This window comes from Bidens hawaiensis, unplaced genomic scaffold, assembly GCF_021521415.1.
Source record: "Bidens hawaiensis isolate Kalapana, Puna unplaced genomic scaffold, B.hawaiensis_p1.1 tig00014475_1, whole genome shotgun sequence".
NCBI lineage: Eukaryota > Viridiplantae > Streptophyta > Magnoliopsida > Asterales > Asteraceae > Bidens > Bidens hawaiensis.
Window position 1 is genome coordinate 454,096 of NW_027492262.1, and position 72,089 is coordinate 526,184.

General features: G+C 30.8%; 1 protein-coding gene and 2 pseudogenes across 1 annotated transcript; all 3 read right to left on the reverse strand.

The window, feature by feature from the left end:
• Positions 1 to 248: 248 nt before the first annotated feature.
• LOC143546915 (putative E3 ubiquitin-protein ligase LIN-1) lies at positions 249 to 8,249 on the reverse strand (annotated as a pseudogene).
• A 20,951-nt stretch (positions 8,250 to 29,200) lies between these two features.
• Positions 29,201 to 37,026, reverse strand: LOC143546916 (putative E3 ubiquitin-protein ligase LIN-1; annotated as a pseudogene).
• Positions 37,027 to 47,835: 10,809 nt separating this feature from the next.
• Positions 47,836 to 51,995, reverse strand: LOC143546902 (eukaryotic translation initiation factor 2 subunit alpha homolog). Its single transcript, XM_077038458.1, has 7 exons — positions 51,612 to 51,995; positions 49,933 to 49,989; positions 49,766 to 49,852; positions 49,539 to 49,685; positions 49,345 to 49,449; positions 48,121 to 48,219; positions 47,836 to 47,993 (listed from the first exon to the last, which is right to left on the reverse strand). Exons 1-7 carry the CDS (start codon positions 51,984 to 51,986, stop codon positions 47,847 to 47,849), a joined length of 1,017 nt encoding a protein of 338 aa, XP_076894573.1. The 5' UTR covers positions 51,987 to 51,995; the 3' UTR covers positions 47,836 to 47,846.
• Positions 51,996 to 72,089: the final 20,094 nt, after the last annotated feature.

Genomic DNA, 72,089 nt, shown 5'->3' on the forward strand with positions numbered 1-72,089 from the left:
CTTGGGTCTCGAGAACCTATTATTATTATTATTAATGTTTTTGAGAATCAGGAAGTTAATTACAACATGACAAGAGCCCAACCATATTCACTAGCCCAGTAGCCCAAACCCACTTGGAGATTTATTCCTGTATGTTTCTTAATTTATTTTTAGAGGCTTCGTCTCACACCAATTGCTACCTCAATTACATGTAGTAAAATACTGACAGTATACTAAATATAAATACAGATAATACATCACCTATATATGACGACAATAACCAGATGCAATCATCAATCATTCCCCATCTCTCCAAGTTTCTTATTGTATGAAAAATTTGGGAAATGGAGATGAATTGTGTTGAGATATACACTATGCAACTCATGTACATATACATATATTTATTATGTGTATCCCACTTTTCCTTTCATATATATATTTACGCCCATAATATGCACTCTACCATGCCATTAAAGAGGAATCCAACCCTCTCAATCATGCAAAATAGAGAAAGTAAGAATTTATTTTAACCAATAGCAAAAATGCTATTATTTTCACTTTTTACCACAACCATTCGATACAACACACTTAGCATATTTTACGTTCAAGTTACATCAAATGCTTCAAAGAAATATGTTGTGTATATATGTGGTAAAATGTGAATGTTATATTGTTACGGTTTCCGTTAAATAAAACAAACTATCCGAATAAATAGTAGAATATTACCTTGATTAATCCTGATTCCGTACCACATAAGATCATATCATTGGCTGTAAGCATGCTTGTTATCTTGCTGCCTGCTGATAACCTTCCAACTTTATGGTGTGTCCCTCTCAACCAAATCTGTTATTTATAAGAGACAAAGTTATAAAAGTTGACAATAATATAAAAAAAACACTAATTTTTTTAAAAAATTTAAAGGGTAATCACTGATCATGCACCTCTAGATTGCTTGATGAACCACTAGTGATAAAGTATATAAAGTCTTCAACTATGCTCATTGCTACAACATTTGTTCTTTTTTCAGGTACTATAGACACTTGAGCCTTGCTTTGTTTTCTCCAATCCTGCATTTAATTATTTGGTTGTAACATATAAAATTTATGTATAGGTTTTCTAACCGCGTTTGGAACTACCCTCAATCCCAAGTGAGTCTTCCTGAGACGGCATGTTAACCGTCCACACTGATTTTGGCGTTCCATGCCTGACTCACCCAGGAACATCATCAAGGAGGAAACACACCACAGGATATATAGTATTATACTAATTAATCATATTATTAACTTAATCCAAACCTTAATTCTTGATCCATCAATAGATGTACTTGCATTATATAACCAGTCTTTGTAAAGTGCTATTGAATTGATAGGCTTGCTTTGCATTCTCCAGCTCTTCGACGAAGCTTTGATTTCTTGTTGTCGATTGTTTCCGGTTATTAATTCCTATAACATAGATAAATAAAGTGAACTGTTCTTTTTTTAAGTATAACGATTGCTTAAGTTATAAAAGATTTAAAACCTGTATGCTTGAGTCCATGCAGCCTATGTAAACTTTCCCGAGGCTAGCCTTTATGCATTTCACATTCTTGTTCTTGATAACATCCTTCACTTTTCTTGATGAATCAATCACCTATATAACGTTACCCGTGTATAAATCTTATTATTCAAAATCATATAATCACTTTATAATCCATACTTACCTTCATTTTATGACTTTGTGTTACCGCATAAATCATTTCACCACAAGTCTCAAGACTTTGAATCGAGTCCTTGGTCGTAATTACTTCAACACATTCCATTTTTCTTTTAAGCATTTGCCAAATCTACAATTAAGAAAACATTTCATTTATTTCCATAACCACCAATGATTCAACTGACACGATAATTTATAAAAACCTTAATTACCCGAATCGTTTTGTCAGTGGATCCACTGAAAAGGTAATTCCCGGGTTCCAAAAGCGCAAAACATGTTACCGCCTTTTTGTGGTCTCTAATATCTGCTATAAGATTTGTTGTTTGTCCCTTGATGTCCCAAACCTACCATATCATAATAATAACACAATTTGATAATTATCAAGATATTGCTAACTAAGAAAGTATTTGCAGTTGACTTTTGATGACTATATATGCAACCTTAATTGACCCATTTGAGTATCCACTAAAAAGATATCCCCTATAGTAAATGAGTGAATTTACAGCTCCACTTCCACTGTAATTTGCCTCCAAAACTTGTGTGTGGACACAAGATATTCTCTGTTAATCAAAAGATCAGTTCAATAAATTAAGTAATTAACCAATAATAAAACACAAAAAATAAATTTTAAAAAAATTAAAAAATACCCATTTATTTTGCATATAATAATCTGCAACTTTCAATAATTCCTCCGCCATCCACGTTATACTCGAAAGGCGTCTGAGTGACTCTCGTACACCCTCCGAAAGTTGAGTTAGTTTATGCATGCCTACATTGCATATTAAAACACATTACCATATCTATATTAAAAATAATAAGATTATAGAGGGTATTATTGTGATAATATTAATTACCTCTACCAAAAGTGTAGTTATACATGCACAAACATGCTAACAGTCTTTCTTCAAGTTCCATTCGAGGATGCACATATTGTTCGATTGTACTTAACAAAATGTCACAAGCTAAGCATCTTACATCATCGGGAGCCTTAACGATCTCACACCCGATCCATGCAATTGTCGTGAGGCAGTCTCGTGAGATTCTTTTGTTTTTGCATTTTAATCCATTTTTCAACGCGTAGAAAACCGAATTCCCAAGTTTTATTATGTGTCGTGCAACATTCCCGCACCATATCTCGGTTCCAGTTTCCTACATGTTCATAAAGATGCTCAGTTTATTCATATGTAGCCACAAACAAAGATAAACTTTGACTTTTACGGTCAAAGAAACAATTTTTCATCTAAAAATTGAAATTAATATTGTTGAAATTCCAAAAAAAAAATAAAATTTGTGTTAACATATTTTACAGAAATGGAATATTATGATAAAACTATTGGAAGATAAAAAAGTTTCTTATCAAAATAGAATATGAACAGTAATATATTTGACTATAAAAGTCAACTTTATCCTACCTGCAGCATATCATCTGACCAATCAATGTTTTTGACAGTATTCTTGTGTAATATTGAATTCAAACCAGCCTTCTTTACCAACCATGCTATTGTGTATGGTTCTCCGGTCCATGCATAAGTTCCACCAATATTCGATAATATAAACGCTGCTAATTCTTGTGCGTTCGGGTTTTCTTCACATGTCACTGACTCCATGAGAGTCTGAATGGCCACTTCTCTGTTCAAAATGTTATCAGCTGATTCTTCCTGAAATTGTTTCATATAACTGCATCAGTTGACAAATCAATATTGTGGGGCTGAAATGTAATTTATGTAAATCCAAGGGCTAAAAATAAAATTTTGGCAAAAGTATATATAGGTCCATATTAATTATACTTTTAGTCCTTTAAATATATAAATACCAACCTAAGTTGTGACCTTAAACTAAGTTAATTACAGAAAAACATTATTTATTTGAAACGCTGTAGCATATCACGTTATTTCCACTAACTGGTGTTAAAAATCCGGTTAACTTTTACAAAAATGACTACTTTTCCCTTACTTCTAAGAAACAAAAGTAAAAAAGTTGCAAAATTTTCTTAATTAGGTCTTTATGTGTAAGGGCAAATTAGTCATTTTGTAAACAGTTAACAGAACTTTTAACTCGGTTAGTGGAAAGGACGTAACATGTTACTACTTTTCAAACAAAAGATGCCTTTTGCAAACAGATTAATCAGCATTTATAAATATTTGAGGATGAAATGCAACTTATATTAATCTCACCAAAACATCCAATTGAAGCAACAAGCTAGCTGCTAAAAGCTTATGTTCTTGTTGTGTTTGTTGGATTGCAAGCAATAAAACACACATAATATCAATGCCTCCTTCTTCTCTTAGTCTATGTAGCAAACTTACTGATGATGATCTGTAAATTATAGACAAATATTCAGTAACAAAAAATGTACATTTTTATGTTTGTAACATATAAGCATCAAATATTTTCCAATTTGTTTAAAAAGCTTACCATGGCATTCTTAATAATTCATGGTAGAATTCGAGTCCTGCAAGTATTGCATGCTTGTGATTGCTTAATATAAGTGAAACGAATGTAGAAATTTGAGTAAATTGTAAAATATGACATCTGCAATTTCCATCAAATCTCATGCACTTCACAAGAATTGCAGCCAATGATATAACCTCTTCCAAACTACCCTTTCTTGGAACGTTAACAAGACACGAAATCACTTTCGGTGAAATAATCGCAGCCAAGTGAGTATTGTTTGTAAACTGATCAAAAGCAGTCACCAACGTTTGAATAATCATTAATGAAGCCGATCGAGGTGTCACATGAAGTGACTTTAAGCCACTTTTGTTACACCTTGAAGAACAAATTATTTTAACTAATGTTGGCATGAGTTCAAGATTCTTGATCTCACTTGGAGATAAGTTTATTAAATAAATCAAAACTGCTGCTTCATAAACATCTCGTTTCAAAGCGTTTGCAAGATCGTTCAAGTTTAAACCTTTTTTCTTTATCTCATCAATAACCAATGGGTTCGACGAAATAATGCTTGAAAGTATGGATATTGAAGCTCTTGTCACACCTTGTTCCTTTGAAGTTGATAGAGCCATTAACAGTTGATCCAAAATTACATCTTTTAATAAAGAGTATTTTAATCCTGGCTTATTTGATAGCATTTCATACACAGTTGTAATTTCAACTGTTGTCGAATCATCATCGTCATTGTCGTCGTCGTCACCGTCATCATTATTATCTTCGAATTTTGAGAAACATAATTTTGATATTACTTTTTGTACAATCTCAGCTTGTTCCACCCTATAACTATTTTCACCAGAAAACAAATATTCATCTCTCGTGGTAATGTTTCGTTTTGAATATTGAGAGATTTGCAGATTATTCCATGTGTATTCTTGTTTTTCATCTTCTAAAGTGTTCCTAAATTGTTGTGATTTTGACATTGTGATTGTTGTTTCAGGTTGTTCTTCTGCATATCCCTGAGTTTAGTTAAACTCATATGTTAGTTTAATGGAAACAGAACAGATCATAAGATGGCCCAAAGTATACTTTACAGTTTTTTAAATCATTTTATTTAACAAGTTACAAATAACATAAGTTTTGATTTATTTTGTCATGCTAATGATTTATTTAAAATACTGGACAACGTGAGTTTACAGCATATTTCTTTGAAGACGATACCTAAGACGCCCCTTTGGCTTGTAAATGAACCAACGTTCAATGAACTATTCGTAAAACGTCCGATAGGAAGTTTGTTTATGTTCCGATGTTCGTTTATATAAGCAAACGAACATGGACAAATGTCTCGTTCGTTCATTTATGTTCACGAGCGTTCATTTACGTTCTTTCATTTAAATTCATTTATGTTCATTCGGTTACGCTCATTTATCTTCGTTAGTTTACGTTTAGTTTGTCCGTTTGCATAGATATATAATTTAAATTCCTTTACAATTTAGTCTAGTTTTGTGAAATTAAAATATAACCCATTACAATTTAGTATAGTTGTAGACCTAATAAATTGATGTTCATGTTTACTTTTAATCACTATTCGCTCTGTTACTTTGTGTTCGTTGTTTACATTTGTAAACCGTCTGTTTATACTTTTAACAAACAAACATAAACAAACACGAACACATTCATTTTCTTAACAAACAAATATGAACAAGAAAATCTCATTAGTTTAATTGTTCATGTTCATCATTTGTTCGGTTACACATAACACAAAAATGTGAACATGATCAGCAATACCTGAAAATCATCATCATTAAAATCACTAATGCTTGAACATACTGAATGTGAATCTGATTGATCTTCCATGAGAAGATCTTGTAGACGCTTCGTACTCGAACTTTCTGAATCTTTCTTTGAGACCGAGCATTCAACAATGGCGGATTGTGAGTTTTGTTGATAATTTTCTTCCATGATAAGATCTTGAAGACGCTTGATCATACTGCGGCTTCCTGAAGCTTGTTTAGAAACAGATGTTGCTGCAATGGTTGCATGTGTTGTACTATGTTGAGGATCAATAGGATGCACCTTTTTATACTACAATGAAATGATTTGTCATTTGTGTTATTTGTATGTTTACAAATTAAGAAAGATTTGGTTAAAATGTATACTGATATAAGAAGTACTCACATTATGATTTTGATGATGGTGTGAATTTGAAGATGATGTGCTGCAAGCCTTTGTGTTTCTGCAAGAAACTAGCACAACTATAAGAACGTACTGGTAAACATAGCGTGTACATGAAACTGAAAAAACCGAAAAACCAAAAAAAAAAAAGAAAAACATCGAAACAAAAACCAACAGTTTAGTTTTATGTTTTTTGTAAAAATTTGGTTTTCTATGTAATAAAAACCGAAGAATCCGAACCGAATTTATGTATTTTCACTTTTTTTTTGTTTAAAACATTTATAAGAATTTAACAAAAATGCAACTCAATTTTCTAGCCAAGATGTAACAAAAGGATTTAAGCCGAAATTAATTATGTTGGGTCAAAAATATTATATGTCCCAAAATTTACAAACTCGAATAGGAAAACCAAAACAGAACGTTAAGAAATTTTTTAATAACCGAAGGCTCGTTTTTTTGACTAAAAACTGTCCAAATTGAACCATTTACTTCACTTAAACCGGATCGATTTGTCTCAATTTACGGCTACTTTTAAGTCACTATACTTTAGTCTACCGACTATTACGGTAACTTTTGTTTATTTTGTTGGCATAATTCGTACACTAACTAGAAAGTGTAAAGTTATAATAATGGGTTGTGAGACGGAAAGTTGTGTACAAAGATATATTATTTAATACCCAAAAGGTTGTTTGAGATTACTTATTAAAGGTTGTAAAAGAAATTAAAAGTAGGTGGCCATTTTAAGCATGAAAAAAGTGTTAGATTCTAGTTTTTTAGCTTATATAAAATAAGTTCAAAAGTATTATTATTAATTTATTAGAATATATAAAATTATAAGTTGACCCTAAAATAAAATAAGTGTTTGTTTTAATAAAACTTGTTTTATGATTTATTTATTACTTTTCTAAAACAGTAAATCACTATTCACTAATAAGGTGAGTTTGGAATGGATATTGATAGCCCGGGTCTCATACTCCGTTGTAGAAGTGGTTTCATACTCGCATAATACGTATCATTTATCATATATATATGTGTGTTATTTCATAAAGAATCATCTGTTGAGATTTTCAAATATATTTTTTACTACCTTTTTTATAAAAGCTTATTATCGAAGGAAACTAGAAATATGAAAACCCATAATTAATAAATTAGTAGATTATTTTATTATTCGTTAAAGAAAAAAAATTATTTACAAGTATATTTAATCTGATTAATCGAGTTAGGTATTACCTCATATCATACCCGTTTCATACCTGTCCCGAATTTTTAACATAGGGTTCTTTTGCTATCCCTATCACTTCTTTCTTATTCATAAATAAATTCAACAAAAAAAAATAGTAATTGACTTACCTAACTTCATAAGACTTGTGTTTCATCAACAATGGTGACCTTCCATAATCAACAACTTGATGATACACTAGCCACGCCTTATAACTCATTGCACCCCACTTCACCTCATCGAACCCAACCCTTAAACCCGGTCTCAACGGCTCAATACACGACTCAACCACGGCTTGATATAGCTCGGGTGCTAGCTCATCCCTCACGACCGCAGGCGACACAACCAACGCTTGCAAAAAATAAACCGCCACTTGCATTGCATCCCCATGCAACTTCCTTAGCAAACTTAAATAAAAATATGAGCAGCACACCAAATACTCGTTCGATATCCCTAGGGTGGCCCCACTCTCGGTCAACGAGGCTGGCGCCTGCAGCATGTTCTCGGACACCTTTATTTGTTTCGCGCATTTTGATTCGATTGCATCCTCTACATTTTGTATCCCCCAATACAAATTCGACAAGACCGATTGCTCGGTAAAATCAAACGAGTCGTGCTTGTGAATATCGAGATTTGACGTGCATTTAGCGTGTATGATTTTTCGAGATTTTGGATGGGAGATTAGTGAGGCTATGTGGTTGTTGACTAATGTGACTAGGAGTCGTAAGAGGTCCGGGTCGATGGATTCGTGGCGGTTTGATGAAGATGAGGATGTTGAAGAAGAGGTGGACGGCATATTTTTTTTAGAACGACGACTATATTATAAAAAAATGTGAAAAATTGTGGAAGGTGTTCGAAGTGTTGAGATTAGATAAGAGAGATGTTGTGAAGAAGATGAAAGAGTGACATACATGTGTTGAGTTAGAGTACAAAATTTATTGGTCCCTCTGTTGCTTCTGCAGAAGCTAGAGATGATATGATACAGACAAATTTGGATATAAATATGAAGGGATTATGTACAGTTTCCTACAAAATAGTTAAATGGCTGCTTTTGATAGTTTATAAAACAGTACAACATTTAAAAGATGTATTGTTTGAGCTTCAATAATAAAGAATGACTAATATTATTTAATTGTGTTAATCGTGTTAGGTTGACGGTAAGTCGATGAGTTTGGGTTGATGGTTAAAGTAGTGATCTCAAACGCACAACTCATGTATTTATCAGTCTCAATGACATTAATCTTGGCGTATGCATGCTTAAAACCATGTATGATGATGGGCACCATGGACGTTGGACAGACAATGCAGTTCTTTTATATGTAACTTGCGGTATGTTTTTCGACCGAATAGAAAATTCTGAACATGCTTAGAAAAGATCAATCTATGTGTGTTGCATTTAAGAAACAAAGTGGAAAGCTAAAATTAAAAAAGAGCATGAATTTGAATAAGTACTTCAGTTGCTATCCAAAATGGTCTGAAGCTACATTACATTTTCGTGATCATGATTACCTCAAAAATATTATTGAAGCTCTTAGTTTTATCGGTTCCAACGGTAAGCTATTATTATTTATGTGGCTGGGGTCAACCCAAAAATTCAGAGTCAGAGATAAGAGAAATTTGAACACACTGAAAAATAGTCATTCGTGAAAATATCAGGAACCATCTTCAACGAGCACGATTGGTGCAACTTTTTATCTAAACAAATTAAATGGGTTGGAGATCAAGATATATAGATAGTTTGAACTTTGAACTTATACATTAGGTATTTTGTATTTATTTATTTTTTTATATGGGTTGACGGTCAATCCATTTATTTACAACAAAATCCAAACATGACACGTTTATTAAGTAGTAGACTCGTTTAAACTGAACACAAAATTGATTACTATTATAATCCAAAATTATTGATGCATTTATAAAATAGCATAAGCCTAAAAGTTCAAAAAGTTTTGCCTCGAAGTTAGAAATATTATTGAGAGGATTAAAGTAGTAGAAATGGTGTAGTTTTCATTTCGATTTTTGAAGTGGTTTTCATGTTACGACACATGTAATATCTGTCATATTATGGAAAGAGTCCACACTGGATTTGCACTAAACACTTTATAAATATTATTATTATTATTTATAACTTAATGGGGAAATGATTAATGTGATTACATTGCATTGTTGGGTGTTGGACAAACTTTCAACTCGACCCACTTTTCCATAAGTATTTTAATGAATTCTTAATTTTATGTATGTACTAGTTTTTTATTAAATTAATTAATTATTTTATTTCATTTTTTATAAAGGTATATGTGTAAATGTTAATCATACACCCTACTTAGTTAATGTTTTTTGCTCTCCTCTCAAGACATGCTTAAAAGTATGTAATGAGTAGGCCTCTAAGTGAATTAAAAGAAAATGGATCGTTAACGGAAAATTTGTTTATGTTTACTTTTTTTAATAAATGAACAAAAATGAATACACGCTTAACTTGTTCATTAATTTATGTTTGTACTCATATGCTTAGGTTTTTTTTTATTATGTTCGTTTAATTTAAAAAAAAAATACGTAAATAGTTATATTTTTATAATTATAAGCATAAAAGAGGTCCATTTAAATACTCACACATTTACTTGGCTATTTTTTTAACAAAATAATAAATCATTTTCATTTGTGTTCGATTATGTTTATTTACGTTCGTGAACTGTTCTTTTAAGTTTCAAGCGAACGAAAATAAACGAACACAAACATGTCTAATTTTTTAATGAACGAACATGAACAAATAATGTGTTCGGTTATATGTTCGTGTTCAGTTATAGTTAAGTAAATGAACACGAACATGTTCCTGTTCGTGATAGTTGCTTACAGACCTATTGGTGAGTATAATTTATGAAACTGTAGTGTAAATAATTTTATTGTATCAAGTATGTTAGTGTCTAAACACTTATTGGTAATTGCATGACCGGTATTCGTTATACTAAACACTTGTATTGGTTTTTGTATTCTTTGGTCGACATGTCCATAGATGTACCACAAACAATTTCCATATTTTTAAATCCATAAATATATACTAATACTATATAAAGTAGTTTGTAAAATAAGTAATAGAACTTTATAAAGTTATTATTAACTCTAAATAGTAAATATTTGCCGTAGGGATGGCAATTCAACAACCGCACCTAACGGGCAAACTTAAAACCTCAAACATTCAGGATTGATAAGGAGGTTGGTAGTGATGTATGAAATCGAATGTGAGATTACTTCTAAAAATTTTCACATGAATAAATTAATGAGACAAATTATCCGAAACAAGCAGGCCAATTTACCCTATCTATAAAATAAACATTTTCTTTTTATTTTGCTTTTCATTTGTTGTTGGTAACTCACTAATTTTTTTTGTTTTTATATATCTAGTCTTCTTGTAGAAAAACTATATAAATATTCAAAATAGTAAGAAATGTATTAATTGGAAATCTGGACATGTAAATTTCTGAGAATCAGATATATTAAACATTTTTTTAAACTATAGGGATGAGATATGAGTTCTAATATGAATGCTCTAATAAAATCACTTAACCAACAAAAAAAAATGTGTCATAAAGTCAAGCTTAACTTATAACATAACATGATTTGTAAATTTTGAAGATGTTTAGGCTTTTATTATAAGGTAAAGCCACATATATCGGTGATCCGACCCAATAAAAAGTTTCTTTGCAAAATGCATTATCATACTAATACAAAAAATTTTGAATCTAGATAATACAAAAGTTTTTGAATCCATCACCGTTAACATGCAAAAATGGCGTGTTAACCACTTGTATAAGACATGGGAAGGAAACAATCAATAACCCAATATATATATATGCGAACACACAGATAAATAAATAGAAAATAAAAATATACAGAAGACATAGTGAATGTTTTGAACTTCTCCCAAGGTAAAACTTACGATAAAAGCATGCTCCTTCAGTCCACATAGAATGTTGACTTGTCAGACCGTTATCCAGTATTTTTCTCTTTAGACCCTTGATTATTGTTTAACTACAAATTGGACCTTCATTTTTGAGGGTTTGTTATTAGCATTTGTATGAAATTTATGAATAGTGCATGACTCAGACCAAGTGCAGTGGTGGGCAGTGGCGGAGCCACCTTATAGACACCGGGTTCGGTCGAACCCGGTCTTTTTCGGTTTTATATATAACTTATAGTATCGAAACCACGAGCGAATTTATTCTTTTTCGGCGAGCGAACCTGGTGTCATTTATAAAAAAAAACCGAACCCATTAATTATGAAAATTTTATTTATTTTTTTTAGTAATGAATGTTTTTTTATAAAATACAAAACGCTTTAAAAATTGCTAACAAACATTATAAATGGACTAATAATAAGCCATTATATCTAGATTATGAAAAAAACGTTCAAATTATTTATAGAATTGCCCAGTAAACCAACCCAATTAGCATTCTTATATGTGATTTTTTTTAATGGGCTACTAGCTAAGTTCATCACATCGGGATAAATTCGTCTTCCTATTCGTGAAAAACCCTCACCTAAGGCCAACGCCCATGAACACTAGCCCAAAGGCACGACAATGCGGCGAGATAAAATCCATTCAGTTCAATAAATTCAACTAGTGAACGCCACCTAGTCTCCTATCATCACCTAATGCCGCTGAAACTAAAGCTCATTGGCATTCTTAAATGAAGCACCAAATCTCTTCCTTACCACTCCAACATAAGCTTATTGGCATTCTTAAATATAATACCCAAGTGAAAATTAAATAAAAGAAAAAAAAAACAGCATCCATCACCTCAGCGATCGATAAATTATGTTTCTATTGACCAAACGGCCTTCGCCTTCGCCAGTTCACCTCAAGGCTTCAACTATCGGCTTACTTGCCGAATTTCAACCAGACAACAACGACCAACCGACCGACTCTTTCTTTGATTGCTTCAAGCCTTCAATCGACCTAGACCTCATGACGAATCTTTCTTTGATTTTGCGTAATCAGATGGGTGGCTATATATGATTGTTGCATTTTTTATATTAAAAATGAGTTCTTTTTTAAAGTCGTGATTGAAGATGTTCTGAATCATTTTTAAAACATGAAAATGCATTGGGAACAAATATAATATGTAATATCTTTTTTGTTAAATATGGCTTTGGATTTTAATGAATGTTGACATGTGCATTTATTATTATAGTGATATTGTAATTATTTATCTCATCGAATGACCGACCCGTCCCGACTCATTTGAGCCCGAAAACTTTGACGCCGGAAAAAAATCAAGCATTGAAAAATCTCGAACCCATATAAAAAATTTTCTGGCTCCGCTACTGGTGGTGGGCGTGGGGGTGTCAAGCCCTTCCACATATACATATCATCTCCAAGTTCTCGTTAAACCAATACGCAGGAAAGGCGGAGGCACTAGTGTGTTTAAGGGCTTAAGAGCTCTGTTTGTGGGGTCATCCTTTAATCTAACCAATCATATTTTTGCACATGTATTATAACAAGGAAAAAAAAATAAATTTAAATTGTGGTTTCATTAAACCATTACATGTTTTTTAATGAAAAGTTAGTACAAACTCTCATGCTTATATTATGTATGTTTTTTTACTTTTTAGTTAAATCAGTACACATAGGCATAGTCTTACGAGGAATCGTAGTATAAATCCTTACTATTGCAACCAATTACATGAACTTTTGTGTACATTTGAGTTTGAGAGCACTTGGAACTTGTTTCATGCTTGTTTAGTGGGGCGTGTCACACTTGTACAATGATGTTATTAGAAGTCTAGTGGTGAATCTGATTATAATGCATTTTTCAAACAACAATTTTTTCATCTAAAATTTCTTATTATATAATAGTTATCGTTTATATTTAATAAAAACATATAGATTTATTCCATTTTCTTTAATGTCTTAAAAATAGAATGTTTTGCTTTTTTTATTCAAAACTTGTACAATTTAATTTAATAATTACGCAAAATATCATATTAATCAAAAATAGTTCTAAATTATTGAAGGCAACTATTGAGTCATATGATTAACATAGGATAATAGTTTAGTTGCGGAATAATGATTTTGATGAATATATAGAATCTGATGTGACGTTTGAGGTGACGATTCGGGAGTTTTTGGCATTACGGATGCTCTTAATATCTTAAAAACATAACATTGTATAACCTCTTTATTGAGTTTGTTAAGCTAAATAAAGTCGTATACCATGTTAAATTGTTGATACTCTTAGTATTCTTTATTATATAAACTTGTTTGAGTGACACTAGAGGGGAAAATGTGTGAATAATAATAATTGTCAAGAAAAAAACAAGGGTTATAGGTGTCATGTAAGAGAAAACCCATGGTTCAAAGTCATATGGCATCCAATACAGAGTGCACATGAAAACAATTCTTTGTGGATTTCGTTATCTATTATCCCGAAAAGAAAAAAAAACTACATATAAAATGGTGGTTAATAGATATGATATAAAGGACGCTTAACGTATAAATTGTATAAAATATTTTTGTGTTATAAGGAGTAAAATAATTACGCATCAAATATAATAATTATTTGTGAAGTAAATGTATTTTACATATAAGAGTTAATTAATTACACACAAAATAAGCATGCACGAAGTAAATAATTATGAATGAAGTAAACTAATTACACAACTTATATATGATTTTGTACGCTTGGTATGTTAAGCGTGGTCGTGGGTTCAAGTCCAAATGATAGCACCAATGAAGAGTTTATATAAGTCGACAAGATATAAATGGAAATGGAAACTTATATTGAATGATATAATCAATTACATAATGAGACTACATCGATCAAGTGCGAGTTTTTTTTCTTATACATTTCTCATGAATGTTCAGGTATTCATATTAGATGAATAGAAACTTTTTAAGGGGGCTCTCTTCCAACGAATTGATAAAGACATGTCGTCTCCTATTGTTCGGGATTTCTTCTTGTTCTTTTTGCTCCTATGCCAAGTTATTCGAGTGGTCCTTTTAGTTGTAACCGTTTTTATTTTTCTTTGGAGAGGAGTTGCCTACTCCTCGGTGCATCGTACGATATCCTATGTCGTTAACGTCCTTTATACAATGGCATGCCACTAAAATGATGTTCAGTATTTGTATTTCTTAAGAAAATTTTGTAAATTTACTTTCATGATTTGTTAAATGATAATGACATTAAAAGACTTTAATTCTAAAATGGGAGATCTTGAGTTTCCACACGTGACAAAATAAGGGTTTCAGGTTTAGTCAAAGAGTTCACTCACTTATTGTGACGTCCTTCTTATGGTGGAATAGAGAAATCGGGTGATTTAGTGGTTCGTTAATGATCTAAATTGCCGTTAAAGAAAATAAACTATAAATTATTAGGAATGTGTTAATAGATGTGTTTTAATTGGTTCTAATTTGGGAGATATTTGTGAAGTTGTTTTAAAGGAAAGTTTGCATTTTTACAATTAAAAGTGACCGAATAATGTATTTTTAAGGCATTTTAACAAAACTGGAAAAAGAAAAAAATTCTATTTTTCCCTCATGATTTTCATGATTATAGAGGTATATTTGAGTTTTCTTTTCTTTCTTTTTTTTTAATAACGAATAAAACCCGACTACATGGGGTAACTCAATAACCAAAGGCAAACCTCATACGTCCAGATCGCAGATAGTGCTGGATAGCCTAAGTCCACCATCTCATATTTCAGAGAAAACCTGCAAAAATCGATAAAAATAGACAATTTTATCTCAAATTTCTTTGGTTCATCATGAGCACTCACTTTGGAGTCTCTTTTATCACTCTCCATCTACAAATTTTTATAAGTATACATAATTAAAAATAGCAATTTTTTTTCTACTTGTTAGGTATAATTATATTTCGGTATCGATTTCACACAGATTTTCGTCTTTATAAACATGAAAAATGCTAACTAATTTCGCATGTAAATTAAAAAGTAAAATAATTTTGCCATAGTTTACCTTTGTTATATCCTTTTCAAGTATGTGAAACATTTTTCGATTACAGTAAAATTTTCTAAGTACATTTTTTTTCCCTAAAAGCATGCATTGTGTCATTGCATTCGAAGTAAAATATATTTGACATGGACAATTGTCGTGTGAATATACTTAAAAGTTAAAATGTATATATTTATGATTTTATTTAAAAAAAAACAAACTTTTCTTTAAGTAAAAGTTATAATGTTATATAAAAAGCTCACAAGTATTACAATTAAACCATAACTTAATAAAATTTTAACTGTAAAAAAAAACACTGGATTTTAATAATTATTTTTTCCTTTTTTTACAGTTGGACGATAATTAATAATCTCACTTGAAAATATTCTTGCCACCGATCCCGCCTTTTACACTGTTTTTTTCCCTCTCATTGGATCTCTGTTAAACTTTATCTCAATTTCATATTGATGTTTTATGGTTTTTGATCGGAATAAAGATACGAGTCGATTGATGTTAAAACTTACGTCGAAACGGTGCTTCAATTCGAGTGTTTAAACTTTCAATTAACAAAAATCAAGTCGTTTGAAGCACTGTTTCGAGGTAAGTTTTACATCAATCAATTCGTATATTCTGATTAAACCTCTAACACATCAGTTTGAAATTCAGATAAAACTTAACAGAGTTAAGTTTTTTTTTAACGAAAATCCAATGAGAAAAAATAGTGTAAAAGGTGAGACTCGTGGTAAAAATATTATTAGATGTGATTATTATCGGTCAACTGAAAAAAATATAAGAGTATTAAAATCTAATTTTTCGTAAGAACAATGATTAAGATCATTAAGTTATATGGTTCAAAAGAGTTTATGTTAAGAAAATTTTAAATCAAGTAAATATATTAAACAAAAAATTAATATGAATTTATAAGTGTGAAATACTAAAATAATTAGCAACGACTAAGAACAAAATACTTGTCTGCGACATAATAATGGATGCACGAATTGCATTTGAAAGGTGCACTTGACAATTAACAAAGCACAACAAATAATTAATAAAATATATTGATTGTTTTATATGCACTGTGTTTCAAATTTTTTTATTAAAATTGTTTAATTAAAGAATATTAAATAAATAACTTTAAATTGTATGTTTTTTTAAATATTTTTTAACAGCAAAGAATCTCACATGTAAACCTATTCTTTCGGGGCTATGTCCAAGGTCGACTCCTCGACCTTTGTGCGACCGTACCCCCTGATGCACGAGAACCGGGTGGAATCCGTTAACCCTCGCCCCCTCTTGGGTTCGAACCGGGATTAAAGCCCTGATTAATCCCTTCACCCAGATGTCCTTCGAACTGGCCCAAGTATGAGTGTTAATCGAATCGGATAACGGGTTATTCGGTTTGGATAATTCATATTTGAAAATTTAGGACCTTATCAGAAATCCAATACGATCCGAATTAGGAACGTTCCTATCGGATTGTTAATTTAGGATCGGATTTGAAAATTTAGGATCGGATTTGTTAAATTAGGAACGTTCCTATCGGATTGTTAATTTTAATTCATATTTGAAAATTTAGGACCTTATCAGTAGACTTCGGATCGGATTCAGATAATCCGTATGGCAAACATACAGACAAAACTTATTAAATAAACATTCGAAACTTGAAAATAAAAATAAAACAGTACACGAACAAGGAAGTCAGGAGGTGCTAGAGAGTATAACGACGGAGTGTTAAGTCATTTTTGTATGTGAAATGTTGGGTTGATTGATCATGCTTATATTTAATTATTTAAGTTAATTTTTATTAAATATCATGCATTTATCATGCTTATATTTAATTATTTTTGCATGTATTTGTTTTGGTGGAACGAAGTCTACTTTTGATAGATTTTATTTTTGTAGGTGCGGAGCGGCTACGAGAGACATGGTCGAAAGAAATGGAAGTGCTCAAAAAGAAAAGAAAACTCAAGTGATCGGGTACTAAGGTTTAAAAGAAGACGAGTATTAATGATATATCAATTTTAGAAAAAAACCAAACTCAAGTGATATCAAAGATGGAAAAGAAACTGTTGGTTCATTATTAGAGTTAGCATTTAAGAGGTGGAGATTTCAATTCAAGTTTGGGTGCAAGCTAAATAAAACAAACTCTTAGAAAGTAAATTAGCTTTGTGTGAGTAAATTATCTTGGGCTCACATCTCGGCCCATATGATTAATTCAAATCGAATGATATAGCTGGTTAAAGCCTGGGCTCACAATAGACTTCTAAGGAAATATTTAAGAATAAGAGGATCGCAACTAGCAGGGCCGGCTCCGAGAAAGCAAAAAAACTTTTGGGTCGAATGCGAAAAATTTTTTGGGCCTTAAGTGAAGGAGTATTTTGTTAGGTTTAAACAGCTTAATTTTTATATGGGCTTACTTGGTTATAATTTGGGTTGTGAAAAAAACTATTGTATAAAAAAAGAATTAAAAATGTCTTAAGCGAGGCTAGAACTCACAACCTCTTTGTTATAAGTAATACCCGTTTACCACTAGACCAAACTAGTGGTTATATAATTGTGTTTAAACATTAAATATACATATTGTTTTTAATAAAAATACATATAATTTTTTTCAAAAAAACAAAATTTGGGCCTAGCGGGGTATCGGGCCTGTGACCGTCGACCACCCTGCCACCCCCAAGGGCCGGCCCTGGCAACTAGAGGAGGGAGACAACTTTTGACGGCTGCAAGGAGTAAAAGCATCAGCCGGCTTTGGACTTTTACATTTGTGAGTTTATGTTTGGTTTCTTATTCGGATCGATTGATTTAGCCACCATGTCCGTCTAAACCAATTTAATTTCAACACTAGGGTATATTTGATCTTATTCGAAACTTATGTGAAACGATTATGAGATTTGTTTGTTTGATTTCAGTTCTTAAGCGATTATGTGAAACTTATGTCAAACTTATGTTGAGGTGAACCTTACTTTCATTCATACTATTCAGAGTAAGTCTAAGTAGGTTTATTTTATTTGTGAGGACGAACACTATTTTTAATGGAGAGTTAGCAACGATTTTCCAACAAAAAATCGTGTAGTTGCTATTTTGTTGTAACTTTGTAGCAAAATCGGGGCAGTTTTTTTTTTAAAGTCTGTCTAAAGTTTGTTGGAATATCATGTTATAGGAGTTTTGTAGGAAATTTTCGTAGGAAAACGATATGCTTTTTAGTAGTGTTGTAAAGCACGTAAACTCTATGATGTTACATAATTACAAAATAAGTTAAGGACCCATCTCCAAGTTTCTTATCGCATAAAGAAAAAAAAACCAAGAAATGGTGATGAAATGCGTCCAGACGATATATGATAGTCGTACCCAATTCAAACATAGTATGCTTAACTAAAGCAACTACAAATATTAATAATCAAGATATTATGCTTACAACGTTAGACTAACTTGAATAATTAATTGTTATTTTAAGCATAATATCTTCATCATTGAGCAATGCTACAACATTTTTCTCCTTATTGTTTTGTATATGGATCTACACATTGGATTAACATTAGTTCACATATGTAACCACTGTTGGTACACAATGGAAATACAAATTTAAATCTTCAACCGGAAAAGCATGCAGGATAGGGATTAGGGAGAGGAAGTAAGGTTTCGAGGGCAAAGATCACGACTGAAACCTAGTAGTACGTACGTGTTGCTTGAATGCAGGAACGAGATTTTGACGAGATGGATGCAAGGGAGTCCAAAGCCGGTGTTTGATGATGATGAACCGAGTTCACCGATGAAAAATCCAATTCTATCGATCAAAATCCTCTTGTGACACCCGGTGTTGGGGGTGTTAGTTTTATTAGTTGAATTAGATAAAAATTAGTGAGTTCACATGTGAAACAAAGTGAAGTGAGATTTATTTATTTGAATACGCGATATATTAATTATTTAACTAAATGTAAAAGTGTAACAACAAAACAATAATGTTTCACGTATGCATGTGTAAGTGTGACCGATTTTAGTTGCGTGGGTGCAATAATTAATAGTGTCTTGATTTTTTTCTTTGTAAGGACAGTAGTCTTTTGAGTGTTGTGATCAACCAAAAACATCCGTAATATATTTATACCAACACTTGTGGAGCAAAATGCATGGTCAAAATTTGAAAAAAAGACAACTATTGAAACCAAGTTTTCTTAAGGCTATAATCAGGTCGCAATTCGGTTTTTTTCCAAACCGGTTTTACAATTTAGAATATCAACCTGATGCTAACCAAACCGGCTTGGGCCAAAGCGGTTATAGAGTGGGAGTGGGAGTGGGAGTGGGAGTGGGAGTGGGTGAGGTTGGAAACCGGTCCCAAACTCTTTTTCCTTTGCATGTTTAGGCTAAATTAACTTAAATGTTTGGGACTCATTTTATTGGCTCCAAATTGATACCACATATCGTTTCAAGCAATATCTGTAATTGTCTAATTGGGAAGCATTATAGAAAGACAAAATTGCAAAAGCCGTCATTTACGTTTGATCGTTTTTTGATAGACGTCCTTCAACGAAACAAATGGCAGAATACATACTTCACGTTTCGAATCCCTTTCACGTTAAGTCCTTTAGCCCTAACCCAGTTAAATTTTTTCGTTAAATTTGATCACATGAGGGTAAATTTGTCTTTTTACTTCTTAAGGGACTATTTGTGTAGATTACTTAAAGTTTGAGTTATGATAAAAATACTTTAAAAAATAAAGATAAATAAATATTATATATATATATATATATATATATATCTAATCTAGCAATACTAATAAAAGAAAATGTTGAAGCTTAGGTGTCAAGCCCACATTTCATCTAATTTCTAATCTCTCATCTCATTTATTATAGCTATTTATGGGTTATCGGTCAAAACCATTTTCTCAAATGGGTTATAACATAGTGTGGATTATATTCATTATTGAATCAAGTGTCATTTTCATACATAAGTTTTGACCAACTACACAAGTTTAGTACCTTTTTTTAAATTTCTTGCAAATCAACACATGTTGTTTCCAAAATCATGCTATTTTAGTACTTTTCGTAACCCTGTCTGTTTTTTTCCAATATGTTAACATTAAATTAATTCACAAGTATTTTGAGAATCACAACTGAAAAAACAGACTTTATTTATCTTATCATTTGACAAAACCCGTATAATACACGGGTTTAAAAGCTAGTATGTATGTGTGTGTATATATATATATATAGGGTTGGTATCATTTAAGAACATTTGATTTCATTAAGAACTCTAAGAACTCCTTTTAACCAATTAGATTTTTTTATTCATTTTTTTGACTCTTTTTTAATAAGGGTTAGTTTGGTCTTTTTAACAATAACAATATTAACACTTTTATCCGGTCAAACATTAAAACTCCTATTTTTACTCCCACTAAGGCAGGGAAGTTATGTTAAACATATCATCAGATTAGCAGTTATTCATTAGATAAATCGTCAGGGAAGTTCATCGTTCATCAATGATTCAATACAATCGAATTAATGTGCATAATTTGTACCTCTGTAAAACTTTGATAAATAAACTATATGACCCACAAAAGATGCTATATGTAAATTTACACATAATGTCAGATCGAATATTTAATATTTGCTTATATGTAAATAAATTTTAAAATAATATCATCGAATATTTAATCTATGTAAATTTACATAATCTATGTAAATACTTATATGTAAAGTTACGCATACAATCCTTTTACACTACATCATCACCAATATGTGATATTTATTTATATGTAAAATTAACTGGAACTCAACATACAACAACAATTCTTTTTACACACACAATCACCTCCAATATGTAAATTCTACTCGTATGTAAAATTATCGTCACCAAAATGTAAATTCTTTTCCACTACCAAAACATTATACCTTTACCTTACTAACTTGTAAACGTTGAAAAAGAAAACGAAATCAATATAATATATACGAAGGGTAGTTAGCATAAGTAGGAATAGGATAAATCTTCGTCTTACATTGAAATTAATTTACATAATAAAAGTGATGAATGAAGTTTTGCTACTGTGATGAACGAGCTTTTTTGGGAAGAAAATATATGAATCCAGAATTATAAGGAGGTTAAAGAGTTAATTTAAGGATAAATCAATATGTATTATATTTGTTTATATTTTAAATAATATATTAGGACGATTTTGCCCTTAACAGATTAAAAAAAACGTTTCATGTTGCTTTAAAATTACAATTTTGCCACAAATCTTAACAACCATATATTGTTAATATCAAAGGCTATAATTAGTTCTTAGAGTTTTTAATGAAAATTGAGTTTTTAAATGATACCAACTATATATATATATATATATATATATATACATATATTTATATATAGACTAAGTATAAAATGAAAACCCATTTGAGTTGTGAAAACTCTAGAAACCCATTCTCAAGCACATGTTTTTAATTAATGTTTAAATCTTGTGGTCCACAATTAAAGTGAATAAAAAATATAAATATAAATATAACTTTTTCTCTCTCTTGAAAACATATATAAAAATTAGTAAAAAAATGTTAAAAAATAGCAAAACATTTTTTTTTGATGTTTCGATGTTTTGTATTAAATGTTACAATATATATTACATGTAACAAAAAAAAACGATGTTACATTGGGTTTTCGCGGGTTTTCACAACTCAAATGAGTTTTCATTTTAACCTTACCATATATATATATATATATATATATATATATCCTCCCTCCCTCTCACACTCTCTCCTCCCTAACGCCGGCGGCCATATTTCTGCAAAAGAGGATCAGCTGTTGTTTCGTTGTTCGGGTCGATAAAAGACCCAGATCCGAGAAGTGGGTCGGGTGTCTCTTTGTCTACCAAAATCAACTTGGTTTCTGTCTCCGACTAGGGTTAATGGCTCCATCTTTATCTTCTCCATAACTAGCCAACTTCTCTTTTAAAACGGGTTATAACTTTCTTTTACTTTTAAAATTATACATTCATTTTTTACTTTTAACCCCTATATTTTTATCTTTTACTCTTAACCTCTATGTTTTTCATCTTTTACCCGTTTGCCACAAATCATTTTACACTTTATATTTAGCTTTGGCCCCCAATCTTTTTCATCTTTTACAAGTTTTTTGTTCAATGTTTCGGTCTAAATTTTGTGAGTTCACACGCTGTAAAGCGCATGCATGGTCGACATTTTAAGTCTATTTCCCATTTTAACAGCTTCGTCGCAACATGCCGGCTCTAAGTCGACTTTTAATCCTTTTCTATATTTTACATATCGTTCTAATTATACACAAGTTACCATAATTATAAATAATAGTTACTCCTACGTAATTTATTATTATACTATGCAAAAAAAAAAACAATGTTTATAAACAGGAGTCTCCTTTAGGATGAAGACCATCTTATAAATAAAATTTTCATGTTATGAAACCTTTTTTATAATTTTGGCCGAAGATCCTCGGGTCCACAAGAGAGATAAAGTACTCACATCTAGGGCTGTAAACGAACCGAACGAACACGAAAAAGGCCTTGTTCATGTTCATTCGTTAAGAAAATAATGTGTTCACGAACGGTTCATGAACACTTACCGAACAAGATTTTATGTTCGTGTTCGTTCATTAAGGAAATTAATGTGTTCACGAACGGTTCACGAACACAAATAAAATTTGCAGAGCCTAGAGATTGAGATCGATGTATTCATCAATGTGAATAATAAAAGCCTGTAAACGAATTGAATGAACATGAACAAGGGCATGTTCGTGTTCGTTCATTTAACTTTAAAAGAACACAGACACTTAATCAAACAAATATTTATGTTCATGTTCGTTTATTTAAAAATAGCATTTGTGTTCGTTTGTTTAAAATCTAAACAAACATAACTGAACACAGATAAACGAACATGTATGAACAAATGTAAATGAACACAAATTATAAACGAACTTAAATGAACACAAAGTCAAAAATATAAAACCTTTAAGTAAATTACCTATCAAGATAATATTTAGTTATTTTCTATTAATACATAAACGAACGTAAATAACTAGACATAAACAAACATAAATGAACGTTCATGAACATAAATGAACGAACGGAACATGTGTTCATGTTCGTTTGTTTAATTAAATGAACACAAATATTTTGTTCACGTTCGTTCGTTTATTAAATAAACGAACTTCCCGCCGAACGGTTCACGAATATTTCACAAACGTTCGGTTCATTTACAGGCATAAGTCACATCTTTAAGATTAAAAGCGTGGTCCAAACTCTTAGTTATATTTTTGGAAGTTTAAAATGATTAGTGCGGGTAGCTCACATGTAAACGAATTTGTAGTTTACAAGTGGGAGTTTCCCAAATTCTATAACTATAGTCGTTTATAAGTGTCGGTTTGTTCGTTTACTGTTCAAAGACTACTACGAGTTACAAGGGTCTAGGTCATTTTATGTCATATCTTAATATTCATATACCTTGCATGGCTTACGAGCTTTTTTTTAACTAAAATGGGGTTTGGGTAAAAAGTATTTACCACTGTGGAGATTTTGAAAGTTATTTATCAAAATAGGTTTTTTTTTTATAATTTATTTGTTTTCTTATTAATATAATACTCAGTTAACTAATTAACCAATTATTTCATAAATAAAATCAAACTCTCTGACTATTATTGCTGTTCAAATTGACGGATTATTCTTCAACTCTGCAAACTATTTTGGTTGTTTTAGTCGAACAATAATAATAATAATAATAATAATAATAATAATAATAATTATTATATTCATAAAAAGATGCAACATGTTCTACAGGTCTTTTTCTTCTTTACAAATGTTGGCTCAAATACACAATTCAAAAGCACAAAATAATGAACTAGCATTAGTAACTAATGTTTGATTATATGCATGCATCAAACGAACACTAATTTTACAAAACCCAGATCGTTAATCAAAGGGAATGAATATTAACAAACTTGATTCTGAGGTGAATTCACATATTATTAATCAAATTGAATGAATATTCTTAAATTCAGACAAACTAGCATATCCGGGCGCTTTCCCTTTTATCGATTTTTCAAAGGAAACCGCCCAACCATCGCTCTTGTCTTCTTAACAACCATCAATTTTATGTTATGATATGCAGCAGCGCTTGAGATGGTATTTGTTGAGGATGATGATGCTGCCGTCACTGTTAGTTAGGTTGATGGTGGACGACCGCATATGCCTAATGAACCCGCTGTTGCAATTTACGAACCTGTTGTTGCAGACCCATTGCTGCTCAACCGATCAAAGAAGTTCAACCTTTTGGTGATCGGTTTAGGAGAAAGGGATCGCCGAATAAAAAACCAGTCGCCGGAATTCAGTGGCCGGCGAATTAAAGAAGACGAGGGGTAGAGTTGATGAGAGTGGTGTGGGGCCTTTTATAAGACGATATATTTTTTATTTTAATTTCAAACCTATTTTGATAAATAAGTTTCAAAATCCCTATATTGGTACATACTTTTTACCTAAACCCCATTTTGGTAAAAAAACTCCATGGCTTACACTAATTTGGAACATATATAGCGTAGGGAATTACTTTTTTATTAAAAATTTATAATAAAATAATCACCATACTCTCATTATTAACATGAGAAAATTAGTAGCAGCCATATTCGTTTTTATAGGTTTCAGTTTGTTTGACCGTCATATATGTTTATAGGTTGCACTTTTATTATTCAAACATGTGCTATGGTCTAGGTTAGTTTATGACATATCTTAAAATTCATATACCTTGAATAGTTTACACAAATTTATAACATGCATAAGTACTTTTATGTGTTTGTATAATCGGTTGATAGAAGGTTTTGCATTTAAAAATACAAGTATAGAGCTGCCGGAATCACTAAATTCCAATAGGTTGCAATACATGTATCTTACTTAATTAAGATTCATATGTTGACGGACACATATTACTTCAAGCAAAGCAATATAGATATTATTGACTTTCTTAATTTATTCATACATTATAGAGAACTGTTGGAATCACTAAATTCGAACAAGTTGCAATACAGATGGGATAAGGCTAGTAATGTTCAAAACTCCAAGAACTGTGCTCCCCACAAGTTGTAGCGGCCCTTGAAGAGTACCGGTCAAAGGTAAAGTTTCGTTACAAGTGGCGAGTGGTGTTGCAACAATAACCCTACAAGATGATGATAAAAGGGCGCCGAGATTAACTTGAGACGGAGTGACAAAGATGTTGAATCCTCCTATAGCATTTGTTACAGCCGAGGCTATTGTATTTCTGCCGCATGATAATTGGACTAGAGCATCTGTGAACACAGAAATATATAGAAGTCACAAACATGTAACCATATTGAATTCTTACTTGTTTCAATATTCATTGAGCATAACTGCTGGTTAAGTAATAACTTATTTGTGACCAGTTATTATTCAAATCAACATAACGAGTTTAATAGGATGTTGTACTTAAATAATTACAGATCAGTACTATTTCATACTTTTTTTTTAATTTTAAATATTTTAATTAAATTTCAATGCTTAGATTACATCGAAACAGAAGGCAAGCGAGCAACAAGCTTCTCTTCTGTTTTTCGGGACACAGTACACAAACCGTTATTGTGATCACAAGAGTATGAACAGTAAATTTGGAATAATGGTGTTCTTACTTGGGAAAGGAGGGGCTGTGGTTGTGGCGTTGATCGAACAGGACACAATTCCACTTACATTAAACACGGCGGTAAGAAGCGGTGGAAGCCCTTGAGCTTCAGCTTGTGCTTCAGCAAAAACAACAACCAAAATGGTGATTAAGATGATAGATATCTTTGCCATTTGATGCAAATTTGTTCTTACAGTCAAGGGCTTGATGAAATGTTAATCTTGGAAGTTGTCTATTTATAAGGGAAGTTAAAGCTCAAAGTATTAATGGTTGTCAAATAAATGAGGACTTTTGTGAATCAACCTCCCAATGTGTTCGACTTTCAAACGTTGTCATGCCAAGTTGTAGTAACGCATGCTTGCTGGACACTTATTGAGGTAAAATTCTAGTTACATATAGCGTTTAAGCGTATCGTGTGTGGGTGTGTAATTAGCAAGTTTGGTGCGCATAGGAGTTTGTACATTGTGCTACTTGAATATTTTTTCTAAATTTTTTACTTTTCATCTTTAACTTCTACCCCATGTAATTTTCATCCTTTACTCTTAATCCCTATGCTTTTAATCTTTTACTAATTTGTCACAAATCATTTTGCATTTTTAACCCAACACTTATCCACCTTTAGCTTTGGTCCTATATCCTTTTCATCTTTTACAAGTTTGAGTTCACACGCTCCAAAGCGCATGTATGGTTCGACATTATCCATTTTCCATGTTTAACACCTTCGTCGCAGAGCGCTGGTTCTAAGTTGACTTTGTAATTCTTTTCTATATTTTACTTTTCGATCTAATTATATATAACTTACCATAATTATAACTAATAGCCACTCTTACGTAATTTAATATTATACTATACAAAAAACCTATGTTCATATAAACAATAGTCTAGACTCGTTTAAGATGAAGACCATCTTATATATAAATTTTTCGTGTTATAAAACCGTTTAGGATGAAGACCATCTTATATATAAATTTTTCATGTTATAAAACCATTTTAATAAGGCGGAAGTCCTCCAGGCCAAAGGAGAGATAAAGTACTCACATCTTCAGGCTAGGTTAAAAGCGTGGTCCATACTCTTAGTTATATTTTCGACGGTTTAAAAAGCTATACATTTATTGTGTGGTTTCTTTTCTTTGCCTATTTACCAAGATATAATTATCGTGTTTTGTCAACTAGCATTAACTTATTTACATTACTCGTGTTTTTCCTTCATAATTACAAAGTTGCACTAGTATGAACTTTCCATAAGTAAGGGCGGGTTTGTCATATGGAGTTAATGAGTCAAGACGACTTCGAGCTCTCCTATGCTTGAGCTTGATTAGCCTATCTCTATGTTTAAGTTCTCTTAATTATATGTATTAGTATATAGACTACAATATACAAAGTTTAAGCTCACAATTAGTGACCTCACCCGGGTGGTGGCTCGTACATATAATTGACCTAAGCTTACAAACGAAGCCCTAGTCTTCTAATTATAGTCCCTTTAGCTAGCCTTATTTTTCAAGCAAACCACCTCTTGATGAAGAACCCTTACCTTCACCATTCACCAAGTTAAGTTTCGCACATTTGCAAGCGAAACTTATACATTCGCATATTAGCAAGTGAAGTTTCGCCAAGCAAAACTCAACAATCGCCACATATTACGTACTTTCGGTCATTATGTAACAAAGGCATAAACCCAAGTTATATGTATATATAGCAAGCATTAACTTATACTACAACTTGCATGCCCACAATATGTAGAATGGCTCTTTTAAATCAGTTAAAACAAAATCTATCGTCTCAATCGCGGTACGCTAGAGTCACAGACCCACTCAGTGGTGGTTCTTAACTTGGGTCAGGCCGGGCCTTGGCCCATCCAGCTTTTTTGATCAACAGGGTAATTTTTTTGAAAAAATCAACAAAAATTTATATGTATTGACTCCGACCCATCCAGGTTATTTGTTCAACATCCACCACTAGATCCACCAAATTCATACTTCCATCACATCTTTATTGTGGTCTGGTAACAAGAAGTTAGGGTGGTGGGCCGAAACAACAAAAACTTATAAAAACTCGTAACACTTTTATTATCTTTCTTTAGTCATACATGATATAGAACTATTGGAATCATTAAATTCCAACAAGTTGAAATAGTCCTGGGACTATGCTCTTAATGTCATGCCAAGTTGTAGTGTAAATCAACGCATGCTATACACTTAGTGTGGGGTTTGCTTCCATGTCTACTTACAATGATAAAATTGTTATGTTTATCAACTAGCATTAACTTGTTTATCTTACAGTTAGTTTCCTTCATAATTACAAGATTGGTTTTTCATATGGTGGTAATGAGTCGAGACGACTTTGAGCTCTCCTACGCTCGAGCTTAACTAGGTTATATCTATGTATAACATATGTAATTACATTTATTAGTATGGTATAATATATAGTGTTTATTAGTTTAAGCTCTCAAGTCCTGAATCGATAATCAAACACGAATTAAACGACTAACTCTCGTTTATATTAATCAGAAAATCTAACTCAAAAAACTGATTACAAACTCTCAAATCCTAACTCGGTTTGACTCTTGATGAACCCTAACTTGGTTGCATCTCATATCTTCTTGATGAACTATAACTTGGTTGCATCTCGTGTGTGTCTCTAGATAAATCCTAACTCGGTTGCATCTCACACGTGTGTTTCTAATGTCTAACCATAACTCCATTTAACTTAACTTGCTAGCCAAGATCGAACTTGGGTCTCGAGAACCTATTATTATTATTATTATTATTATTAATGTTTTTGAGAATCAGGAAGTTAATTACAACATGACAAGAGCCCAACCATATTCACTAGCCCAGTAGCCCAAACCCACTAGGAGATTTATTCCTGTATGTTTCTTAATTTATTTTTAGAGGCTTCGTCTCACACCAATTGCTACCTCAATTACATGTAGTAAAATACTGACAGTATACTAAATATAAATACAGATAATACATCACCTATATATGACGACAATAACCAGATGCAATCATCAATCATTCCCCATCTCTCCAAGTTTCTTATTGTATGAAAAATTTGGGAAATGGAGATGAATTGTGTTGAGATATACACTATGCAACTCATGTACATATACATATATTTATTATGTGTATCCCACTTTACCTTTCATATATATATTTACGCCCATAATATGCACTCTACCATGCCATTAAAGAGGAATCCAACCCTCTCAATCATGCAAAATAGAGAAAGTAAGAATTTATTTTAACCAATAGCAAAAATGCTATTATTTTCACTTTTTACCACAACCATTCGATACAACACACTTAGCATATTTTACGTTCAAGTTACATTAAATGCTTCAAAGAAATATGTTGTGTATATATGTGGTAAAATGTGAATGTTATATTGTTACGGTTTCCGTTAAATAAAACAAACTATCCGAATAAATAGTAGAATATTACCTTGATTAATCCTGATTCCGTACCACATAAGATCATATCATTGGCTGTAAGCATGCTTGTTATCTTGCTGCCTGCTGATAACCTTCCAACTTTATGGTGTGTCCCTCTCAACCAAATCTGTTATTTATAAGAGACAAAGTTATAAAAGTTGACAATAATATAAAAAAAACACTAATTTTTTTAAAAAATTTAAAGGGTAATCACTGATCATGCACCTCTAGATTGCTTGATGAACCACTAGTGATAAAGTATATAAAGTCTTCAACTATGCTCATTGCTACAACATTTGTTCTTTTTTCAGGTACTTAGACACTTGAGCCTTGCTTTGTTTTCTCCAATCCTGCATTTAATTATTTGGTTGTAACATATAAAATTTATGTATAGGTTTTCTAACCGCGTTTGGAACTACCCTCAATCCCAAGTGAGTCTTCCTGAGACGGCATGTTAACCGTCCACACTGATTTTGGCGTTCCATGCCTGACTCACCCAGGAACATCATCAAGGAGGAAACACACCACAGGATATATAGTATTATACTAATTAATCATATTATTAACTTAATCCAAACCTTAATTCTTGATCCATCAATAGATGTACTTGCATTATATAACCAGTCTTTGTAAAGTGCTATTGAATTGATAGGCTTGCTTTGCATTCTCCAGCTCTTCGACGAAGCTTTGATTTCTTGTTGTCGATTGTTTCCGGTTATTAATTCCTATAACATAGATAAATAAAGTGAACTGTTCTTTTTTTAAGTATAACGATTGCTTAAGTTATAAAAGATTTAAAACCTGTATGCTTGAGTCCATGCAGCCTATGTAAACTTTCCCGAGGCTAGCCTTTATGCATTTCACATTCTTGTTCTTGATAACATCCTTCACTTTTCTTGATGAATCAATCACCTATATAACGTTACCCGTGTATAAATCTTATTATTCAAAATCATATAATCACTTTATAATCCATACTTACCTTCATTTTATGACTTTGTGTTACCGCATAAATCATTTCACCACAAGTCTCAAGACTTTGAATCGAGTCCTTGGTCGTAATTACTTCAACACATTCCATTTTTCTTTTAAGCATTTGCCAAATCTACAATTAAGAAAACATTTCATTTATTTCCATAACCACCAATGATTCAACTGACACGATAATTTATAAAAACCTTAATTACCCGAATCGTTTTGTCAGTGGATCCACTTAAAAGGTAATTCCCGGGTTCCAAAAGCGCAAAACATGTTACCGCCTTTTTGTGGTCTCTAATATCTGCTATAAGATTTGTTGTTTGTCCCTTGATGTCCCAAACCTACCATATCATAATAATAACACAATTTGATAATTATCAAGATATTGCTAACTAAGAAAGTATTTGCAGTTGACTTTTGATGACTATATATGCAACCTTAATTGACCCATTTGAGTATCCACTAAAAAGATATCCCCTATAGTAAATGAGTGAATTTACAGCTCCACTTCCACTGTAATTTGCCTCCAAAACTTGTGTGTGGACACAAGATATTCTCTGTTAATCAAAAGATCAGTTCAATAAATTAAGTAATTAACCAATAATAAAACACAAAAAATAAATTTTAAAAAAATTAAAAAATACCCATTTATTTGGCATATAATAATCTGCAACTTTCAATAATTCCTCCGCCATCCACGTTATACTCGAAAGGCGTCTGAGTGACTCTCGTACACCCTCCGAAAGTTGAGTTAGTTTATGCATGCCTACATTGCATATTAAAACACATTACCATATCTATATTAAAAATAATAAGATTATAGAGGGTATTATTGTGATAATATTAATTACCTCTACCAAAAGTGTAGTTATACATGCACAAACATGCTAACAGTCTTTCTTCAAGTTCCATTCCAGGATGCACATATTGTTCGATTGTACTTAACAAAATGTCACAAGCTAAGCATCTTACATCATCGGGAGCCTTAACGATCTCACACCCGATCCATGCAATTGTCGTGAGGCAGTCTCGTGAGATTCTTTTGTTTTTGCATTTTAATCCATTTTTCAACGCGTAGAAAACCGGATTCCCAAGTTTTATTATGTGTCGTGCAACATTCCCGCACCATATCTCGGTTCCAGTTTCCTACATGTTCATAAAGATGCTCAGTTTATTCATATGTAGCCACAAACAAAGATAAACTTTGACTTTTACGGTCAAAGAAACAATTTTTCATCTAAAAATTGAAATTAATATTGTTGAAATTCCAAAAAAAAAATAAAATTTGTGTTAACATATTTTACAGAAATGGAATATTATGATAAAACTATTGGAAGATAAAAAAGTTTCTTATCAAAATAGAATATGAACAGTAATATATTTGACTATAAAAGTCAACTTTATCTTACCTGCAGCATATCATCTGACCAATCAATGTTTTTGACAGTATTCTTGTGTAATATTGAATTCAAACCAGCCTTCTTTACCAACCATGCTATTGTGTATGGTTCTCCGGTCCATGCATAAGTTCCACCAATATTCGATAATATAAACGCTGCTAATTCTTGTGCGTTCGGGTTTTCTTCACATGTCACTGACTCCATGAGAGTCTGAATGGCCACTTCTCTGTTCAAAATGTTATCAGCTGATTCTTCCTGAAATTGTTTCATATAACTGCATCAGTTGACAAATCAATATTGTGGGGCTGAAATGTAATTTATGTAAATCCAAGGGCTAAAAATAAAATTTTGGCAAAAGTATATATAGGTCCATATTAATTATACTTTTAGTCCTTTAAATATATAAATACCAACCTAAGTTGTGACCTTAAACTAAGTTAATTACAGAAAAACATTATTTATTTGAAACGCTGTAGCATATCACGTTATTTCCACTAACTGGTGTTAAAAATCCTGTTAACTTTTACAAAAATGACTACTTTTCCCTTACTTCTAAGAAACAAAAGTAAAAAAGTTGCAAAATTTTCTTAATTAGGTCTTTATGTGTAAGGGCAAATTAGTCATTTTGTAAACAGTTAACAGAACTTTTAACTCGGTTAGTGGAAAGGACGTAACATGTTACTACTTTTCAAACAAAAGATGCCTTTTGCAAACAGATTAATCAGCATTTATAAATATTTGAGGATGAAATGCAACTTATATTAATCTCACCAAAACATCCAATTGAAGCAACAAGCTAGCTGCTAAAAGCTTATGTTCTTGTTGTGTTTGTTGGATTGCAAGCAATAAAACACACATAATATCAATGCCTCCTTCTTCTCTTAGTCTATGTAGCAAACTTACTGATGATGATCTGTAAATTATAGACAAATATTCAGTAACAAAAAATGTACATTTTTATGTTTGTAACATATAAGCATCAAATATTTTCCAATTTGTTTAAAAAGCTTACCATGGCATTCTTAATAATTCATGGTAGAATTCGAGTCCTGCAAGTATTGCATGCTTGTGATTGCTTAATATAAGTGAAACGAATGTAGAAATTTGAGTAAATTGTAAAATATGACATCTGCAATTTCCATCAAATCTCATGCACTTCACAAGAATTGCAGCCAATGATATAACCTCTTCCAAACTACCCTTTCTTGGAACGTTAACAAGACACGAAATCACTTTCGGTGAAATAATCGCAGCCAAGTGAGTATTGTTTGTAAACTGATCAAAAGCAGTCACCAACGTTTGAATAATCATTAATGAAGCCGATCGAGGTGTCACATGAAGTGACTTTAAGCCACTTTTGTTACACCTTGAAGAACAAATTATTTTAACTAATGTTGGCATGAGTTCAAGATTCTTGATCTCACTTGGAGATAAGTTTATTAAATAAATCAAAACTGCTGCTTCATAAACATCTCGTTTCAAAGCGTTTGCAAGATCGTTCAAGTTTAAACCTTTTTTCTTTATCTCATCAATAACCAATGGGTTCGACGAAATAATGCTTGAAAGTATGGATATTGAAGCTCTTGTCACACCTTGTTCCTTTGAAGTTGATAGAGCCATTAACAGTTGATCCAAAATTACATCTTTTAATAAAGAGTATTTTAATCCTGGCTTATTTGATAGCATTTCATACACAGTTGTAATTTCAACTGTTGTCGAATCATCATCGTCATTGTCGTCGTCGTCACCGTCATCATTATTATCTTCGAATTTTGAGAAACATAATTTTGATATTACTTTTTGTACAATCTCAGCTTGTTCCACCCTATAACTATTTTCACCAGAAAACAAATATTCATCTCTCGTGGTAATGTTTCGTTTTGAATATTGAGAGATTTGCAGATTATTCCATGTGTATTCTTGTTTTTCATCTTCTAAAGTGTTCCTAAATTGTTGTGATTTTGACATTGTGATTGTTGTTTCAGGTTGTTCTTCTGCATATCCCTGAGTTTAGTTAAACTCATATGTTAGTTTAATGGAAACAGAACAGATCATAAGATGGCCCAAAGTATACTTTACAGTTTTTTAAATCATTTTATTTAACAAGTTACAAATAACATAAGTTTTGATTTATTTTGTCATGCTAATGATTTATTTAAAATACTGGACAACGTGAGTTTACAGCATATTTCTTTGAAGACGATACCTAAGACGCCCCTTTGGCTTGTAAATGAACCAACGTTCAATGAACTATTCGTAAAACGTCCGATAGGAAGTTTGTTTATGTTCCGATGTTCGTTTATATAAGCAAACGAACATGGACAAATGTCTCGTTCGTTCATTTATGTTCACGAGCGTTCATTTACGTTCTTTCATTTAAATTCATTTATGTTCATTCGGTTACGCTCATTTATCTTCGTTAGTTTACGTTTAGTTTGTCCGTTTGCATAGATATATAATTTAAATTCCTTTACAATTTAGTCTAGTTTTGTGAAATTAAAATATAACCCATTACAATTTAGTATAGTTGTAGACCTAATAAATTGATGTTCATGTTTACTTTTAATCACTATTCGCTCTGTTACTTTGTGTTCGTTGTTTACATTTGTAAACCGTCTGTTTATACTTTTAACAAACAAACATAAACAAACACGAACACATTCATTTTCTTAACAAACAAATATGAACAAGAAAATCTCATTAGTTTAATTGTTCATGTTCATCATTTGTTCGGTTACACATAACACAAAAATGTGAACATGATCAGCAATACCTGAAAATCATCATCATTAAAATCACTAATGCTTGAACATACTGAATGTGAATCTGATTGATCTTCCATGAGAAGATCTTGTAGACGCTTCGTACTCGAACTTTCTGAATCTTTCTTTGAGACCGAGCATTCAACAATGGCGGATTGTGAGTTTTGTTGATAATTTTCTTCCATGATAAGATCTTGAAGACGCTTGATCATACTGCGGCTTCCTGAAGCTTGTTTAGAAACAGATGTTGCTGCAATGGTTGCATGTGTTGTACTATGTTGAGGATCAATAGGATGCACCTTTTTATACTACAATGAAATGATTTGTCATTTGTGTTATTTGTATGTTTACAAATTAAGAAAGATTTGGTTAAAATGTATACTGATATAAGAAGTACTCACATTATGATTTTGATGATGGTGTGAATTTGAAGATGATGTGCTGCAAGCCTTTGTGTTTCTGCAAGAAACTAGCACAACTATAAGAACGTACTGGTAAACATAGCGTGTACATGAAACTGAAAAAACCGAAAAACCAAAAAAAAAAAAAGAAAAACATCGAAACAAAAACCAACAGTTTAGTTTTATGTTTTTTGTAAAAATTTGGTTTTCTATGTAATAAAAACCGAAGAATCCGAACCGAATTTATGTATTTTCACTTTTTTTTTGTTTAAAACATTTATAAGAATTTAACAAAAATGCAACTCAATTTTCTAGCCAAGATGTAACAAAAGGATTTAAGCCGAAATTAATTATGTTGGGTCAAAAATATTATATGTCCCAAAATTTACAAACTCGAATAGGAAAACCAAAACAGAACGTTAAGAAATTTTTTAATAACCGAAGGCTCGTTTTTTTGACTAAAAACTGTCCAAATTGAACCATTTACTTCACTTAAACCGGATCGATTTGTCTCAATTTACGGCTACTTTTAAGTCACTATACTTTAGTCTACCGACTATTACGGTAACTTTTGTTTATTTTGTTGGCATAATTCGTACACTAACTAGAAAGTGTAAAGTTATAATAATGGGTTGTGAGACGGAAAGTTGTGTACAAAGATATATTATTTAATACCCAAAAGGTTGTTTGAGATTACTTATTAAAGGTTGTAAAAGAAATTAAAAGTAGGTGGCCATTTTAAGCATGAAAAAAGTGTTAGATTCTAGTTTTTTAGCTTATATAAAATAAGTTCAAAAGTATTATTATTAATTTATTAGAATATATAAAATTATAAGTTGACCCTAAAATAAAATAAGTGTTTGTTTTAATAAAACTTGTTTTATGATTTATTTATTACTTTTCTAAAACAGTAAATCACTATTCACTAATAAGGTGAGTTTGGAATGGATATTGATAGCCCGGGTCTCATACTCCGTTGTAGAAGTGGTTTCATACTCGCATAATACGTATCATTTATCATATATATATGTGTGTTATTTCATAAAGAATCATCTGTTGAGATTTTCAAATATATTTTTTACTACCTTTTTTATAAAAGCTTATTATCGAAGGAAACTAGAAATATGAAAACCCATAATTAATAAATTAGTAGATTATTTTATTATTCGTTAAAGAAAAAAAATTATTTACAAGTATATTTAATCTGATTAATCGAGTTAGGTATTACCTCATATCATACCCGTTTCATACCTGTCCCGAATTTTTAACATAGGGTTCTTTTGCTATCCCTATCACTTCTTTCTTATTCATAAATAAATTCAACAAAAAAAAATAGTAATTGACTTACCTAACTTCATAAGACTTGTGTTTCATCAACAATGGTGACCTTCCATAATCAACAACTTGATGATACACTAGCCACGCCTTATAACTCATTGCACCCCACTTCACCTCATCGAACCCAACCCTTAAACCCGGTCTCAACGGCTCAATACACGACTCAACCACGGCTTGATATAGCTCGGGTGCTAGCTCATCCCTCACGACCGCAGGCGACACAACCAACGCTTGCAAAAAATAAACCGCCACTTGCATTGCATCCCCATGCAACTTCCTTAGCAAACTTAAATAAAAATATGAGCAGCACACCAAATACTCGTTCGATATCCCTAGGGTGGCCCCACTCTCGGTCAACGAGGCTGGCGCCTGCAGCATGTTCTCGGACACCTTTATTTGTTTCGCGCATTTTGATTCGATTGCATCCTCTACATTTTGTATCCCCCAATACAAATTCGACAAGACCGATTGCTCGGTAAAATCAAACGAGTCGTGCTTGTGAATATCGAGATTTGACGTGCATTTAGCGTGTATGATTTTTCGAGATTTTGGATGGGAGATTAGTGAGGCTATGTGGTTGTTGACTAATGTGACTAGGAGTCGTAAGAGGTCCGGGTCGATGGATTCGTGGCGGTTTGATGAAGATGAGGATGTTGAAGAAGAGGTGGACGGCATATTTTTTTTAGAACGACGACTATATTATAAAAAAATGTGAAAAATTGTGGAAGGTGTTCGAAGTGTTGAGATTAGATAAGAGAGATGTTGTGAAGAAGATGAAAGAGTGACATACATGTGTTGAGTTAGAGTACAAAATTTATTGGTCCCTCTGTTGCTTCTGCAGAAGCTAGAGATGATATGATACAGACAAATTTGGATATAAATATGAAGGGATTATGTACAGTTTCCTACAAAATAGTTAAATGGCTGCTTTTGATAGTTTATAAAACAGTACAACATTTAAAAGATGTATTGTTTGAGCTTCAATAATAAAGAATGACTAATATTATTTAATTGTGTTAATCGTGTTAGGTTGACGGTAAGTCGATGAGTTTGGGTTGATGGTTAAAGTAGTGATCTCAAACGCACAACTCATGTATTTATCAGTCTCAATGACATTAATCTTGGCGTATGCATGCTTAAAACCATGTATGATGATGGGCACCATGGACGTTGGACAGACAATGCAGTTCTTTTATATGTAACTTGCGGTATGTTTTTCGACCGAATAGAAAATTCTGAACATGCTTAGAAAAGATCAATCTATGTGTGTTGCATTTAAGAAACAAAGTGGAAAGCTAAAATTAAAAAAGAGCATGAATTTGAATAAGTACTTCAGTTGCTATCCAAAATGGTCTGAAGCTACATTACATTTTCGTGATCATGATTACCTCAAAAATATTATTGAAGCTCTTAGTTTTATCGGTTCCAACGGTAAGCTATTATTATTTATGTGGCTGGGGTCAACCCAAAAATTCAGAGTCAGAGATAAGAGAAATTTGAACACACTGAAAAATAGTCATTCGTGAAAATATCAGGAACCATCTTCAACGAGCACGATTGGTGCAACTTTTTATCTAAACAAATTAAATGGGTTGGAGATCAAGATATATAGATAGTTTGAACTTTGAACTTATACATTAGGTATTTTGTATTTATTTATTTTTTTATATGGGTTGACGGTCAATCCATTTATTTACAACAAAATCCAAACATGACACGTTTATTAAGTAGTAGACTCGTTTAAACTGAACACAAAATTGATTACTATTATAATCCAAAATTATTGATGCATTTATAAAATAGCATAAGCCTAAAAGTTCAAAAAGTTTTGCCTCGAAGTTAGAAATATTATTGAGAGGATTAAAGTAGTAGAAATGGTGTAGTTTTCATTTCGATTTTTGAAGTGGTTTTCATGTTACGACACATGTAATATCTGTCATATTATGGAAAGAGTCCACACTGGATTTGCACTAAACACTTTATAAATATTATTATTATTATTTATAACTTAATGGGGAAATGATTAATGTGATTACATTGCATTGTTGGGTGTTGGACAAACTTTCAACTCGACCCACTTTTCCATAAGTATTTTAATGAATTCTTAATTTTATGTATGTACTAGTTTTTTATTAAATTAATTAATTATTTTATTTCATTTTTTATAAAGGTATATGTGTAAATGTTAATCATACACCCTACTTAGTTAATGTTTTTTGCTCTCCTCTCAAGACATGCTTAAAAGTATGTAATGAGTAGGCCTCTAAGTGAATTAAAAGAAAATGGATCGTTAACGGAAAATTTGTTTATGTTTACTTTTTTTAATAAATGAACAAAAATGAATACACGCTTAACTTGTTCATTAATTTATGTTTGTACTCATATGCTTAGGTTTTTTTTTATTATGTTCGTTTAATTTAAAAAAAAAAATACGTAACTAGTTATATTTTTATAATTATAAGCATAAAAGAGGTCCATTTAAATACTCACACATTTACTTGGCTATTTTTTTAACAAAATAATAAATCATTTTCATTTGTGTTCGATTATGTTTATTTACGTTCGTGAACTGTTCTTTTAAGTTTCAAGCGAACGAAAATAAACGAACACAAACATGTCTAATTTTTTAATGAACGAACATGAACAAATAATGTGTTCGGTTATATGTTCGTGTTCAGTTATAGTTAAGTAAATGAACACGAACATGTTCCTGTTCGTGATAGTTGCTTACAGACCTATTGGTGAGTATAATTTATGAAACTGTAGTGTAAATAATTTTATTGTATCAAGTATGTTAGTGTCTAAACACTTATTGGTAATTGCATGACCGGTATTCGTTATACTAAACACTTGTATTGGTTTTTGTATTCTTTGGTCGACATGTCCATAGATGTACCACAAACAATTTCCATATTTTTAAATCCATAAATATATACTAATACTATATAAAGTAGTTTGTAAAATAAGTAATAGAACTTTATAAAGTTATTATTAACTCTAAATAGTAAATATTTGCCGTAGGGATGGCAATTCAACAACCGCACCTAACGGGCAAACTTAAAACCTCAAACATTGTAAATATTTGCCGTAGGGATGGCAATTCAACAACCGCACCTAACGGGCAAACTTAAAACCTCAAACATTCAGGATTGATAAGGAGGTTGGTAGTGATGTATGAAATCGAATGTGAGATTACTTCTAAAAATTTTCACATGAATAAATTAATGAGACAAATTATCCGAAACAAGCAGGCCAATTTACCCTATCTATAAAATAAACATTTTCTTTTTATTTTGCTTTTCATTTGTTGTTGGTAACTCACTAATTTTTTTTGTTTTTATATATCTAGTCTTCTTGTAGAAAAACTATATAAATATTCAAAATAGTAAGAAATGTATTAATTGGAAATCTGGACATGTAAATTTCTGAGAATCAGATATATTAAACATTTTTTTAAACTATAGGGATGAGATATGAGTTCTAATATGAATGCTCTAATAAAATCACTTAACCAACAAAAAAAAATGTGTCATAAAGTCAAGCTTAACTTATAACATAACATGATTTGTAAATTTTGAAGATGTTTAGGCTTTTATTATAAGGTAAAGCCACATATATCGGTGATCCGACCCAATAAAAAGTTTCTTTGCAAAATGCATTATCATACTAATACAAAAAATTTTGAATCTAGATAATACAAAAGTTTTTGAATCCATCACCGTTAACATGCAAAAATGGCGTGTTAACCACTTGTATAAGACATGGGAAGGAAACAATCAATAACCCAATATATATATATGCGAACACACAGATAAATAAATAGAAAATAAAAATATACAGAAGACATAGTGAATGTTTTGAACTTCTCCCAAGGTAAAACTTACGATAAAAGCATGCTCCTTCAGTCCACATAGAATGTTGACTTGTCAGACCGTTATCCAGTATTTTTCTCTTTAGACCCTTGATTATTGTTTAACTACAAATTGGACCTTCATTTTTGAGGGTTTGTTATTAGCATTTGTATGAAATTTATGAATAGTGCATGACTCAGACCAAGTGCAGTGGTGGGCAGTGGCGGAGCCACCTTATAGACACCGGGTTCGGTCGAACCCGGTCTTTTTCGGTTTTATATATAACTTATAGTATCGAAACCACGAGCGAATTTATTCTTTTTCGGCGAGCGAACCTGGTGTCATTTATAAAAAAAAACCGAACCCATTAATTATGAAAATTTTATTTATTTTTTTTAGTAATGAATGTTTTTTTATAAAATACAAAACGCTTTAAAAATTGCTAACAAACATTATAAATGGACTAATAATAAGCCATTATATCTAGATTATGAAAAAAACGTTCAAATTATTTATAGAATTGCCCAGTAAACCAACCCAATTAGCATTCTTATATGTGATTTTTTTAATGGGCTACTAGCTAAGTTCATCACATCAGGATAAATTCGTCTTCCTATTCGTGAAAAACCCTCACCTAAGGCCAACGCCCATGAACACTAGCCCAAAGGCACGACAATGCGGCGAGATAAAATCAATTCAGTTCAATAAATTCAACTAGTGAACGCCACCTAGTCTCCTATCATCACTTAATGCCGCTGAAACTAAAGCTCATTGGCATTCTTAAATGAAGCACCAAATCTCTTCCTTACCACTCCAACATAAGCTTATTGGCATTCTTAAATATAATACCCAAGTGAAAATTAAATAAAAGAAAAAAAAAACAGCATCCATCACCTCAGCGATCGATAAATTATGTTTCTATTGACCAAACGGCCTTCGCCTTCGCCAGTTCACCTCAAGGCTTCAACTATCGGCTTACTTGCCGAATTTCAACCGGACAACAACGACCAACCGACCGACTCTTTCTTTGATTGCTTCAAGCCTTCAATCGACCTAGACCTCATGACGAATCTTTCTTTGATTTTGCGTAATCAGATGGGTGGCTATATATGATTGTTGCATTTTTTATATTGAAAATGAGTTCTTTTTTAAAGTCGTGATTGAAAATGTTCTGAATCGTTTTTAAAACATGAAAATGCATTGGGAACAAATATAATATGTAATATCTTTTTTGTTAAATATGGCTTTGGATTTTAATGAATGTTGACATGTGCATTTATTATTATAGTGATATTGTAATTATTTATCTCATCGAATGACCGACCCGTCCCGACTCATTTGAGCCCGAAAACTTTGACGCCGGAAAAAAATCAAGCATTGAAAAATCTCGAACCCATATAAAAAATTTCCTGGCTCCGCTACTGGTGGTGGGCGTGGGGTGTCAAGCCCTTCCACATATACATATCATCTCCAAGTTCTCGTTAAACCAATACGCAGGAAAGGCGGAGGCGCTAGTGGGTTTAAGGGCTTAAGAGCTCTGTTTGTGGGGTCATCCTTTAATCTAACCAATCATATTTTTGCACATGTATTATAACAAGGAAAATAAATAAATTTAAATTGTGGTTTCATTAAACCATTACATGTTTTTTAATGAAAAGTTAGTAGAAACTCTCATGCTTATATTACGTATGTTTTTTACTTTTTAGTTAAATCAGTACACATAGGCATAGTCTTACGAGGAATCGTAGTATAAATCCTTACTATTGCAACCAATTACATGAACTTTTGTGTACATTTGAGTTTGAGAGCACTTGGAACTTGTTTCATGCTTGTTTAGTGGGGCGTGTCACACTTGTACAATGATGTTATTAGAAGTCTAGTGGTGAATCTGATTATAATGCATTTTTCAAACAACAATTTTTTCATCTAAAATTTCTTATTATATAATAGTTATCGTTTATATTTAATAAAAACATATAGATTTATTCCATTTTCTTTAATGTCTTAAAAATAGAAAGTTTCGCTTTTTTATTCAAAACTTGTACAATTTAATTTAATAATTACGCAAAATATCATATTAATCAAAAATAGTTCTAAATTATTGAAGGCAACTATTGAGTCATATGATTAACATAGGATAATAGTTTAGTTGCGGAATAATGATTTTGATGAATATATAGAATCTGATGTGATGTTTGAGGTGACGATTCGGGAGTTTTTGGCATTACGGATGCTCTTATAATATCTTAAAAACATAACGTTGTATAACCTCTTTATTGAGTTTGTTAAGCTAAATAAAGTCGTATACCATGTTAAATTGTTGATACTCTTAGTATTCTTTATTATATAAACTTGTTTGAGTGACACTAGAGGGGAAAATGTGTGAATAATAATAATAGTCAAGAAAAAAACAAGGGTTATGGGTGTCATGTAAGAGAAAACCCATGGTTCAAAGTCATATGGCATCCAATACAGAGTGCACATGAAAACAATTCTTTGTGGATTTCGTTATCTATTATCCCGAAAAGAAAAAAAAACTACATATAAAATGGTGGTTAATAGATATGATATAAAGGACGCTTAACGTATAAATTGTATAAAATATTTTTGTGTTATAAGGAGTAAAATAATTAGCATCAAATATAATAATTATTTGTGAAGTAAATGTATTTTACATATAAGAGTTAATTAATTACACACAAAATAAGTATGCACGAAGTAAATAATTATGAATGAAGTAAACTAATTACACAACTTATATATAAGATTTTGTACGCCTGGTATGTTAAGCGTGGTCGTGGGTTCAAGTCCAAATGATAGCACCAATGAAGAGTTTATATAAGTCGACAAGATATAAATGGAAATGGAAACTTATATTGAATGATATAATCAATTACATAAATGAGACTACATCGATCAAGTGCGAGTTTTTTTTCTTATACATTTCTCATGAATGTTCAGGTATTCATATTAGATTAATAGAAACTTTTTAAGGGGGCTCTCTTCCAACGAATTGATAAAGACATGTCGTCTCCTATTGTTCGGGATTTCTTCTTGTTCTTTTTGCTCCTATGCCAAGTTATTCGAGTGGTCCTTTTAGTTGTAACCGTTTTTATTTTTCTTTGGAGAGGAGTTGCCTACTCCTCGGTGCATCGTACGATATCCTATGTCGTTAACGTCCTTTATACAATGGCATGCCACTAAAATGATGTTCAGTATTTGTATTTCTTAAGAAAATTTTGTAAATTTACTTTCATGATTTGTTAAATGATAATGACATTAAAAGACTTTAATTCTAAAAATAGGAGATCTTGAGTTTCCACACGTGACAAAATAAGGGTTTCAGGTTTAGTCAAAGAGTTCACTCACTTATTGTGACGTCCTTCTTATGGTGGAATAGAGAAATCGGGTGATTTAGTGGTTCGTTAATGATCTAAATTGCCGTTAAAGAAAATAAACTATAAATTATTAGGAATGTGTTAATAGATGTGTTTTAATTGGTTCTAATTTGGGAGATATTTGTGAAGTTGTTTTAAAGGAAAGTTTGCATTTTTTACAATTAAAAGTGACCGAATAATGTATTTTTAAGGCATTTTAACAAAACTGGAAAAAGAAAAAAATTCTATTTTTCCCTCATGATTTTCATGATTATAGAGGTATATTTGAGTTTTCTTTTCTTTCTTTTTTTTTAATAACGAATAAAACCCGACTACATGGGGTAACTCAATAACCAAAGGCAAACCTCATACGTCCAGATCGCAGATAGTGCTGGATAGCCTAAGTCCACCATCTCATATTTCAGAAAAAACCTGCAAAAATCGATAAAAATAGACAATTTTATCTCAAATTTCTTTGGTTCATCATGAGCACTCACTTTGGAGTCTCTTTTATCACTCTCCATCTACAAATTTTTATAAGTATACATAATTAAAAATAACAATTTTTTTCTACTTGTTAGGTATAATTATATTTCGGTATCGATTTCACACAGATTTTCGTCTTTATAAACATGAAAAATGCTAACTAATTTCGCATGTAAATTAAAAAGTAAAATAATTTTGCCATAGTTTACCTTTGTTATATCCTTTTCAAGTATGTGAAACATTTTTCGATTACAGTAAAATTTTCTAAGTACATTTTTTTTCCCTAAAAGCATGCATTGTGTCATTGCATTCGAAGTAAAATATATTTGACATGGACAACTGTCGTGTGAATATACTTAAAAGTTAAAATGTATATATTTATGATTTTATTTAAAAAAAACAAACTTTTCTTTAAGTAAAAGTTATAATGTTATATAAAAAGCTCACAAGTATTACAATTAAACCATAACTTAATAAAATTTTATCTGATAAAAAAAACACTGGATTTTAATAATTCTTTTTTCCTTTTTTTACAGTTGGACGATAATTAATAATCTCACTTGAAAATATTCTTGCCACCGATCCCGCCTTTTACACAGTTTTTTTCCCTCTCATTGGATCTCTGTTAAACTTTATCTCAATTTCATATTGATGTTTTATGGTTTTTGATCGGAATAAAGATACGAGTCGATTGATGTTAAAACTTACGTCGAAACGGTGCTTCAATTCGAGTGTTTAAACTTTCAATTAACAAAAATCAAGTCGTTTGAAGCACTGTTTCGAGGTAAGTTTTACATCAATCAATTCGTATATTCTGATTAAAACTCTAACACATCAGTTTGAAATTCAGATAAAACTTAACAGAGTTAAGTTTTTTTTTAACGAAAATCCAATGAGAAAAAATAGTATAAAAGGTGAGACTGGTGGTAAAAATATTATTAGATGTGATTATTATCGGTCAACTGAAAAAAATATAAGAGTATTAAAATCTAATTTTTCGTAAGAACAATGATTAAGATCATTAAGTTATATGGTTCAAAAGAGTTTATGTTAAGAAAATTTTAAATCAAGTAAATATATTAAACAAAAAATTAATATGAATTTATAAGTGTGAAATACTAAAATAATTAGCAACGACTAAGAACAAAATACTTGTCTGCGACATAATAATGGATGCACGAATTGCATTTAAAAGGTGCACTTACTTGACAATTAACAAAGCACAACAAATAATTAATAAAATATATTGATTGTTTTATATGCACTGTGTTTCAAATTTTTTTATTAAAATTGTTTAATTAAAGAATATTAAATAAATAACTTTAAATTGTATGTTTTTTTAAATATTTTTTAACAGCAAAGAATCTCACATGTAAACCTATTCTTTCGGGGCTATGTCCAAGGTCGACTCCTCGACCTTTGTGCGACCGTACCCCCTGATGCACGAGAACCGGGTGGAATCCGTTAACCCTCGCCCCCTCTTGGGTTCGAACCGGGATTAAAGCCCTGATTAATCCCTTCACCCAGATGTCCTTCGAACTGGCCCAAGTATGAGTGTTAATCGAATCGGATAACGGGTTATTCGGTTTGGATAATTCATATTTGAAAATTTAGGACCTTATCAGAAATCCAATCCGATCCGAATTAGGAACGTTCCTATCTGATCCAAATCCATTCAAAGTCAATTCGGATCGGATTCAGATAATCCGTATGGCAAACATACAGACAAAACTTATTAAATAAACATTCGAAACTTGAAAATAAAAATAAAACAGTACACGAACAAGGAAGTCAGGCGGTGCTAGAGAGTATAACGACGGAGTGTTAAGTCATTTTTGTATGTGAAATGTTGGGTTGATTGAACGGATAACGAAGTTATGGTTATAAGGTTATTGTAAATGTTAAAGGACTTGGCTATATATACTAAAAACATGCGATTTATTCGGATATCTGTATAATCTGCGAATCAATCATTCGGATATTCGGATCAATCCGAGCCGAATAATTCGGATCGGATTATTTGGGTTTTGGTTTCGGTTTTTTCGGATTTCTTGAATAACCCTAGGCCCAATTGGGAATCGAATATTGTTAAAATTTTCAATTCAAATAATTTTAACTAGACGCTGGGATTGCAAGAATACCTAAGAGATACTTAAATCTAAAAGTGAACTTACATAATTTAGAGAGGATCCAAAGCATTAACTTGAAAAGAAAAAACAAATCACATTTAATTCATGTACAACAATATTTCTAGCCAGTCTCATAATATTCCAAACTATTAACATATCACATATTTACATCAAAACCAAATAATAATAATCATTATAATAATAAGAAATCAGAAACAGCCTCTTAAATGATTAATCACGAGGAAATGAGAAATGTGGAGCCCTTTGAAAGGTCGTATTCTTTCACGGGCTGAAAACACATATCGTACATCTTAAGGGGGCCATGTCATGTGGTCACTCAATTATTTTACATGAAAACAAACAAACACAATTCCCCTAATGCCCCTCTGCCTATAACAACTATTACATCATTTATTTAGGGATAGGCAACCTTTGTTGCATGTTTTAGTGTTTGTTGTTATGCTTATTAAAATGTTCATTAGTTTACATAAAATATACACTAGCTAGATTCTATTTAGAGCATTGACAGCATTGATGTTTCATGTCAAGAGATCGGACACGATAAAAATGTTGAAGGTTAATCTTGAAACAAGTTAAAAGAAAGTTTAAGGGGTTAAAGTGGGAAGCCTAGTTTAACTAGTTAGAATTTAATTAATGCTTTGAAAGTTTAGAATAATTATATGTTTAGTTTTTGAATCTTTTGCAAGTTTATCTAGTCTAGAAAATTAGAAGATTGAGTTTATGTTAAGTTTATGTAGGATTGGTATGGATTATTATAGTATATATAGATGGGTTAGGGGTCATTGTAAGTGTCAATAATAACAAACAAAAAAAAATAGTCAGTCTTGGTTGAAATAAAATCGTTTGTGCATGTTATCGGCCTGGTTTTCAACAGAAAGAGACGAAGCAAATCTTAGCCTCTTAGGTGGCCAACTAGAGAGAATGTTACAGGTCCAGGGAGACGGACCTCCACAAACTTTTAAACAGAGGGTGGATTTGAGAGAGATCGGTCCATGGAGGGGAAGAGATGAAGTCCTTCCCGTTACAACTTACAGGTGCCCTTAAAAAAAGGTGAATTTTTTGTAAGATGGTTGATATTTTGTAAGATGTTCAAATGGTTGTGAAAGTTTATGAAAAGCTAAAATGAGAACTTTTATTAAGATCTAATACTTGAGTTAACCAATATAATCAAACACCCTAAATTGCAAGAAAAACAAAATAATAACTCATCTTTTAAAGGGGTCACAATTTGATGAAGTGCTTTTTTCACTCTAAGATGATACATATTTCTACATCCATTTGCATCTATCAAAAAAATAGCCCACATGACTTTTACACATCAAACGATTGCACTAGTAACTAAAGTTTATAGTTGGCCTTTTAATCTATTTATAGCAAGAGAAGATTCAATAATTTTGTTATGCAACAAACAACCATACATAACAAGTGGCATGCAAAGCAAAAGACATGAAAGTGAACAAAACAGTATTTGAGCAGTCAAGTGGTTCAGAAACAATGGTTTCTATTCTACCTAGTTGGCAGAAAAACAAAAATACAATAAATTTCACTAGTGAACAAATATTATAAATATAAATTAAAACAAAAAAACACCTCAAAAAGGTAATCAAACGGGCTCTCTTTCTTTCTTTTGTTTAAATTTCTTGCTGTTTGTCCAAATCAATGTCTCCCATTCCGGTATCTTCTTCCTCTTCACTGTCATCATCTCCTTCGACTTCTTCGTTTGCTTGACTAAGCTTCGCCATCCGTTCAGCCAGCAGTATGTCTTCACGTTCACTCACCTGAACCAACTCGTCAAGTCATCAGTCACATGATAATTCTCACTTTTTAAATAAAAAAACACCAACTTTGCACATTTTTAATAAAAGTAAAATTTGCTAAAGTTAAAAAACTAGAATGGAAACTAACCGCTCTTGGTGGCTCCTTTACTGTAAGTTTTCCCTTGTGGAGCTCTATTTCTTCGGTACATGCAGCGATTGCTTTTGTAAGAACTGAAATTCCTTGCTCCTATATAACCATACAATGACATCAATTAGGCGTAAATAAATTATGGCTACATAATATGAAATATATAATAATATAAATATAAAAAAGACATTAGTCTTTGGCATACATGTGTGCGATAACAATATCTAGACATACCACATGTCTATGCATGCAAAATACTGATAGTGAAAATTGATAATACATACATGCATACATACATATAATACAGGTCATATGGAAATTTATTGGTTATGAGACTTTCTACTTTGAATTCTACAACTCCAATGGAAATTTATATTGATATTTATTGCGTACAATGTACAACATTGCATAGTTCACTATACCGAAGTAATCCAAAACGAGCCTACCCTGCATACCGGACCTTTAAGGAACTAGTGAATAAAAATCCCGATCTGTGATCCAAGTTCCAGGGACTAAGAACCCAACTATAAGAATACAACGACTTGAGTTTGAATAAAATTCTGTTACTTTGTTTTGTTGATCAAGTTCAAATATGTCCATATAAAATCAAATAGCAGATGCTCGTGAATATAGACCCAAGAATTATCATCACAAGATTCAACTCTTTCAACAGAGATTCAACACTCAACCCTTGAAAGCTAGGATTTCAAGCTTAGGTACATTTTTAAAGAAATACAATCTGAATTCAGGTTGATTGAAGTTATTATTTTGCTTATTGTTAATGACAATAACTGTTTGCACTATCATTTATCAAAAGGTTCAAAATACAGTTTGTTCTTCTAAAGTGTAGGAATGGACAATTATAATGCTTTATATAACGACGAGAAATTGCTTTTATATGACCTAGCAATTTCATTAAAACATGTCGAATAAAGGAATTACTTTCACTATAAATCCTATGAATAGAAAAAAAACATATGGCTAAGTCCTAACTCAGACTGTCAGACATTTAGCTGAATGACATCTTCATCAGGATGCTGATATGGAACCAAGCGAAAAATAAAAAAATACATACAAAGTAAATAACAAACACAATAATCCATGTAAAAACAATTAGCTTTTTAAAGATAAAACAAGTTTCCCTTTGTAAGATAATGCCGACTTCAGAACTACTTCTTAACATATATATACTAGTCAATAAGTCAAACATGACTTTTTGTTTACCTTATCGAGAGTTTGTGTAATAAGAACATAAGATGGAGGAGCAACCAACTTGATTTTAACAGGGCAGTCCTGATTCCCAGCAGCTTCTGCCTTCCGCATAGCTTCCTACAAAAATAAATATATAATATCACTTGCAACTGTATATATCTTATTTAATCAATCATAACCTGAAAACTAATTATAAAATAGAACACCTTAATGTGAAGAACTCCATCAAACTGAAAGCATTTCATCTCAATATCTGCCCGGATCTTCAAAGGTTGTGGGGTCATCCTTCTTCTAACGTTCTTTACTAATGCATCTTTGACTTCCTCAGTCAAAGCAGGAACCACTTTTGTCACCTGATATTGAGTAGATTACATGTGGTGATTACGACGTATATCGGCGGGCATAAAGACCCTGATTAGAACATACAACATACCTCAGTTCCATCAGGACCAGTTTCTTTAACTTCACGGGTAAGTGAGTCAAGAATGGAATCAGGGTCATTCACAATTAACTTAAATGCCTGCAACCAATTAAAACAGTTAGAATATTTATACATAAAAGCTACAAATTATTTTTTCAACAGTGTTGTTCACAACCCACCTCAAATGCATGACCATACTTCCGGTACAAAGGCCAACCGACGTGAATATACAGATCCTGTCATTGTAAATATCACAAGCTTATCAATTTCCATTAACAAGCATGTACCAAAACTGAGTATAACGACTGCATTAACAAGTGTAAGAGAAAACAGATACAATAAAATTAAAAAAAATACGCAGACACTTCTAATTTTGCATAGAAAAAAACCTTCAAGCACTAAGAATACAACTCAGATGATTCATTATTCGAATTATAGTTTTATCAGTGTTCACAATCAATCTAAGTGTATGGCTTGACACAATAAAGTATTATGAGAAACACTAAAATATACCTAATGGTTGAAATAATTAACATCCTCTAAAGCTAGATCCTCTATTCAAACAATTAGATTTTCCATTCATTATAGAGTGATAGAACATTGTATCTTTGATGCTTGAACATGGTGACTCTAAATCAATTCTTATCAGACTATTAGTGCACACCCAAACATAACATAACATATAACTTACCTTCAGTATTGAGGTCAAAATGAAAAAGGGAACCTTGCTCCTAAATAGTTAACAGACTGATTTTCTTAATGTCTTAAAAGATATCCCAATTTTGATTTTTGAACCTCTTCACTTTAACCTAGTTATGATTCATTAAAAAGAAAATAACAGAATGAAACATTAAAAGCGTGATCTAGTAACTCAAACTCCTAACGTTGCCAATATCACTTCTTATACTCATATGTTTACTTAAACTTAACCCTATGTTAAAATATCAAATATAGCATATCATCTCCCAAATGTTTAACTAACCACAATTGACAGCGTCCCAATTCTAAAATGCACAATCATTCACATTCACAAGCTCCCAACCCAAAACTCAAGATTTACAAACAAAAACTCAAAACACATATTCTAGCTCTTAGGGGTGTAACCAAACTGAGCCAACAGAGAGCTTGACCTTGGCACGCGACTAGATTTTCAAGCTCGAGCTCGAGCTCGTTTATTAGCTAACTAATATATATATATATATATATATATATATATATATATATATATATTAGTTTTATGCGTATTCTTTTAGGTAACATAAAATTTATTAATTAGTTATTAATATCACAAATTCTATACATAATAAGAACTATTAGATAAATACATAATAGATGCATTAAAAATTATATAAAATTAATCACCTTGTTTAGGCTCGCAAGCCAGCTCGATCTCAGTAACTAAAGCCAGAGCTCGGGCCTGTTTGTTGGCAAGCTTATTTTTAAGCTCGAGGTCGTTCAAGCTCAGCTCAATTTGAGCTTTTTGCTGGCCGAACTCGAGTAGCTGGCAAGCAGCTTGACTCGGTTACACCCCTACCAGCTCTCTACTAAGTAGTAACAATAATCAACATCATACTAATCCTAATTAACCTAAACTACTAAACTGAACAAAATGCACCATTCCTAAATTACTAACATAAGGTTTATTATTTAGTTATTTTTATCATAAACTTTATACACAATAATATATGTTAGAAAAATAATTAATAAATGTATTAAAAAATTATATAAATAATAAGCTCATTTAGACTCGCCAACTGAAGCTCAGGCTCCGAATCAAGTTCATTTTAATCTCGGCTCGATTCAAGCAACAATCAACATCATAACAATCCTAACTAACTCTAAACTACCAAACCATCACCTCCAAATCAATCTGCATAGTCTCGGCCACATGCCGCATAATCGAATGCACAAGCTTACTCTTATTATACCTATCCTCACAAATCTGCACATCCTCTTCCGAAACCCTACGCTTACTAAGGTTCACGTATCCTTTCTCTTCATCCACATGCAGCACCATCACAGGCTCCGTACGGCCGACCTTAATCAAGCTATTGATGCTCCTAATACGACGCCGTGACAGCTCGGATAACAGAATCATACCTTCGATGTTGTTGTACTCCAGAAGTGACACGTAAGCGCACATCTCGCCGATGCTTTTGACCTGGATCATTACGGCCATGTCCACGTCCGGAAACCGGGACTCGTACATCCGGCATTCGAGATTTGGAGCCATTGTTGATGGATGGATTGAGTTGTTAGGGTTTTGGTGTTGGTGTGTTAGGGTTTTGTAACGGCGGTTTAGTTTTAGATGTGTTTTGAGTGTTGGCTATCGGAGTTTAGGTGGGAATGGTTTGGTTTGTCTCGGTTTGGGCTAAGACTGAATTGAAAATAGAATGAAACACTAATCAAACCAAACTTAAAAATAAAAATAAAAATAAAAATAAAAATAAAAAAACTCAAACAGTCTTACCTAAGCTTACTAAGGATGTATATTCCGTTATATTGAATTCGATTTATTATTTTTATTATTTAATTAAAATGGTTTCTGAACTTATGGCGTTTATCAAAAATAAACATCACCATATGTAGTATATAGCATCCGTTCATAGATGCATTCTCCACATTAAAACAATCTTCTGCCTTTAAAGCTTTTACAAAATAAGTTCTTCAACTGTTAATTATAAATTTTATATTTAAACGAATTATTTCAGTAAAGTCTTTTATCGTTTGATTTAAAACATATTACAATGGAGGTTCAAAGCTTTACAATGTTGGATGAAATTGATATTCTCAAAACATCTTCATCCACAGTTAAGGTTAGAGTTTTGAGAGTATGGACCGTCAAGGATAACAAACACTCAAAACGAGGACTTCTTGATGAAGATGGTCCTCGTGGATCAATCTGTAAGTTTTTTATTATTTTATATTTTCCTTTCTCTATACTACTATTTTCATTAATTATCTACACATGTTTCTTCTTATTCTTCTTACTATTACTATTATTATTATTATTATTATTATTTCATGAAATGAGAATCGAATGCAAGCTACGGTTTTTAAACCCGACATTTTTTGTTTCAAAGGGTTTTTGCGAAAACTCTAGGGGTGAAAATATAAGTTTAAACCTGGTATGCATTTGTAAGCTTAGTTTTCAAATAATATTACAAAATCTGTTACTAATGTGTTTTTTTTTGTTTTTTCAGGTATAATGGTTCATTTGTGTTATATTATTCCTTATTTACTGAATTATTTATTTATAAATTATTTTCTTTTTATGTTATAGACATAGTTTAACATATTTTGTAATATCTGTTAGTAAAAAACTTATGTCAAATATGTGTGTTGACTGAATATGTTTTTTACATTTTATATTGTTTCTTTATATGTTTCCCATCCGTGTATAACACGGGTTATTATCCTAGTGAAAAATAAACAAATAAAAATCTATAAATTTGGTTTGGGTGTTTTTGTTTTAATTACTTGCAAAAGCAAACCGTATGTATGGTTTTTATAAAAATCATAAAACCAAACAATCAGTTTTTATTAGGTTCGAATTTTCCACCTGGTTTTTCGATTTTTCGTTTTCGAATCTTGTTTCCGGTTTCATACACACCCCTACCTGTAAGAGGTGTTTTGGTTGATTATTTAAACCATGTAACTACGGGTAATAATAATGCTAATAATAACAACAATAACAATAATAATAGAATTGTTTGCAATAATTTTTGATGTTATATTTCTAAGTTTTAACAAAAAAATTAGTTCTAGTTACAAATGAATTTGACTTGAATCATGACGACCATGTCCATGTTGCGATTCTTCATGTGGGTGTTTGATTTAGTCATTTAGATGCATTTGAGTGTTTACTAGCGGATTTGAAAGAGGTGTTTAGGTTGATAATTTAAAACATGGTGGACGGAACACCGATATGCTAACCAATGAAATCGAACCCATGCAACCGAATCGTACCAGAAACCGGTGGGTCATTTAATGATTTTGAGAAAATGACAATAGTGGATCGGTTATGGCTAACAAGGTTCCATACCCGTTAAACTCAGCCGATTATATGCATTTCTTTAGTATTATAGATTATTTGTATTTTATTTAATGTTAGTTAATATACTAGTAGTTTGTCCGCGCGATGCAGCGGGGAATGACACTTAAAGGTTGTTAATGAGTCAAGCTGAGCCAAGCCAAGTCTAGCTCGAACTCGACTTGAACTTCATTCCAAGCTAGCTCAGATAGGCTCCAAATTAAACTCGAGTCAAGCCAATCACATTAAACGCGTTACAATGCTAATACATGCGCAACCCGATTACAAAAATATAACTAATGTCGGTAAGCATGTAACCCAACATCTAACACATAACTCGTGTAGAGCTAGTACGTGTACAAATTTAACATACATAACCAACACCATAATGCATGAAACCAACATTAAACATGCGTCATTGACACCACGTGTGTAGCTCACGTTGATTACTCGTGTGGGATGCTAGGTTCAACGCGTATCAAGGCTAGGTTATGCGTGTTACGCGACGCTAGACACACATTCATTGACCCAAAACCCATTCTTACTTGGCCACTTTCGACCAAGCATGTCCAAACCCGAACCAAGCTAACCCTTTTTTGTATCGACTAGTTCTAACTCATGACCCAAACTCGCCTGACCTATTGGCCTATACGGTAATCAGGTAAAATGTTAATTTTCTAAAAATTAAAAACTATAGCAATATCACACTCAAATTAAAGAGAATGAGATGCTCGTTTTTATGATGTTATTACTTTTAGAAAAAATATTAACGTGTGAAAAGTTATAGCGGTTTAAATTAGGGATGAGCAAATTCGGTACCGGCATCGAATCGGTACCAAAATTTTGAGTTTCGGGACTGGTACGGTACGGTATGGTATCGGTATTTCCCGAATTTTTGCCTTTAATACCGGTACCGTCCTGGAACCGTACCGGTAACAAGATTTTGTGATTTTAGGAATCGGTATTTTTGGTACCGGTACGGTACCGAGCTCATCCCTAGTTTAAATATTGTAGGGGTGGTTGGTTTGAAATACGGGGTTCATGTGTAAATATTCATTAAATTAACAAAAGAGGACTAAAGTAGAGGGGCTAAGGGTGTAACTATTGTTAAAGAATGGTTTACGTAAGTAGTGATGATTAAAAGACAATATTATACCTAAAATCTCTTAACCTTGTGCGTTGTGTGTTGTACATGTAAAATTGTTTCTTATACCTCTTAAAACTTAAGAGGTCCATAACTCTTATATTATCTGTAGCATAGATACTAATACATACATATGTGTAATAATAATTTACAATTATCAGAGACCGGGTATCTTTCGATCTCTTATTAATAATCCATTTTATAAAATTTTAAAAATTTATAATTGTCTTGATTTTCTAAAATATATATGAATAGTATATGGTCAGTACAGGCCACGCCCTAAAAACGCCTCATCAAAACGGCTAAAACGGGCTACCATAATTCGACCACTACACATCTCATAAATATTTAGAAAATTTCAGACTTTTTTTTTTTTTTTTTTTTTTTTTTTTTGAGACATGGATTATAACTAGGTCATGGTGTGAATCAACACTTTAGGAGTTTAGCCTTGCATTAGGCTAAAACTATAAAAATAAAATAGCTAGGAAGTAAAGAATTGTACCTGAAATATGAAGGACTTTAAAACTTCAAAGATTTTTATTATCGAAGAAAATATTTTACAAGTGAAAGAGAGGGTTTTTGATCAGTAGTCTTCTGATCCCTCCCTCATACAAAAACCTACTACTCCTTTTATAATGGGAGTTTTAAAAATACAAACAAAAGAACAACAGTAAAAGTAATAATTATACATCAATTATCTTGACAATTGTGTCCAAAAGAGATTCTATTTGTCTAGGCAGCTGGCTGTAATTATTGTACCTCTACCCAACTTTTTGAATTATTGATTCTCCTTTATTCAGACGCATGTGATCGGGGACCCATGATTTCGTCCTCATCATCAATTGATTCAATTATTTTCTTCTTTAACTTTTCCAATTTTGTCTTGGCCTTCATGGTGACCTCATCCATGACATCGTCTTCTGGATTCTGAGAATAACCTGCTAACATTGTATCTTCTTCTTCTTGATTAGAAGATGGATTTGAAGAGTATGAAGATTGTCCTGGTTGAAAATTATTCATTAAATCTTCTTCCATGGCTGCAAAGTATTTTTCCAGTAAATCTTTTCTGGAAAGATCCTTTCCTTCTTTAATTGATATCTTCCTAGCAATTTGTTGAAATGGGCTAGGAGATTCTCTTTGAGATTGAACCTGAATTTGTTTTTGATACAGATCCAGAGTTGATTCAATTTGATCAATGGTCTCTTGACCCTCTATGACTCCTTCTTTATTTTTTGAAGTCAATTTCTTCCAAAATTTTGTATAGAAAATTCTTCTTAAACATGGAATATTTTGAGTGGTATAACCAACTTCTGAAGACCATCTCCATATCCATGGAATTCCAAATTCCGAAAAGAAAAATAGAGAAGGCATTCCTTCAATTAACTCATTATTATGAGTAGCTTCAATTATTCTGGGAGATAATTCAACCCATTTATTATAGTATCCTTTAAAGGATTCTGGTAAAATTTTTATAGATGTTCCATAGGAAATCCACCATTTTAAAAACCAATTAGGTATATCCTGGTTATAAACCTGAGGACATATCTTGAAGAACCAAGAATGTTTCTTCATCGGATTTTGATATAGAAAAGCTTTATTGAAAGCTTCAATATAATCCCAATAATTAAATTTGATGAGAGCACCAGATTCTGGATGACTCATCTCTTTTTCTTTTAATGGAGAATTTCCCCAATCTTCTAAGGATATTATCCTTTTGATAATTATTTTGCTATAGGTAAAAACCTTAGCATTTCCAGAATTATGATGAAAAATTTGAGCAGATTCGGTTGCTCTTAAAATTGATTCATAAACGAATCTTGATTTATAAATTCCAGCTGGATATGATCCAGTATCAAAAAACCTTTCCATTAAGGTCCATGGATTATCTTTCCATTTAAGATGTTTATTATCAAGGAGTAAAATTATTTCCTTATAAGGATTTTGATCATAAGAACCTTCATCAGATTCTTCTGGTTGAGTAACAATTGAATATGAAGTATTGCTTCCTTTTTCCTTGGCTGCTTTGAAAGCTAGGAATTCCTGATATTCAGGATCATTAAATCGATTTTTTCCAGTATTACTGGATGAATTTGCTATATTAGCAATATTGGAAGCTATTAGCTTCTTTTGACCAAATTGTCCAATAATTGTTTCAGAATTATTATGAGAATTTCTGCCTTTTCCTCTATTGGAGGATCGGCCTCTTCCTCGCCATGGAGGATCCATTCCTGCAAATAAAAATTAAGCACAAGAGATTATTATCTCTTTTTCTTGAAGAATCTTCATTCGATTCTTAAAAATATAATATTGATGCCATTCACTAGTTATAAGAAAATTTTTTTCTTGAGGATATAAAGAATAATCCATATTATATTCAGCTATTCTTAAGGCATGTCTCATCCTCATTCTGGATTCAAAATCAATTTGTCTTTGAATTTTTCCAATTGCAATTTTCAATGGTCCTTTAATTCCCATTAATTCTGCAAAATAGAATCGAGAAATTCTCTCGTCAAGAAATCTGGTAAACTATTATCAGATCCTTTTTTATAAATTATTTCAAAATCAAAAGGGGCTAAATGAGCTTGCCACCTTGCAAACATTTGTTTAGAAACATTATGTTTAAAATCTTTGTCAAACATAAATTTAGCTGCTTGACAATCAGTTTTTATTATAAATTTTTGATTATATAAATCATCTTGAAATTTTAAAACACATTTTACTATTGCTAAAACTTCTTTTGCAATAGTTGCGTAATTTTTTTGACTATTATTCCATTTTCCAGAATGGAATCTAACCAAATATTCTTGTTTATTATCTGGAGAAACTTGTTTAAGAATTCCTCCATAACCAATGTCACTGGCATTAGTTTCAACTATTTTTTTCCAATTTGGGTTAGCAAGATTTAAACATGGAAGATTTTGAACCTTCTGTTTAATTTTTTGAATTGCCTTAGTGTGATCATCTGACCAACACTTAGGATTTTTCTTTAACCTATCATATAAGATGGCTGTATCTTTTGCATGATTTTTATAATAAGGAGAAATATAATTTAAACTCCCAAGAAACCTTTGTAATTGAGTTTTATCTAAAATTCTATCAGGAAATTTAGAAGCAAATTCAATACTTCTATGTATTGGAATTATAACTCCTTTGTCAATGTTATGACCAAGGAATCTAACATTGGTTTGAAAAAGCATCATTTTAGGTCTAGAAATTACTAAACCATTCTTTATAATAATATTTTTAAAGATTTCTAAATGCTGAAAATGCATTTCTATATTTTTTGAAAATATTAAAATATCATCGATATATACAATGATAAAATTTGAATAAGGAATGAATATATCATTCATAATATTTTGAAATTCACTGGGTGCATTTTTTAACCCAAAAGGCATTACATTCCATTCATAATGTTCAAATGGAACTGTAAATGCTGTCTTATATTTGTCAGATTCATCAATTTGAATCTGCCAATATCCAGATTTTAGATCAAATTTAGAAAATATAACTGCATCATGCAGCCTATCCAATAAATCCTTTTTATTAGGTATTGGATATCTATTCCATTTTAACACTTTATTAAGTGGTTTATAATTTATAACCAATCTAGGAACTCCTCTTTCTTGCTCAGCATGTTTATTAACATAAAACACTGTACATGACCAGGGAGACTTAGATTTTCTAATTAATCCTTTGTTTATTAAGGATTCTATTTCTTTCTTACATAATTCTAAATATTCAGAATTCATTTGACAAGGTCTAGCCTTGGTAGGAATTTTTCTTTCCTTAAAATCTTCCTCATAAGGAAGTGAAACAATATGTTTCTTTCTATCCCAAAAAGCATTTGGGTGATCATTACATATTTGTAAAGAAAACTTATTTTGAATCAATTTTATTTTATCCTGTAATTTAGGATTTTTTAATTTTTCTGAAATAGTTAATTCATTTATTTCTTGTTTTAAAAATTCTATTTGGTTTATTTTTGCTTTAATTAAATCATCAATCATATTATTGATGATTCTAGTGATTGGTTCAGAAATAAATTCAAAGGATATTTCTTCACCTTGAAATGTTTCTTTTAAAATTTTTTCATCCACTTTTGTTAAAGGAAATATTTTTCTAAAAAATGGTGATCCAAGTATTACCTGACTTGTTAGATCTTTAACAAGAATAAAACTATTAGGAATACATTTATTATTTTTACAGATATAAGCATTAGGAAGCTTATAACTTATCTGTAATGGTTTTCCACCAGCAGACCCTAATTTCTGGGTGGTTTTATGAAAATATCTTGAAGGAATTAATCCTTCTTGAATGCAATTTAAATCTGCTCCACTATCTAAAAGAGCAGTAAATTCTTTGGAAAATTGTTTATCAATCATCAATTTGATTCTAATATGCCATTTCTGAGAAGTTATTTCTTCTATTTGTTTTAAATAATTTTCTAATTGAAGTTTTGGAAAATTTACATCATTAATTTCCAATCTTCTTTTTTCTAAATTAATAATTCTTTCTTCTAAATTATTATTATTATTTTTAAGATTATTAATTTCTATTTTTAGATTATTAATCTCAATTTTTAATTCTTCAATACCAACCTGTTTATTTGGTTGATTTCTTTTATTTAATTGTTTCTTAACCTCTGCAAAAGTATAAGGTGGAAAAATTTCATTAGATGAAGATGATTCACCTTTATCATTTCTTATTAAGTCTAAAATCATTTATTTCTTAATTTTTTCATCTTGAATATTTTTTAGTAAATCTAAAAATTCATTTGTTATAACATTTAATTCCATATTTTGGGGAGATATAATATCATAAATTGAATCATCATTTATCTCATTGTTACAACATTCTTCATTACATTCTTTATTATCATCTGAAGAAGATGAGATAAAGCTTTTATCTTCTAAACCATTTATATCTTCATATGAAGATTCTGCTTCTGATTCATCAGAAGTATTATTAGGATCTATGATAATTTTTTCTAAAGTTTCTCTAAGATTATCATCTTTTATTTCATTCAATTTTTTCTTCACCTAGCAGGTTGCTGCTTTATGACCTGGACGGCCACATTTTCTGCAAATTATAAAAGATTTTTTATAAAATTTTTCAAAGGGTTTAATTTCCCTTTTCTTATCTCTATCTATTTTTCTCTCTTCTCTTTTCCTTTTTCTTTTAAAATTTTTTTTTGGTTTTTGAGAAGAAAAATCTTTTCTTCTATTATTTTGGGGAGTAATTTTCTCCATGCCAAATTGATCACAAAATTGGCCTAACTGTCTCTTTTCCATTAAAGACTGTCTTTTAATTTGCTGATTTAGCTTTATTTCATTACATAAAGCTAATCCTTCATTTTTACATATACCTATTAAACTACCATAGGTATATTCATCATAATTAATATAAATATTATCTTTTCTCAATTTCTGTTTAACTCTTTCTGAAAAGAAATGAGGTAAACCGTCTATAAATTTAGACTTCCAATGAGTACTATTACTCTCTGGTAATTCCATTACTCTGCATAAAAATGTATCCTTATACCATCTAAATGATGTAAGGGTTTTACATTTTAGATTTTGCAAAAGAGTTCTAATATTTTCAGAATTATCAGACCATCTGCCTGTGAAATGTTCCATTATATTGATAGCAAGAGTATACACACTATTTTCTTGACTAATATCATTTTCTTCTTTTACAGAAGAGTAAATTTGTTCTCTATCTTGGAGGGTTAAATAATTATCCCACCATCCTTTTAATTGACCAGTAAATCCTGCTACTATCATTTTCGCAATAGATCCATCTGTATTTCCATTTGCTTTACATATCGTAGAATACATCATCATTCGATGTATAGTATTAGCTATTTGGGTGTCAGTTTGACCATCTATATTCCATTCATAGATGTTCTTCCCACTATAAGAATTATTTATTATGTACTCCTGTTCTTCTAGTAAGACATCTTGAGGAGTTGGTCTATCATAATAATATTTATTCATGCTAGGTTTATTAGCATATTTATTCTGTAACTTAGCAATTTCTAAGTTTATTTGTTCTTTATAATTTTCTTTATTTGTGGATTTAGAAAATTCTTTTGAAAGAGTATTTATATTTAAACCTTTCATTTTTTCTGTAATAATTTAGATATTTCAGAATTAGATTTTAATTTAAAATCTCTTATTTCAGGAGGGGGTTGAATAGCTGGAACGGCTATGGCTTCTCCTGTTTCAAAAACCTTTTTATTTTTTATTAAAGAGGTTATTTCCTCAATTTTTTCTTGGATAGAACCTAGTTGTTCTCCTAATATAATTAAACATAAATTTGTATAATTTATATGTTTAAATAATTTATTTAGGTGAAAAATTGTTACTGGTAAAGTATCACCTTCCAGTAATTTTTGAAAAGCTTGGTAATACATTGTTACCTTTTCTTTTTCAATTTTAAAACCTGTTTGAGGAGGGAAAATAGATTTTATTTTCTTTTCTCCTAAATCATATTCTCTGTAAATAGTAGAAATTATACTATTCACATACTTATTAAAGAACCATGGAACAAAATAAATAATATAATTTTGTTCTTCTAATTCTTTATAAAATTCATCTCGAAAATATAGTAATTGTTTTATTTCAAAATTTTCCAAATACCATTTTCTAAATTCCTCCCATTTAGGATCTTGGAATTCAGAATTTATTTTATCTCTTACCAGGGAACTTGGTCTAAAATCAATTTTTTCTATATTATTCATGATATAGAGAAATCCATTTATGACTCGGTTAATTCCGGGTCTTGTTGGGGTCTATTAATTCCTCTAACTATATTATCAGAATTAATTCTTAATTCATTAACTCTATTATTATTTTCAGGATATTTTTCTCTTATTTGAGAAGTTGAAGCTCTAGAAGGACTTCTAACAGTATATGCTAAAGGAGATATATGAAAATTTGATGAAGATAAAAACCTAGTTATTCTAGGTGTAACTTTTTCAAATTGTATTTGAACATTTCCTTCAGTTGTTTGTAAAATTTTCTAAAGGATTGTTATCAATATAAGATTGAGATGGGGTATTTTCTTTTAATACCTAATTATCAGGAAAATTTATTTCTTCCCATTTAATTTTTCTTCTTGTAGTAATATTTGACTTACCAAAATTAGTTTCTATAACTATTGTTTCATTTAATGGTTTATCAACCAATTTGCATCTAGGATTCAAAGTATATAATGGCTTGTAATAAATTCTGTAACAAACACATATAACTTCTGAACCTGGAGTATAATTATAACCATTAGTTTTAACATTTAATGTTAAAGCATCTGTGATATTCACATCTGTTAAAGATAATTGTAAATTTGGGTAGACATTAAAATAGACTGGACCATGTGCCATACTAGATTGAACAATACCTATTAGGGATTGTTTCCAATCTAAATTTCTTCCATCTCTTAGGACTGCTATAAAGCTTTCTGGAAGACCTTCTAATGTTAATGGTTTAAAGGCGATTTGCACTAAACCAATATGAATGAATTTATATTCATTATTCTTATATCTTATTATTTCTCTATTATTTAAGAGTTTCATTATCATCTCCTCTTTATTAAGAGAGATTGTTGATTCAGTAGTTCTAACTACTTGTTTGAAACTTAATTTTTCCATATAACCATATTTATAAATTTGGTTATAATTAATTTTTGGAATTGTCCATTGATTTAATAAATCAAGATTATGAGGAATATCATATTCTTCCTCAATACTATTTTTAATTGTATCTTTATTTTTAATAATATTCATTAACAAATCTAAAGTGTTGATTCCCCAACGACACTAATTATTCACCATGGCTCTGATACCATTAAGACAGAATCAATTATCAGAGACCGGGTATCTTTCGATCTCTTATTAATAATCCATTTTATAAAATTTTAAAAATTTATAATTGTCTTGATTTTCTAAAATATATATGAATAGTATATGGTCAGTACAGGCCACACCCTAAAAACGCCTCATCAAAACGGCTAAAACGGGCTACCATAATTCGACCACTACACATCTCATAAATATTTAGAAAATTTCAGACTTTTTTTTTTTTTTTTTGATACCATAAATACAGAATCAATTATCAGAGACCGGGTATCTTTCGATCTCTTATTAATAATCCATTTTATAAAATTTTAAAAATTTATAATTGTCTTGATTTTCTAAAATATATATGAATAGTATATGGTCAGTACAGGCCACGCCCTAAAAACGCCTCATCAAAACGGCTAAAACGGGCTACCATAATTCGACCACTACACATCTCATAAATATTTAGAAAATTTCAGACTTATTTTTTTTTTTTTTTTTTTTTTTTGAGACATGGATTATAACTAGGTCATGGTGTGAATCAACACTTTAGGAGTTTAGCCTTGCATTAGGCTAAAACTATAAAAATAAAATAGCTAGGAAGTAAAGAATTGTACCTGAAATATGAAGGACTTTAAAACTTCAAAGATTTTTATTATCGAAGAAAATATTTTACAAGTGAAAGAGAGGGTTTTTGATCAGTAGTCTTCTGATCCCTGCCTCATACAAAAACCTACTACTCCTTTTATAATGTGAGTTTTAAAAATACAAACAAAAGAACAACAGTAAAAGTAATAATTATACATCAATTATCTTGACAATTGTGTCCAAAAGAGATTCTATTTGTCTAGGCAGCTGGCTGTAATTATTGTACCTCTACCCAACTTTTTGAATTATTGATTCTCCTTTATTCAGACGCATGTGATCGGGGACCCATGATTTCGTCCTCATCATCAATTGATTCAATTATTTTCTTCTTTAACTTTTCCAATTTTGTCTTGGCCTTCATGGTGACCTCATCCATGACATCGTCTTCTGGATTCTGAGAATAACCTGCTAACATTGTATCTTCTTCTTGATTAGAAGATGGATTTGAAGAGTATGAAGATTGTCCTGGTTGAAAATTATTCATTAAATCTTATTCCATGGCTGCAAAGTATTTTTCCAGTAAATCTTTTCTGGAAAGATCCTTTCCTTCTTTAATTGATATCTTCCTAGCAATTTGTTGAAATGGGCTAGGAGATTCTCTTTGAGATTGAACCTGAATTTGTTTTTGATACAGATCCAGAGTTGATTCAATTTGATCAATGGTCTCTTGACCCTCTATGACTCCTTCTTTATTTTTTGAAGTCAATTTCTTCCAAAATTTTGTATAGAAAATTCATCTTAAACATGGAATATTTTGAGTGGTATAACCAACTTCTGAAGACCATCTCCATATCCATGGAATTCCAAATTCCGAAAAGAAAAATAGAGAAGGCATTCCTTCAATTAACTCATTATTATGAGTAGCTTCAATTATTCTGGGAGATAATTCAACCCATTTATTATAGTATCCTTTAAAGGATTCTGGTAAAATTTTTATAGATGTTCCATAGGAAATCCACCATTTTAAAAACCAATTAGGTATATCCTGGTTATAAACCTGAGGACATATCTTGAAGAACCAAGAATGTTTCTTCATCGGATTTTGATATAGAAAAGCTTTATTGAAAGCTTCAATATAATCCCAATAATTAAATTTGATGAGAGCACCAGATTCTGGATGACTCATCTCTTTTTCTTTTAATGGAGAATTTCCCCAATCTTCTAAGGATATTATCCTTTTGATAATTATTTTGCTATAGGTAAAAACCTTAGCATTTCCAGAATTATGATGAAAAATTTGAGCAGATTCGGTTGCTCTTAAAATTGATTCATAAACGAATCTTGATTTATAAATTCCAGCTGGATATGATCCAGTATCAAAAAACCTTTCCATTAAGGTCCATGGATTATCTTTCCATTTAAGATGTTTATTATCAAGGAGTAAAATTATTTCCTTATAAGGATTTTGATCATAAGAACCTTCATCAGATTCTTCTGGTTGAGTAACAATTGAATATGAAGTATTGCTTCCTTTTTCCTTGGCTGCTTTGAAAGCTAGGAATTCCTGATATTCAGGATCATTAAATCGATTTTTTCCAGTATTACTGGATGAATTTGCTATATTAGCAATATTGGAAGCTATTAGCTTCTTTTGACCAAATTGTCCAATAATTGTTTCAGAATTATTATGAGAATTTCTGCCTTTTCCTCTATTGGAGGATCGGCCTCTTCCTCGCCATGGAGGATCCATCCCTGCAAATAAAAATTAAGCACAAGAGATTATTATCTCTTTTTCTTGAAGAATCTTCATTCGATTCTTAAAAATATAATATTGATGCCATTCACTAGTTATAAGAAAATTTTTTTCTTGAGGATATAAAGAATAATCCATATTATATTCAGCTATTCTTAAGGCACGTCTCATCCTCATTCTGGATTCAAAATCAATTTGTCTTTGAATTTTTCCAATTGCAATTTTCAATGGTCCTTTAATTCCCATTAATTCTGCAAAATAGAATCGAGAAATTCTCTCGTCAAGAAATCTGGTAAACTATTATCAGATCCTTTTTTATAAATTATTTCAAAATCAAAAGGGGCTAAATGAGCTTGCCACCTTGCAAACATTTGTTTAGAAACATTATGTTTAAAATCTTTGTCAAACATAAATTTAGCTGCTTGACAATCAGTTTTTATTATAAATTTTTGATTATATAAATCATCTTGAAATTTTAAAACACATTTTACTATTGCTAAAACTTCTTTTGCAATAGTTGCGTAATTTTTTTTGACTATTATTCCATTTTCCAGAATGGAATCTAACCAAATATTCTTGTTTATTATCTGGAGAAACTTGTTTAAGAATTCCTCCATAACCAATGTCACTAGCATCAGTTTCAACTATTTTTTTCCAATTTGGGTTAGCAAGATTTAAACATGGAAGATTTTGAACCTTCTGTTTAATTTTTTGAATTGCCTTAGTGTGATCATCTGACCAACACTTAGGATTTTTCTTTAACCTATCATATAAGATGGCTGTATCTTTTGCAAGATTTTTATAATAAGGAGAAATATAATTTAAACTCCCAAGAAACCTTTGTAATTGAGTTTTATCTAAAATTCTATCAGGAAATTTAGAAGCAAATTCAATACTTCTATGTATTGGAATTATAACTCCTTTGTCAATGTTATGACCAAGGAATCTAACATTGGTTTGAAAAAGCATCATTTTAGGTCTAGAAATTACTAAACCATTCTTTATAATAATATTTTTAAAGATTTCTAAATGCTGAAAATGCATTTCTATATTTTTTGAAAATATTAAAATATCATCGATATATACAATGATAAAATTTGAATAAGGAATGAATATATCATTCATAATATTTTGAAATTCACTGGGTGCATTTTTTAACCCAAAAGGCATTACATTCCATTCATAATGTCCAAATGGAACTGTAAATGCTGTCTTATATTTGTCAGATTCATCAATTTGAATCTGCCAATATCCAGATTTTAGATCAAATTTAGAAAATATAACTGCATCATGCAGCCTGTCCAATAAATCCTTTTTATTAGGTATTGGATATCTATTCCATTTTAACACTTTATTAAGTGGTTTATAATTTATAACCAATCTAGGAACTCCTCTTTCCTGCTCAGCATGTTTATTAACATAAAACGCTGTACATGACCAGGGAGACTTAGATTTTCTAATTAATCCTTTGTTTATTAAGGATTCTATTTCTTTCTTACATAATTCTAAATATTCAGAATTCATTTGACAAGGTCTAGCCTTGGTAGGAATTTGTCTTTCCTTAAAATCTTCCTCATAAGGAAGTGAAACAATATGTTTCTTTCTATCCCAAAAAGCATTTGGGTGATCATTACATATTTGTAAAGAAAACTTATTTTGAATCAATTTTATTTTATCCTGTAATTTAGGATTTTTTAATTTTTCTGAAATAGTTAATTCATTTATTTCTTGTTTTAAAAATTCTATTTGGTTTATTTTTGCTTTAATTAAATCATCAATCATATTATTGATGATTCTAGTGATTGGTTCAGAAATAAATTCAAAGGATATTTCTTCACCTTGAAATGTTCCTTTTAAAATTTTTTCATCCACTTTTGTTAAAGGAAATATTTTTCTAAAAAATGGTGATCCAAATATTACCTGACTTGTTAGATCTTTAACAAGAATAAAACTATTAGGAATACATTTATTATTTTTACAGATATAAGCATTAGGAAGCTTATAACTTATCTGTAATGGTTTTCCACCAGCAGACCCTAATTTCTGGGTGGTTTTATGAAAATATCTTGAAGGAATTAATCCTTCTTGAATGCAATTTAAATCTGCTCCACTATCTAAAAGAGCAGTAAATTCTTTGAAAAATTGTTTATCAATCATCAATTTGATTCTAATATGCCATTTCTGAGAAGTTATTTCTTCTATTTGTTTTAAATAATTTTCTAATTGAAGTTTTGGAAAATTTACATCATTAATTTCCAATCTTCTTTTTTCTAAATTAATAATTCTTTCTTCTAAATTATTATTATTATTTTTAAGATTATTAATTTCTATTTTTAGATTATTAATCTCAATTTTTAATTCTTCAATACCAACCTGTTTATTTGGTTGATTTCTTTTATTTAATTGTTTCTTAACCTCTGCAAAAGTATAAGGTTGAAAAATTTCATTAGATGAAGATGATTCACATTTATCATTTCTTATTAAGTCTAAAATCATTTATTTCTTAATTTTTTCATCTTGAATATTTTTTAGTAAATCTAAAAATTCATTTGTTATAACATTTAATTCCATATTTTGGAATTGAGATATAATATCATAAATTGAATCATCATTTATCTCATTGTTACAACATTCTTCATTACATTCTTTATTATCATCTGAAGAAGATGAGATAAAGCTTTTATCTTCTAAACCATTTATATCTTCATATGAAGATTCTGCTTCTGATTCATCAGAAGTATTATTAGGATCTATGATAATTTTTTCTAAAGTTTCTCTAAGATTATCATCTTTTATTTCATTCAATTTTTTCTTCACCCAGCAGGTTGCTGCTTTATGACCTGGACGGCCACATTTTCTGCAAATTATAAAAGATTTTTTATAAAATTTTTCAAAGGGTTTAATTTCCCTTTTCTTATCTCTATCTATTTTTCTCTCTTCTCTTTTCCTTTTTCTTTTAAAATTTTTTTTTGGTTTTTGAGAAGAAAAATCTTTTCTTCTATTATTTTGGGGAGTAATTTTCTCCATGCCAAATTGATCACAAAATTGGCCTAACTGTCTCTTTTCCATTAAAGACTGTCTTTTAATTTGCTGATTTAGCTTTATTTCATTACATAAAGCTAATCCTTCATTTTTACATATACCTATTAAACTACCATAGGTATATTCATCATAATTAATATGAATATTATCTTTTCTCAATTTCTGTTTAACTCTTTCTGAAAAGAAATGAGGTAAACCGTCTATAAATTTAGACTTCCAATGAGTACTATTACTCTCTGGTAATTCCATTACTCTGCATAAAAATGTATCCTTATACCATCTAAATGATGTAAGGGTTTTACATTTTAGATTTTGCAAAAGAGTTCTAATATTTTCAGAATTATCAGACCATCTGCCTGTGAAATGTTCCATTATATTGATAGCAAGAGTATACACACTATTTTCTTGACTAATATCATTTTCTTCTTTTACAGAAGAGTAAATTTGTTCTCTATCTTGGAGGGTTAAATAATTATCCCACCATCCTTTTAATTGACCAGTAAATCCTGCTACTATCATTTTCGCAATAGATCCATCTGTATTTCCATTTGCTTTACATATCGTAGAATACATCATCATTCGATGTAGAGTATTAGCTATTTGGGTGTCAGTTTGACCATCTATATTCCATTCATAGATGTTCTTCCCACTATAAGAATTATTTATTATGTACTCCTGTTCTTCTATTAAGACATCTTTAGGAGTTGGTCTATCATAATAATATTTATTCATGCTAGGTTTATTAGCATATTTATTCTGTAACTTAGCAATTTCTAAGTTTATTTGTTCTTTATAATTTTCTTTATTTGTGGATTTAGAAAATTCTTTTGAAAGAGTATTTATATTTAAACCTTTCATTTTTTCTGAAATAAATTCTAATTTAGTATCTAATAATTTAGATATTTCAGAATTAGATTTTAATTTAAAATCTCTTATTTCAGGAGGGGGTTGAATAGCTGGAACGGCTATGGCTTCTCCTGTTTCAAAAACCTTTTTATTTTTTATTAAAGAGGTTATTTCCTCAATTTTTTCTTGGATAGAACCTAGTTGTTCTCCTAATATAATTAAACATAAATTTGTATAATTTATATGTTTAAATAATTTATTTAGGTGAAAAATTGTTACTAGTAAAGTATCACCTTCCAGTAATTTTTGAAAAGCTTGGTAATACATTGTTACCTTTTCTTTTTCAATTTTAAAACCTGTTTGAGGAGGGAAAATAGATTTTATTTTCTTTTCTCCTAAATCATATTCTCTGTAAATAGTAGAAATTATACTATTCACATACTTATTAAAGAACCATGGAACAAAATAAATAATATAATTTTGTTCTTCTAATTCTTTATAAAATTCATCTCGAAAATATAGTAATTGTTTTATTTCAAAATTTTCCAAATACCATTTTCTAAATTCCTCCCATTTAGGATCTTGGAATTCAGAATTTATTTTATCTCTTACCAGGGAACCTGGTCTAAAATCAATTTTTTCTATATTATTCATGATATAGAGAAATCCATTTCTGACTCGGTTAATTCCGGGTCTTGTTGGGGTCTATTAATTCCTCTAACTATATTATCAGAATTAATTCTTAATTCATTAACTCTATTATTATTTTCAGGATATTTTTCTCTTATTTGAGAAGTTGAAGCTCTAGAAGGACTTCTAACAGTATATGCTAAAGGAGATATATGAAAATTTGATAAAGACCTAGTTATTCTAGGTGTAACTTTTTCAAATTGTATTTGAACATTTCCTTCAGTTGTTTGTAAAATTTCTAAAGGATTGTTATCAATATAAGATTGAGATGGGGTATTTTCTTTTAATACCCAATTATCAGGAAAATTTATTTCTTCCCATTAAATTTTTCTTCTTGTAGTAATATTTGACTTACCAAAATTAGTTTCTATAACTATTGTTTCATTTAATGGTTTATCAACCAATTTGCATCTAGGATTCAAAGTATATAATGGCTTGTAATAAATTCTGTAACAAACACATATAACTTCTGAACCTGGAGTATAATTATAACCATTAGTTTTAACATTTAATGTTAAAGCATCTGTGATATTCACATCTGTTAAAGATAATTGTAAATTTGGGTAGACATTAAAATAGACTGGACCATGTGCCATACTAGATTGAACAATACCTATTAGGGATTGTTTCCAATCTAAATTTCTTCCATCTCTTAGGACTGCTATAAAGCTTTCTGGAAGACCTTCTAATGTTAATGGTTTAAAGGCGATTTGCACTAAACCAATATGAATGAATTTATATTCATTATTCTTATATCTTATTATTTCTCTATTATTTAAGAGTTTCATTATCATCTCCTCTTTATTAAGAGAGATTGTTGATTCAGTAGTTCTAACTACTTGTTTGAAACTTAATTTTTCCATATAACCATATTTATAAATTTGGTTATAATTAATTTTTGGAATTGTCCATTGATTTAATAAATCAAGATTATGAGGAATATCATATTCTTCCTCAATACTATTTTTAATTGTATCTTTATTTTTAATAATATTCATTAACAAATCTAAAGTGTTGATTCCCCAACGACCTAGTTATAATCCATGTCTCAAAAAAAAAAAAAAAAAAAAAAAAAAATGTCTGAAATTTTCTAAATATTTATGAGATGTGTAGTGGTCGAATTATGGTAGCCCGTTTTAGCCGTTTTGATGAGGCGTTTTTAGGGCGTGGCCTGTACTGACCATATACTATTCATATATATTTTAGAAAATCAAGACAATTATAAATTTTTAAAATTTTATAAAATGGATTATTAATAAGAGATCGAAAGATACCCGGTCTCTGATAATTGATTTTGTCTTTATGTAAAAATATAATATTCATTAACAAATCTAAAGTGTTGACCATATACCCTCTAATTTTTAATATTCCTAACAAGACTTGTTAGGATCCTTTTTTATAAATTATTCCAAAAAAAAATAATATTCATAAATTATTAGAATATTATTTTTAAAATAAAAAAAAGGATTATATTTTTACACATCTCATAAATTTTTTAAAATAAACAATCTAATTAAAACATTGATAAAATTTTTATATCAATGTTAATTTATATATAATTTTTATATGTTAAAAAAAATGTTAATAATATCATTGATATTTTATAACAACTTTAAATTTATGGTATTTTTACACATCTGATATTAATTTATTTATGGTCAGTACACATCTCATAAATATAATTTTATCTTTTTACACATCTCATTTATTTTTAATAATATTCATTAACAAATCTAAAGTGTTGATTCCCCAACGACACTAATTATTCACCATGGCTCTGATACCATAATGACAGAATCAATTATCAGAGACCGGGTATCTTTCGATCTCTTATTAATAATCCATTTTATAAAATTTTAAAAATTTATAATTGTCTTGATTTTCTAAAATATATATGAATAGTATATGGTCAGTACAGGCCACGCCCAAAAAACGCCTCATCAAAACGGCTAAAACGGGCTACCATAATTCGACCACTACACATCTCATAAATATTTAGAAAATTTCAGACTTTTTTTTTTTTTTTTTTTTTTTTTTTTGAGACATGGATTATAACTAGGTCATGGTGTGAATCAACACTTTAGGAGTTTAGCCTTGCATTAGGCTAAAACTATAAAAATAAAATAGCTAGGAAGTAAAGAATTGTACCTGAAATATGAAGGACTTTAAAACTTCAAAGATTTTTATTATCGAAGAAAATATTTTACAAGTGAAAGAGAGGGTTTTTGATCAGTAGTCTTCTGATCCCTGCCTCATACAAAAACCTACTACTCCTTTTATAATGGGAGTTTTAAAAATACAAACAAAAGAACAACAGTAAAAGTAATAATTATACATCAATTATCTTGACAATTGTGTCCAAAAGAGATTCTATTTGTCTAGGCAGCTGGCTGTAATTAT

Excerpts from the sequence above, each read along its gene's own strand:
- LOC143546902 (XM_077038458.1), bottom strand. The coding sequence starts at position 51,986 with ATGGCTCCAAATCTCGAATGCCGGATGTACGAGTCCCGGTTTCCGGAC. Across the intron at positions 49,853-49,932 it reads AGTATGGTCATGCATTTGAG|GCATTTAAGTTAATTGTGAA; the intron begins GTGGGTTGTGAA and ends AATTGGTTGCAG. Across the intron at positions 47,994-48,120 it reads TAAAGGAGCCACCAAGAGCG|GTGAGTGAACGTGAAGACAT; the intron begins GTTAGTTTCCAT and ends GAGTTGGTTCAG.